We start from the raw sequence: 72089 nt of genomic DNA, 5'->3' as shown, positions 1-72089 counted from the left end.
GACAACCTCCAAGTCCCGTATGAGCAGCTTCAGCCTACCAAGCCTTTCTCAGGAGTGACCGACGGTTCCACCACACCGATAGGGCAGGTCCGCCTGCCTGTCACCTTCGGGGAGCGCAAGAACTACCACACCGAGCTCATTGACTTTGACGTCGCGCTCATACACCTGCCATACAACGCCATCCTCGGGTATCCGGCCCTGGCCAAGTTCATGGCGGTCACCCACCACGGCTACAACGTCCTCAAGATGCGAGGAAGCGGCGGAATCATCACGGTCGCATGTGAAGAGAGAGATGCGGTGTGCTCCCTCGAGCGCGCCTTCCAAGCTGCAGCAGTCGACGACCCCGACAGCAAAGGCAAGGGCCCTCCTGAGGCCCTTCCCAAGAAGAAGAAGCAGCTGCGCCGTGCAAGATCTCAGGAGGGTGGCGACGCAGCTGGAGCCTCGTCAGGATCAGCGCCCGCTCCAGGGGCGCCTCCCTCCATCACATAGGAAGGCGCGCCCGGCGCCCTCCTCGGGCAGGGCTCGGGGCTCTCTTCTGGATGGCCTCAGACCTTGCCAACCTCACGAGGGAGGCGCTTGGGCACCACTTGGAGGCGTGCTTCACGGCACGTTTCCCTCAGGAGAACAAAGGGCAAGGTGTGCCCACCACTCAGGAGTTCATCACCAAGACCACTCAGGAACTGCAAGACGCAAGGGCCGTGCGCGGAAACCGCCGCTCACCAGGCGCAACTCCCCATTCAGGCGAGGATGCCGGGCTGCGCGTCTGCATCGACGTCCCAGGGCTCAACAGGGCCGCATCTCAGGAGCTTTTCTGGCCTTCGCGTGTGGGCCATTGCGAGGGTCCATCACACAGCTACGTTCGCTGCCCTTCGGCTTGCTGAGACTGGCATCAGCCTATCAGCGCAACATGCGGCCTGTCCTGGCGACTCCGGAGGCCAGGTACCACGCCGTCCTCGCAGAGATGGAGATGGTCTTCAAGGAACCACCCGATCCCCCAGAGCCTCCCGAGGCTCAGGGCCCCGGTGGCTTGTGAGGAGCCATTCCTTCGTCGCGTACCTTCAGCTGCCCCAACTCTCCTTCGTCAACAGAACCAGGTGACATTTTCCAAGTTTGTTTAGCTGGGAGCGCCCCTCGGGCTGCATTATTCCCAGGCCGCATGGGTCCGTCCCTGTGGCATGTATCCCTTTTGCTTATGTCTTTAGCTTACCTTGTTGGGGGCGCCCCTCGGGCTGCATCATCCCCAAGCCGCTCGGGCCAGACCCAGTGGCACATATCTCTCTGCATTTACCCAAGCTGATTTGTCTTCCATGCTTAATCTGCATATGATTACCGCCTGCTCGGTTGCCACCCGCCGCGGGTCCAACCCTCTATGATGCAATCCGCTTGCGCGTTAAATAGGGGGCTCCTGAGCATCGCAACTCAGGAGCTCTTACTGGCTCTCCAGCCCTCACCCCCTGGCCTTGACCACGACATCGCGACCTGGCATACCAGCGGCGGCTGAGCTCGCTCGAGGGTCGGGACCTGAGGACGTACAGCGTTTGCACCTAACCGTCTCGCGGTTACACACAGCCATCGAAGACTCAAGACCAGGCGCAACCCGCCTTCAGGTAGGGCCTCGTGAGTCCCGCGCTGGCTCACGAGTGCCCAGATACACCTCGCAGCCCTGCCGTGGAAGCCACGTGTCAGGGCGGGGCTGTACACGCCCCAGGGGCTCCTCCCTGAGGGCCCCCCTCCCACGCACAAGTGGAAGCACCATGCTCCGCGCTAGCTGTCGACACTGCCGAGGAGTGGCTATGCCCGTGCACAAGCGGAAGCACTATGCTCCGCGCTAGTGATAAACAACCGAGGGCGGCTCCACGGTCGTACCGACCTCAGGGAGCCCTAGGGCTCAGCGTCCGGCCTCACCGCAACGCCTCCCCTCGGGAGAACCGCGCGAGGGGGCTGGACACGGGGGCTGCGCTCGGGTCACGCCCAAGCGTACGCCACCCAACCAGGCCTCCCGGGCCTGGGGGCTGCTCTCGGGTCACGCCCAAGCGCACGCCGCCAAAAGAGGTCTCCCGGACCTGGTCGTCGCACGCCCCTCCTGAGGCCTCGGCGAGGGAAGGTATGAAGATTGTTTGCACGTCAAGGGGGACTCCTGAGCTTCACGAATCAAGAGCCTAACTGGTCACGTAGCCCCTCACTCCTTGGTCCGTCCTGGTCTCCGGTCGGCCCAATGGCGGTTGAGGTATGCACGGGGCCGGGCTCTGCCGATGTAGAACATTAGTCTATCCTCGCGTACTCTCCCTATAAGCTGTTTGCGCGTCAAGGGGGACTCCTGAGCATCGCGACTCAGGAGCCTAACTGGTCACGTAGCCCCTCACTCCTTGGTCTGTCCTACTCTCCGGTCGGCCCAACGACGGTCGAGGTATGCACGGGGCCGGGCTCTGCTGACGTAGAACACCAAGCGGATAGGAAGAAAATCACAAAATCTCGAAGCAAATATTACAAAACATATTGTCCTCACAATATCAAATGAAAGTTTAACGCCCCCACGAGGCCTGATGCATGTTATAGGAACGAAACTAGAGATCAGCTGCAGGTCACCCCTGGACACTGCCATCGCCTGCAGAAGGTGCTCCTCTCGGGGTAGCAACGTCTTCACCTGCACCACCAGCCGCCATCGCCGGACAAGGGTGCGGAGGCAAAGCCGCGGAACCACTTCAGCAGGGCCTCCACCTGACCTTGCACGGTTGCGGCGGCGACTTCGCAGTGATCTTCAGCCACAGGCTCCAGGAGCTTGTCAAGACAAGGGTTGGGGTCGCGAAGGTGCAGGTGGGTGAGGACACGAGTCAACGCAGCTGAAGACAGGACGCGAGCTTCTACCTCTAACATGGGACCGATACCATCCACGACCTCCTCAAGCGCCTTCACCAAGGGAGGAAGTAGCAGGGCAGGGCCATCCTCGTCGGTGGTCAGGGGCCTCTCCAAGCCGTGCTCGTAGAGCGTCTTCAATGCCTTGCGGGACCTCTCCTCAAGATCGGCAAAGGCCATGCGGTCTTCGGCCAGGGCCCACGCCTTGGCATCGAGATCGGCCTCCCTCGCCTTCACCTTCCGCTCCAGCTCTTCCAGCCGGCTGCGCTCGGCGGCCTGCGTCTTCCCCAACTCCTCCAGCTCAGCGTCACGGTTCTTGACAGCATCCTCTCGGGCCTTCATCTCCTCCTCCTTCACTAGGCGGCCACGTGTTTCTTCGGCATGCTTGTCGCGCAGGTGCTTCAACTCGTCCTCCAGCTCTTGGTAGCGCTCGCAGGCGACCTTGGTGTCTTTCAGCGCCGCCTCACGATCCGCTGCAGCATTGGTGGCGCTCTGCTTCTCCTTCTCGGAAGACGCCGCGGCCTCGCTCAGCGTCGCGCGGACCGCCAAGTCGGAGTGAAGCCAGCCAGAGGCCAGCTCCAGGCGCCCGGCCACCAGGCGCGGGTCCGCGCTCAGGAGATCTGCCTGCAACTAGGTCATCTCCAAAAGAGTGTGTTCCAGAACAACAGCAGGAGTAGAAGAACCTGGGAGTGGAGGTGCAGCAGTGGGAGGAGACGACACCGTCAGCAAGGCCTGGGAGACTGCGGGCTCCGGAGCAGCTGGGACCTCTTCAACCGGGCCAGACGCCGGCACTTCCGGAGGCAGCGGGGCCATGGGGGCTGACTCCTCCCAGCAATGTTCCTCCTGGCCTCGCGAAGATAACCGGGCTAGGGAGATGCGGCGCTGGCGCCTCCTTTCTCAGGAGAAGAGGGCGCATTCACCTTACCCTCTTTCCTCTACTTCGCCGCGGGCAGCGGCCTAGACGGCCAAAGACGAAATTCAGGAAGCAGCGACATGAGCGAAAACAAGATGGAGGTTGAACACTTACTGATCCACCGCGACATATTTCCTATTGGGGAGATTGAAGCCTGAAAGCCTCGGAGCTTGGGAGTAGGCGCGCGGGCTCCAGGGGCAGAGGATGGCATGGTAGAGGGGCCGTAGGCAGCTCCGGGCGGCGTCAAAGCGGAGGCAGCATCCCGAGGAACCAGCGACAAACTACCCTTTGTCGGGATGAGGGGCTGCTCCCTCTCCTCCTGGCGAGCATCGGTCTCGGCATTGTCCGGAAGGGTGCGGAGGATTTCAGCTTTGCTCAAGGGGGAGTTTTCCCCCATCTCTTCGAGGGTCGCCTCCGAGTCCCCCTCCTATTCCTTCCCCCTGCCGGACTCGTCGGAGGACACCTCCACCGGTTTCGGTGCTGCTGGGGCTCCGGAGAGCGCAGGCGGCACCAGCCCGCGTGCGTCGAAGGTCGGCCTGGAAAGTACAAGTGGCTCCCAGTCCTTGCGGAGGAACAAAGGAGTGAAGGCGGTCGACGGGTACTCCTGGTTGTCCCCGACTATGAGGCGTAGGACAGCAGCCAGTTCGTCGCCAGGCAGGGCCCCTGGCCTCAGGCGGGTCTTGTCTTCTTCATCTCCAAGCTTCCACAAGGGGCGCGCACGTGCCTGGAGCGGGGCGACGCGAATCATCAAGAATTCCCTCAGGAGCATGACCCCTGTGACCTTCGCCGCCTTCGCGTTGCCTGGCTTCAGGTCGATCTGCATTTGCCCCAGCACAGACGACGCCCGCTCATCAGTGAGCTTCTCACAGGGCCACCCTTTGTTAAACTGGGGTGCCTCCATTGGCAAGGCGAAACGCGGATGGGCGCGCTTGGCGTCCATCATGACCCATTTGGCTCGGAAATTGTCGGCCCTCTTCCCGGTGCTCGAGATTGAGTTGGCCTTGCCAGATGCGATAAAATTGGTGCAACCGGAGATGTGTCGCTCGCTGACGCGAAGGAAGAAGAAGTGGCGTAGAAGCGTCATGGATGGCATCACGCCCGGGTACGCCTCACAGTAGTAGGCGAAGATGGACAGGAGGAGGATAGAGTTGGGGTGGAGGTGCAACGCCTGCAACCCGTAGTGGTCAAGGACCTCAAAAAAGAAATCGGAGAAGGGGGGAACCAACCCGACGACGATGCTGCTCGAGAAGAAGGGGAAGAAGGTGCTTCCCTCAGGCTCCGGCACATCGGAGGCAAGCCAGAGCTCCGTCTTCCCCCCTTCGTTGCTCTCCCCCGCCGTCAGCAGGCGCACGGAGGCGAGGCTCTTTAACGTGACGGTGGGCACTTCAAGAGCTGGCTCATACCAAGCCGGTGCCGAGGAGGTCTTGGTCATGCGTGGCGCCATGGGTGGCAGATGCGGAACAAGATTGGAGCAGATCTGGAGGTACCGGTGGCAGGGAGCGAGAAAGGGGATCTGGAGCAAGGCGAGGAAGAAACAATGAAGGCAAACACTGTCTGCGCCAGCCTTTTGTTAGGTCGGGCAGTTGCCGAGGCAGTGTGGGAAGTGGAGACGCCCATGTCCAATCAACCGCCACGCGTCGACCAAGGCCGCAGGCTTTGGGGGCTCGCGGCGCTCCGTACTTGACCCTTGGCTTCGTTCCGAAGCCAAGCCCGAGTGCACCTTGGGCTCGGGGGCTACTGTCGGCGTTCTGGGAACGGGGGTCCCCAGACTTGCCTGCCTGCGGCCCACGGCGTGGCTATGCTAGTGGGCCTGTACGGCCCATCTTCATCAACAAAGCATTCAAGACCCTCGCGAGGGGCCAAGCATCGCGAGGCGGACGACGCAAGACCTCCTCAGGAGTGGCCTCTCCAGGCTAGCTCGCGAGGAGCGGAGATATCAAGGCGGGGAAAACCTCACAAGGCTCTCATGACGTGAACCATGACGATCGGCACCAGGCGGGTGCCAGGCGAGCGAGAGCGCGCGCATCGTCCTTGTTTCCTCCTTGGTGCTAAGGATGCAGGCGCAAGCGCGGAGTACCGAGGCATCAGGCAAAGGTTTCCATATCGGTGCAACAAGACCAAAACCAGCGGGACGGCAAGACGGAGCTCACCATGGAGCCCAAGATGGCGTCACCACCAGAGACTTTTGCAGGCGAAGACCACTTTTGTCAGGATAGCTTGTACTAGCTGTCCCCTTTCAAATTTGCCTGCCGTTGTTGGCTTCGTTCCCGCTCAATATTTGGGGAGAGGACCAGGGCCTATATAAGTAGAGCTAGCCACCACAGTAGAGAAGGGGGAACTGATCGAGTTCTTATCCACCAGTCCACAGAGCACAAGAACACCTCAACCTCAGGAGGCTGTTCTTCCCCTTGTACTGTTCTTCATCACCCCAAGAGGCAATCCACCACCACACACTGGAGTAGGGTATTACACTACAACGGTGGCCCGAACCAGTGTAAATCTCATGTCTTTCTCCGTTGCGAGTGCGTCGAGTTCGTCCGCGAGATCTTAGCGAGCTAGGGCATAGATCGGTAGGGGAAGGACTTCGCGCGCACCCCAGAGTTCGAACCTTAAGGGTTTTGCCGGAACCCCACTCCGACACCAGCCGCCACGCCGCCGCGCCCGCTTCGAAGGTGGCAGCGAGTCATCTCGCCGTCGCGCCTCAGTGAAGCGCGAGGAAGGGTCCGACTGAGATCAGGAGAGCGCCACGGGTCCGACCTCATAAACCGCTGCAGAGGCACGCTCAGCTTTTGCTTTGTTCTTCCATTTCTTCCTGCATCAAGAGAGACGAGTATGGGGCCCCGCAGGGGCGTGCAACAAAACTGTGGTTTCCGAGTTGTTATGCTATGTTTATCGTTCCTGTGTCATGTCGCAGCAGAAATGTCTTACATAGGCGCGTAGGAATAACTTAGCTTGCCGTGTTTGAAGTGGTTTCCGCCTTACGAGGCACACATTCCTTAGCACCTGGCCAGGCTTTTTTGGGAACTGCAAAAAATTGTTAGTTAGCGAATTCCGAGCCCTGATCGCAGGCACCGCCAGCCATGACTCAATGCCTCACATCGCGGTACCCGTGGGGCACGGATTAGTGGAGGAGTGCCAGCTTGCGGTTCGAACGAGGGTGCCTCGCGATAAAAACAAGACGCTCACGAGGGCACCTGTCCAGCCCCCTCACGAGGGACGCGCGAGAGAGTACAGGCGAAACAGAGAAACGAAGGCAGAACAGAGGCAGAAAGCGACAGGACGAGACCAACAAGAGAACACCAGAAAGCAAATTTCGATTAACGAGGGGTGAGCCAACTACAGAAAGCAAATGAAAAGCCACGTCCGGCGCCTAGTCTAGTCATCTTGTCTTCTCACCAGCGCGGACCTAAGTGCTGCCACTAGGACGTGGGAAGGAGCCCCAGTGGCCCGAGGGCGGCACTCCTGAGACTCCGGGGCGTATACAGCCACACTCATTATTACGTGAGAGTGTCACGAGCGGAGACCTTCACAGGCACTGGGCCTTCTTCACAGGTGCTGGGCCTTTCTTCATGGGTAGAACTTTCGGAGGTGCTGGATGTTCCAGGCGTTTTGGATGGGTACCCCATCCTGCGTCTCCAGGCGTGCGGCGCCAGGCCTGGAGACGTGGGTAACCCTAAATGGGCCCTCCCACATGGGTGAGAGCTTATGCAGCCCTTCCCTGGATAGCACCCGCCTTAGGACGAGTTCACCCACCTCGAGCGTCCTGGAGCGGATGTTGTGGCAGTGGTACCGCCGTAGCGCCTGCTGATATCTTGCCGCTCGTAGCATGGCTTCACAGCGGCATTCCTATCCCAGCACGAGGTCCATCCCCCGCATGGCGTCCTTCTGCACCTCATCAAATGCCAGGACCCGCGCGGAGCGATGTTTGACCTCGTGAGGGAGAACCACTTCTGCTCCGTAGACGAGGAAGAATGGGGTCTTACCCGTCGGCTTGGTGGCGGTGGTGCGGATGGACCATAGCACGGACTGGAGCTCGTCGTGCCAGCCCCTGCCGCAGGCCTCGAGCTTCTTCTTGAAGGTCCTGGTCTTGAGGCCCCTCCGGACCACCGCGTTGGCGCGTTCATCCTGACCATTGCTCCTGGGGTGCGCCACCGAAGCGTAGCAGATCTGCGTTCCAAGGTTAGCACAATATGTCTTGAAGAGATTACTAGTGAACTGCGAGCCGTTATCGGTGATGATGCGGTTGGGGACCCCAAAACGGCTCACGAGACCCTTGATGAACTTGACCGCGGAGCCAGCTGGGACGGTGCGGACGGCTTCTACCTCCGCCCCCTTGGTGTACTTGTCGATGGTGGCGTAGAGGTAGCGGTAGCCCCCAGGCGCTCGAGGGAACGGGCCCAAGATATCCAGCACCCAGACCGCGAACGGCCATGAGAGTGGGATGGTCTGGAGGCCCTGAGCCGGCTGATTAATCTGCTTGGCATGGAACTGGCAGGCCTCGCAGGACCTCACCAACTCAGTCGCGTCGTTGAGCACTGTGGGTCAGTAGAATCCACTGTGAAACACCTTGCCGGCGAGGGTCCGTGACGACAGGTGGTGCCCGCAGTCCCCGCCATGTATGTCGGCCAGCAGCTCTCTTCCTGGCTCCCTGGAGATGCAACGCAGGGAAACGTCATTTGGTCGCTTCCTGTATAACTCACCGTCCCGGATGCAGTACGCCGTGGCTTGTCGGGCCACATGCTCCATGTCCTCCTCCTCTTCCCGCAGCGTCCCTTTCGTCAGGTATTCCTTGAATTCCTTGATCCAGCACCCCTCCTAAGGTTCGAGCGCTAAGAGCAAGCGCGCTCCTGAGGTCGGGCCGCAGGCCGGGGCTCCTGAGGTAGGTCGTTGAGGGAGCTCCTCACGAGGCAGCCCTGTTCTTGACAGCGGTGGTGTTGCTGATGGTTTGAAGAGCCGCTCCTCAAAGACGCCAGGCTCTTGGGGTAGCCGCTTGGATGCCCTTCTGGCGATGTCGTTGGCTTCCTTGTTGGTGCCACGGGGCACATGCTGCAATTCCAGACCTGAGAACTGTTTCTCCATCTGGTGCACCTCCGCAAGATACGCCTCCATGTGCTCGTCCTTCGGCTCATATACTTTATTGGAGAAGTTGACGAGGAGCTGCGAGTCGCCCTTGATGGTGAGACGCCTCACCCCTAGGGCCACCACAGCCCTAAGGCTAGCTATGAGGCCCTCATACTCTGCTATGTTGTTGGAGACCTTCTCGCCCTGCTGGAAGCAGAGCTGCACAGCGTAGCAGAGCTTGTCCTGGGTGGGTGAGATACGCACCGCTCCAGCCCCCGCGCCCTGGCGTGAGAACGCGCTGTCGAAGTACATTACCCAGCCGCCCGGTGCTTCGCTCCCTTGAGATAGGGATTGGTTCTCGCCTGCTTCGAGCTCTGGGGCGTCGGTCCATTCTGCCACAAAGTCTGTGAGCGCAGCCCCCTTGCTGACCCTGGTCGTGCTGAACTCCAAGTCAAATGCTTGCAGCTCGATGTTCCATTCAGCGACTCGCCCGACAACATTGGGGCTCCTGAGCACTCTCTCAAGCGGTTAAGCCAAGACGACCTTGATGGGGTGACCCTGGAAGTAGTGGCGCAGCTTGCGCGAGGCCACCAGGAGCGCGAGTAGGATCTTCTGTGGCATGGGGTATCGTGCCCTCGCATCCCGCAGCACTATGCTGATGAAGTCCACCGGGTGCTCGACGAAGGCGGGAGAGCTGACGGAGACTTCGGCTTCCGGGGGTTATGGTATCTCTTCCGGGTCTTTGGCTTCAGGGGCTTGGTGGTCTGCCGAAGCAGCCGCTGCTTCAGGAGCTTCGCCTTGGTGCCGGTCCGCCTCGTCCGGCCTGATGGTTCCACTTGGCGGGCCCTTAACTAGGCGCTCTTCTTTGAGGGCCACCAGCGCTGCGCTGGCAGAGTGGGGTGTGGCAGACAGGTAGAGCACCAAGGGCTCGAGGGGTCGAGGCGCCACCATCACTGGCGGGCAGGTCAGGTATCTCTTGAGGTCTTGAAACGCTTGGTCGGCCTTTGGAGTCTACTCGAATGGGCCCTTCTTCTTCATCAGCTTGAAGAATGGTAGGGCACGCTCTCCCTGCTTGGAGATAAAGCGCCCCAACGCAGTCACACGGCCGGCAAGCTTCTGCATCTCCTTGAGGGTCTACGGTGGACTCGTGTCTTCGATTGCCTTGACCTTTTCTGGGTTCGCCTTGATCCCTCTGTGGGGCACGAGAAATCCCAGCAGCTTGCCGGAAGGGACACCGAACACGCACTTCTCTGGGTTGATCCGCAAGTTCACGTAGCGTAGGCCCACGAAGGTCTCCTCCAGGTCTTGGATCAAAGTTCTCGCCTCCCGAGACTTCACCACAATGTCGTCGACGTAGGCCTCCGTGTTTCTCCTGAGCTGCCACCCTAAGGCGATGTGCATCAGCCGCTGGAAGGTCGCTCCCGCGTTGCGCAGTCCGAAGGGCATGCAAGTATAGCAGTACACCCCACACGGTGTCAGGAAGGTGGTCTTCTCTACATCTTCTACCGCCATCTTGATCTGATGATAGCCTAAGACCGCATCCTAGAAGCACAGCAAATCACACTCGGCAGTGGAGTTGACGATCTGGTCGATGCGTGGAAGCGGGAACGGATCTGGGGGGCAGGCCTTGTTGAGGTTGGTGAAGTCGACACATATGCGCTCCTTCCCGCCTTTCTACGGCACAACAACTGTGTTCGCCGGCTACTCGGGGTACCGAACCTCGCGAATGGCACCTGCCGCCTCCAGCTTGCGGGTTTCTTGGACGATGAAGGCCTGCTTCTCTATGGACTGTCGTCTCGCCCACTGCTTCACATGGCGTACATTGGGGCACACCTTTAAGTGATGCTCACTCACCTCTCTCGGGAGCCCCACCAGCTGTTTGGGTTCCCATGCGAATATCTCCTTGTTCACGCTCAAGAACTTCACCAACGCTTCCTCTTGATCAGGGTCGAGGTCTGCACCTATGGTAAAGGTGGCTCCTGAGGACCCGTCTTCATCGACTGACACCTGCTTGGTTTCAGCCTTGTCTTGGGTGAACAACTGCTTCTTCTTGGTTGGTGTGGCTCCCTTGGCCTCGGAGGCGCCGCGCCAGCGGGCTGCGCCACCGCGGCGGTCTTGAGGGCAAGCTTGAGCGCCACCAGAGCCTCATTGGTGTCCCCCTCGATGGTGAGGACGCCCTTGCACCCAGGCATCATCATGAGGTTGTAAGCCGGATGGGTTACTGCCATAAACTGGGCCAGAGCTGGGTACCCGAGGATGGCGTTGTACGGGAGGCCAATGCGGGCGATGTCGAGGTCGACCAGCTCGGTGCGGTAGTTGTCGCGCGTGCCGAAGGTGACAGGAAGGCAGATCTGTCCCAGGGAGTGGGCGGTGCCGCCGCCAACTCCTGAGAAAGGCTGGCTGAGGCGGAGCCGCTCGAGTGGTACATGAAGAAGGCTGAAGGCCTCCACGGAGAGCATGTTGAGGCCAGCGCCACCGTCGATGAGGGTCTTGGTGATGGCCACGTTGCAGATGGTGGGCATGCAAAGCATTGGGAGCACACCCGAGCCGGTGGTGGTGATGGGGTGGTCCCCTGAGTGGAAGGTGAGGTCAGCCTCGGGCGCCGCCCAGCCCGGGGGAGCCCCCTGGCGCGTGGAAGCGGCGCGGATCTGGCGAAGGAACGGCTTGAGGTGGCGGTCTGAGGGTGGCGCTTGCGAGCCACCGAGGAGGGCCACTACAGCGTGGGGTGCCGGCGCCGCGAAGCGCGCGGTGAAGAGGTCGCGCGACTCCTCCCAAGACGCCACAGAAGATCCTGGTAGGGTGAGCAGCCAGGCACGCGGTGCGCCTGTAAGGGCCATGGGAAGCCAGTTGGCCATGACCCTATTGTCGCCCCCAGCTCTGAGGACGGCCTCCTCGTACGCCAGCAGGAAAGCCACCGGATCCGCCGCGCCGTCGTAGCGCGATGGCATCTGCGGCTTGAACTTGGGCGGCCACTACACCTGTCGTAAGGCGGGGGCCAAGGCTTGGAGCCCCCTGGCCCCACCACTGGCATTAGTCGTCGCAGCGGGAAAGCGCTATGCTTGCCATGGGGGCGGAGCATGGTTGCGGCGAAGCGCAGATCGTCAGAAGGAAAGCTCTGGCGCACCCCTACCTGGCGCGCCAAATGTCGGATCACAGGTTCCAGCAAAACCCTTGAGGTTCGAACACTGGGGTGCGCACGAAGATCTCTCCTCTCCCATGCTCTCGCACTCCACGATCTCACGGACTAGCTCGCCGAACCCAAAGAACACGAGGACACAAGATTTATACTGGTTCGGGCCACCGTTGTGGTGTAATACCCTACTCCAGTGTGGTGGTGGTGGATTACCTCTTGGGCTGAGGATGAACAGTACAAGGGGAAGAACCGCCTCCTGAGGTGAGGTGTTCTTGTGCTTGGTGGGTGTGTGGATGAACTGAGTGAGTTCGAGACCCGTTCTCCCTTCCCTACTTGGCTAGCCCTATTTATAGAGGCCCCGGTCCTCTTCCCAAATATTGAGCAGGAGGGGATGCCACAACGGCCGAGTTTGAAGGGGGACAACTAGTACAGCTTATCCTGATAAAAGTAGTCTTCGCCTGCCAAAGGCTCTGGTGGTGACGCCGTCTTGGGATCCACGGTGACCTCCGTCCTGCCGTCCAGCTGGTCCTGGTCTCGTTGCACCGATATGGAAACCTTTGCTTGACGCCTCGGTACTCCTCGCATGCGCTTGCCTCCTTAGCAGCAAAGAGGAAGCAAGGACACTGTGCGCGCTGGCACCCGCCTGGCCTTGGTCGTCACCGCTTACGTCATGAAAACCTCGCGAGGTTTGCCTTGCCTTGATCTCTCTGCCCCTCCCGAGCCAGCCTGGTGAGACCGCTCCCGAGGAGGTCTTGTGTCGTCCGCCTCGTGAGGCTTGGCCCCTCGCGAGGGTCTTGAGGGCTTGCTGGCGAAGATGGGCCGTACGGGCCTACTTGTGGAACCACGCCGTGGGCCGCAGGTAGGAATGTCTGGGGACCCTCGTTCCCAGAATGCCGACAGGACTCCTTGACGAAAATAGCCCCTAGGTGAGTGTACGGAAATAGCCCGAACTCCGATAGAGTCCATGGGATGACCAGTCTTTGTGTCACCTGTGGTAAAGGACAATGAAAAAGAAAGAGTAGTTAGAAAAGAAACAGAAGTTATGGGAGTACTTGCAGGCTCATCCGTATTGTGCTTCCGCCGATGCCCAGGGTATCTTAAGTGCATAGTTATCTATGCACGGTACAAATTTTGTAGGTATATGAGGTGGGCGGCGGAAGCCGAACTACTATTTCGACTCCGGAATTGGTCGATCCTGTTGAATGGAGACCGGTGGCTTAATGGCCGGCAAGGTGTGCGGTTTAATGAGACCGCTTTGTACTTCGGCTAAGGTTGCCGCAGTATAATCTTCAGTCCGGAGGGAGCGTTTCTCCTGCTCTGATGTGGAGTTGTGTGTTACGTATACCATGTTCACTGTTTTTACTTCGGGGGAAATTGCTTCTGACCCCCGGTATTTGGTTGGTGAGTCCCTTCGTCATCGCTATCACCGGGCGGCCTCCTCCCATTGTGTTCGGCGTTGAGCTTGCCGGCCTGCTTGAAGACCCAACGGCTTCTGTTGGTATGATTGGCTGGTTTGTTGGGGTGGCCGGGAATCTGGCAAGGTCGATCGAATATCCTGTCTAAATTGGATGGCCCGTCTCTGTTCTCCTTGAATGGCTTTTTCCGTTGACCGGGTTTGGGACCGCTGAATCAGGCATTGACCGTTGTGTCGCGCGTTCTTTCATTATCATTGCGACGTTTGTGTTTGCTGCGTCGTGGCTTGCCATTGCCGTCTCGGACTTCGGAAGTGCCCGAATCGCTGGCGTTGTTGCTTCTATGAGCGCGCCAGCTGCCTTCTCCCGTGCAAAAGCGGGTCATCAGAGCGGTAAGGGCTGGCATGGATTTTGGTTTTTCTTGACCGAGGTGGCGGGCAAGCCACTCGTCCCGGACGCTGTGTTTGAAGGCCGCTAGGGCTTCCGCATCCGGACAGTCGACGATTTGGTTCTTTTTAACTAAGAACCTAGTCCAGAGCTTCCTGGCTGACTCTCCGGGTTGCTGGACAATGTGACTTAAGTCATCGGCATCTGGTGGCCGGACATATGTTCCTTGGAAGTTATCGCGGAAGGCGTCTTCCCAGTCCTCCTAGCTGCCAATAGAGTTTTCCGGCAGACTGTTGAACCAGTATCGAGCTGGTCCTTTGAGTTTTAGTGGCAGGTATTTGATGGCATGGAGGTCGTCGTCGTGGGCCATGTGGATATGGAGGAGGAAGTCCTCGATCCACACCTCGGGATCAGTTGTTCTGTCGTATGATTCGATATTCATGGGCTTAAACCCGTCTGGGAATTCATGCTCCATTACTTCGTCTATGAAGCAAATAGGGTGTGCGGCGCCTCTATATTGGGCCACACTGCGACGTACCTCCGATGGAGTCCGTCTGTGGTTTTCGGCCCGAGTGTGGCTAGGTTTGTCACGTATGAATAGGTAGCCGTCGTCGCGTGTGGAGACACGTCCTCGCGATCTGTAGATCGATCTTGTATGTCCTGCTCTACTGTCTAGGTCCCGCCGAAGGTCGTATGTATAACCCCGAGCTGTTTTATCCCTGCCTTTACGGCGAGGTGGGGCGGTCTAGTGTTCGGCTTGAGTTGCCGCTTTATCCCGACCGCATGGCGGTCGGTCAGCCGCGTTGCGCGATGATGGTATGGGCTCCAGCGCCTTGTCATCGAACTGAGGTAGCAATTTGCGCTTTGGGTAATTTTTGGCTAGGCCACTAAGGCCCTATACCTCGGCGGCCAGGACTTCGGTCCATCTATCATTGAGCAGAACTTGGTCAGCTTGAAGCTGCTGCTGCTTCTTTTTCAGGCTCCTTGCAGTGGCTATTAGCCGGCGATTAAAGCGCTCCTGCTCGAGAGGTTCTTCAGGCACGATGAAATCCTCATTGCCAAGGCTTTCCTCATCCTCGGAGAGCAAAAGATAATTACTATCCTCCGAGTCTTCGTGTATGGCCTGTTAATCAAGGTTAGCGTGCCCGTCTTCCCGTTCATCATGTTCGGAGATTGCCCCAACAGAGTCTTCATTGTCTTCGGTATCGTCCGGATTGTTTTCTCCGGTGTCGGTATTGCTGTCTTTTGCACGACGTGACTTAGAGCGGTGCCGTTGACGCCGGCGTCTGAGCTGTGTCTCAGGAGGTTTATTCTCAACTGGATTCTCTTTGTCATCGTTGTTAGTTTCTTTAGGTGTATCCACCATGCATACGTCGTACGAAGAAGTGGCCGTCCAGCGTCCGGTAAATGGTAGGTTTTGGCCCTGCTCCTCATTGGCATCGTCGTCCATACCGTTGATGTCTTCGGAGCCGTAACCGAGCATGTCGGTCAAGTCCTCGATAGTGGCTATGTAGTGGGCAGCGGGTAGGAAGCGAAATTCCCCATCAGCAACCTCTAGTTCGAACCGGACATAGTTCGGCTGTGAGCCCTCCGCTAAGAAGATGCCCAGGGCGCCGAATTCGACGATCGACGACCGATCCAGCCTGATATGCGCAGATGCACAAGGTTCGAAACTTCTGGCCGGAAACGAGTCTGAGGCTCCGGAGACACAGGTATCACCCGAGGATAGGTCTGTGTGCGGCTCCAACGCCGTGGAATCTGCGGCCACCATGGCGGGGTTGAGCTTCCCGTCCTCGGATGGCGCGATCTGCTCTGGATCTAGGGCCAGAGTAGTTACAGGTGCAATTTCCTGAGTATGGACTGGTGACAGATTTAAGTCATGTTCACCGTAGGGACAGGGAGCAGCTGCCGTGGTCTCAAAGCCGTCAAAGATCAAGTCTCCATGGATATCCGTGACGTAATTCAAGCTCCCAAATCTGACCTGATGGCCAGGGGCGTAGCTATCGATCTGCTCTAGATGGCCAAGCGAGTTGGCCCGCAGTGCGAAGCCGCGGGGCACGAAGATCTGTCCGGTGAGGAAGGTTTCCCCTTGGACAGCATCGTTGTTAATGATTGAAGGTGCCATCGAACCTTTTGGGGATGGCACAGTGGATCTCTCAATGAAAGCACCAATGTCGGTGTCAAAATCGGTGGATCTCGGGTAAGGGGTCCCGAACTGTGCATCTAAGGTCGATGGTAACAGGCGACGGGGGAAACAGTTTTTACCCAGGTTTGGGCCCTCTCTATGGAGGTAATACCCTACTTCCTGCTTGATTGATCTTGATGAATATGAGTATTACAAGAGTTGATCTACCACGAGATCGTAATGGCTAAAAACCCTAGAAGTCTAGCCTGTCTGACTATCGTCATGAGTATAACTATCCGAAAAAAGCCCTCCGGTTTATATAGACACCGAAGGGGACTAGGGTTGTACAAGGTCGGTTATAGAGAAGGGAATCTTCATATTCAATCGCCAAACATGCCTTCCACACCAAGGAGAGTCCTATCTGGACACAGGTGAGAGTCTTCGGTCTTCATATCTTCACAGCCCATTTGTCCGGCCCGTGTCCAACAGGCCGGACGCCCGAGGACCCCTTAGTCCAGGAATCCCTCACCCACCCTTTTGTACAGGCATTGCCTCAGTTGCATGTAACCCCTTGTACAAAGCCAGGTGCAGACCCTGAGCAGCAAAGAAATAAACGATCCGCTAGGGGCCCCCCCGACAGAGTTGCATGCATGCATGAGCATTTCAAGAGCATTGCATAAGCATCTCATGAGGATTGCATATGCATATAGATAAGGTCGCATCTTGCATCATTTCCATCTGCATATGACTGCAGGTTCCTGCCGTGAGCTTAGCCTCTACAAGGAGCTGGAAAGATGAACCGACACTGCAATCTCCGGCAAGCCAAACAGATAAGTTCTACCTCTTGTCCATAAGTGTTCTGTAAGTTGAAACTTGTGCATGAGAAAACCTCGCCACTCTTTTAAACTCAGGTGCTCCCATCCCTCGACCGGAATGTTGCTTCAGCTGGGATGGTTGCAGTGGCCTTTGGTGAAAAGAGATTGGCGGGGGGTTGGTCCCTTTATTTTTGCTTGGTAGGCTCAATTCTTCGGCAACAGAATAAAAGGGTACCGACAGGATAGCCTGCCAGGGAAAACTCGTTTATTTAAAATAAAGAGGCATTCCACCTCTGCATGGACATATACATGCTCGAGTCCCTAGCAAGGTTCATCTTTTTCATTAATATACTAATCATACAAGTACAAACCTCACAGAACACGGACATGGACTTGAGAGATTACATTATTTGAACTAAAATTTGGCAACTGCCGATAGATTTAAGATTGAAAAAAGATAAGTGCCCCATAAACTCCTCTCCCTGTCCCTCTTGTCCCAGGTAGTGCGGTGGGAAGAAAAAAGGGCAGGAGGCGCGCCGGCACAACGCCACCCCGATCCCGACTGGGCCTGCCAAGCACAGCCTGACAAGATTGGGAGTGGCGAGGCTGCGGAGAAGGAGGATGAAAGGGGCACCCCAGCAGCCCCCTTGTCATCGCTTCCGTGACCAGTCAAGAGGCTCCAGCACAGGCACCAGCAGAGAAGATGTCAGGGCCCAGCTGGGGGACCACTGGAGGAAGCGAAAGCACCAGGAGGGCGACCCCTTCCCCAGCAACCGAGAAAACAGTGATGGCGTTGCCGGGGAAGGGAGGGGGAAGACAGAAAGACGAGGTAGCAGGTCGCCAGTACAAGACGAACGCGTCGATGCAATCGTACTCCGACTGGATGGCCTGCCTCCCGCCTTCCCCGTCCTCCCTGGCTTCATCTTCATCAACACCGCTCTATGGAAACGCCGACCTCGCAGTATGGCACCTCCCCCGAAGAGACGGCAAGTGACCAAGACGGCCGGTGGGCTCGGGGTGCGCCGCTCCCCACCTCGGCGGGAAGGAAGGCTCGCCTCTCGTCAACATCAGCCCCAGGGCCTCTGGAAGGGGCAGTGCTGGGATTAGCAACGATCCCCAACCCTGCCTCCCGGGCGAGCACCGAAGACATCAAGAACCTGGTCGCCTAGCCAACAAGTAGCAGCAGCCCAGGGCTAAACGCCGCAATACCCGATGGGCAACCGACCATGGCGGAAGGGGCAAGCATTTCCCCACAATGGGGAAGCTTGATATATCCCACGCCACGGGCGGCTTGTCCACAGCGTCTCCTCCAAGCATGGACCAGACTCACTCCCCAAGCGCCAGCACTAACACTTGGCGGCACCAACCCAAAATTGGAGCCCGGGGCCTTGCCCCAGGCTCTTCTCTTCAACATAACTAGCAGGAGGCAGAAAACGGAGGAGAAGGGACGCAAAGATGGATGACTCAACTCTCTCCTCGCCCATCCTTTTACAGGCGGGCTGAGGAGGAGAGCCGCTCCCACAACAAGCGACCACCGCCCTCCTCCGCCAATTCAAGAAGACCGGGCCCTCACCTTGATGCTCTCTCGCACCAAGCGCCTCCGTTACCTACCCCGCGTGATGCATGCAACATACGTGGCTAAGGATAAGAGTGTGGTGGGAAGAGTGAATTGGCAGTTTCTACCTTGTCGGCGTCCTGGGAATGGGGGTCCCCAGACTTGCCTGCCTGCAGCCCACGGCGTGAATCTACCAGCGGCCCTGTACGGCCCATCTTCATCAGCGAACACTCAAGACACTCACGAGGTGCCGAGCCTCGCGAGGGGCCGAGCCTCGCGAGGCGGATTACACAAGACCTCCTCGGGGGCAGCCTCGCTAGGCTGGCTCGCAAGGGGCGGAGGGATCAAGGAGAGGGGCACCTCGCGAGGTCCCTGTGATGCAAGCCATGACGACCAAGGCCAGGCGAGCGCCAGGCAGGTGCGGAGCATGCAGTGTACTCGTTTCATCTTTGGTGCTAAAGGGGCAAACGCATGCGAGGAGTCCTCACGCATCAGGCAAAGGTTTCCATATCGGTGCAACAAGACCATGACCAGCAGGACAGCAGGACAGAGGTCACCATGGAGCCCAGGACGGCCTCACCACCAGAGCCTTTTGCAGGCGAAGACCACCTTTAGTCAGGATAACTTGTACTAGTTGTCTCCCTTCAAATTTGGCAGTTGTTGGATCCCTTCCCGCCTACATTTGGGAAGAGGACCAGAGCATCTATAAATAGGACTAGCCACCACAGTAGGAGGCAACTGATCTTGGGTCATTCAGATCATCCTCAACCACACACGCTCATCGAGCCCAAGAACAACTCTCGTCAGGAGGCTGTTATTTGCTTGTACTTGTTCATCCTCAGCCCAAGATGCAATCCACCACACCACACTGGAGTAGGGTATTACACCACATCAGTGGCCCGAACCAGTATAAACCCTATGTCCTTTGTTCTTTGGGTTCGATGCGCTGAGCCTTGGGATCGTGGGGAGTGGGTGAGCTAGGGAAGGGAGAGATCTTCGTGCGCACCCCTGTGTTCGAACCTTGAGGGTTTTGCCGGAACCCAAAATCCGACATTTGGCGCGCCAGGTAGGGGTGCGCCGAAGCCTCTCTTTGGTCAGCAGACCCGCTAGCACTCTGTAGCACTGATGTCCGGCGACCCGAGGGCCGACGCCGAATACTGGGCAGCTTGGCCTGCCCGGGCGACATCGTCCGCCCAAGAAGACCTCAAGTCCGCACTCCAGGCGGCACGCGCACCGCCAAACGCCGCGGGGCACGAGCGGCGTCGTCCGATGCCTTCCACCCTTACACCGCGGCGCGGGCGGGCTGCCGCAAGGGCCTCGAGCTACGCTGCGGCGATGGCGCCGCACACACGATGAGAGCAAGCAAACATGAAGGCCGCACTCATAATGGCACGGGAGCTGCTGCGGTGCCGACTAATGGAGAGCGGCCGCGATGCGTTGCAGGAACGCGTCGCTGAGCTACTGGAAGCCGCGACCAGGGGTACGCCGCCTTTCTGCTCCCTACCTACGCCTCAGGTCGAGGCCGGGTCACATGGTGGGCCTTGCCGCGCCCGCACGCTCCCAGGCGCATCAGGAGGGTTCATTGGCAGCGACGCAGCAAGAGAAGCCGGGTGCCCAGCCGCACCTGTGCCTCCACCGGTGGGCGCGGTCATGGTTATTGACCCCTACGACCCCGGCAGGATGCCGCCCTTCCGTCCTCGGGGTGGCGTGCTAGGCCCGATGGCATGGAGCGCGGGGCACTTTGGCGAGGTTTCCGGAGCGACGGCTCCGGAGGCCTATGTGCCCCGCATGATGGACCAGGAGTACACGCCGGAAGGTGACCCCGGCTTGTTCCTCGAGCTGGGTTGGGAAGAGGAGACGCTGGAAGTTGAGGCCTTCCAGGAGCTACCCGGGAGCCTCGCCGACCCCGCCGGCGACAACAGTTGCAGGGTACCATTATACTCTCAGGAGCAGGCTTACGCTAACCATGGGTCGCAAGTGAATGAGGTTACAGCGGTGGACGACGGCCCCAGCACGGCAGCCCCCCTTCCAACAGCGGAAGCGCACTGGGGGCTGCGTGGGAGGAGCAAGGCCCCTCCCTGCGCTGCGTGGAGCAAGGCATCGCCCGGAGGTACGTCCTCTACCGGGGAGGCACTCGCGAGCCTTCCCCCTCGGCAGAGGGCCCGTGGTCGCCGAGGGCGCCACTAGCATCCCCTTTGCCCCTTGGAATCGTCCTGGTTTCTGGACGCCCCAACGGTGGTCGAGGGCGGCGCAAGGCGGGGCCCTCCTCTGGCGGTATGAAGCAAGGCTCACGCCTGTGAAGGTCTCCGCTCGTGACACTCTCACGTAATAATGAGTGGGGCAGTACACGCCCCGGAGTCTCCGGAGTGCTGCCCTCGGGCCTCGGGGGCTCCCGCCCACATCCTAGTGGAAGCACCATGCTCCGCACTGGCTGTTGACACTGTCCCCTAATGACTATTCTCACAGCCAGTGAAAGCACTTAGCTCCGCACTGGTGGGAAGACAAGAAGACTAGCTAGGTGTCGTAGGCGGCCATTTGCTTTTGACCTCTTTTATGTAGCTCAGACTTGCAGCTTTTGATCTTGAATTTGAAGTCGTATTTCCATTGGCAATCGTGGGGGGCATCCCTTCTCGTTCGTGTTGATTTCCTGAATTTCTGGATTCGTGTTTTGTTTTAGATTTGCATGCGCTATCTCCCCCTTCCGAGCACCTCGCGAGCGGGGGCTGGCAGCAGCGTACACGCCCTACGAGCGCACCTCGCCATTACAGGCGCTCGCTTCTCGCGAGGCCCTCTCGGGTGGACCGGCTGACCCCTCAGGTAACAAAAACCTCATGAGCTCATGAGGGGCTCCCCGCAGAAGGAATGCACATCCGAAGCTGCCAAATCAGTTTGAAGCTCGACTGAACCAAAGTGAGTTACGGCAGCAAGCCCGCAAGGGGTGTCGCGAGCACACAAAAGCGGCTTTAAGCGTAGCTTAGGGAATAAAGTGTTAGTCTACTTACATGAGGGGCTCCCCCTCCCCAAAATGTTGTTACATTGTGAGGGGCCGTACACAAGCTTTTGCGTGCAGGTTCCAAATAAAGGAGCACGTGCTCAGTCAGACATGTCACTCGCCTCGTCTCCCAAATCGCTTCCGGACAGGCTGCTGACGCCGTCGCTGTAGTTGTCTTCACCGCCATCAACCATGTCGCCCTCATGCGTTGCGACCACCACCGCGTCGTCATCAGAAGCGAAGGCCCTAACTAGAGCATCCACGTTGTCGTCCACCCAGTGCGCTAGGTTGTCCCGGATGACCTCAGGCACTCGGGCAATGGCGGCGTCAAAATCAAAGTCCGGATTGGTGTTCACGAGATGGCTGAAGATGCAGGAGAATGCGCGCCCGAGGAGGCCCTGGCTCTTTTCGTCCCCAAGGTCGCGAGTCCTCTCAGCTCGGTTCTCCAGGCGCGTCACGACGTCGGTGAAGAAGCGTAGATGGCCGGCATAGTCCTTGGTGTGTGTGTGGGTGGCGAGCGTGCTCATCCTGAGGTCCCGAAGCATGGGAACATGATCGCGCAGTACCGTCGGCCCGTGAAGTGCCTCCTCCCTGCTCTGCTTCGCGAAGGTCTTCGTGATGGCAACCCGCTGCTAAAGAGAGAGCAGCTCGGCACGGGTGGAGGCCAGCTCAGCCTGCACTGAGATCAGGGCGGCTACGGCGGCTTTCTCGCGCTGTTCCACCTCAGCCAGCCCTGACATGAGGGCAGCGGTCCTGCCAACAGCTTCGGTTTCCACGAGCTTCAGCTTCAGGTCGTACGTGCCAGCAAGATCCGCGACAGCCTCGGCCACCCTGCGGTTGACCTCCTCCTGGGCCCTGGCCTCACGCACGCCGACAGCATCCTCTGTGTAGCGCCCACGATGCGGCTATATCTCCCACGTGTCAAGGCACGACTTAGAGGCATAACCGCATAGTGGTTTTGTCGCAAGAAGGGTCATCTTCACACAATCCCATGTAATGAACAAGAATGGGATAAAGAGTTGGCTTACAATCGCCACTTCAGACAATACATGAATATAATTCATACATCATCCAAAATACAAACATATAAACCGACTACGGTCAAGATCCAGATGAAAATAAGACAACCCCAAATGGTAGATCCCCGATCGTCCCAACTGGGCTCCACTACTAATCATCAGGAAAGACACATAGTAACGACCCCGTTCCTCATCGAACTCCCACTTAAGATCGACCCCATCATCTGCACTGGCATCGTCGGCACCTGCAACTGTTTTGGTAGAATCTGTGAGTCATGGGGACTCAGCAATCTCACACCCGCGAGATCAAGACTATTTAAGCTTGTAGGAAAGGATGGAGTAATGAGGTGGAGCTGCAGCGGCAATAAGCATATATGGTGGCTAACATACGCAAAAGAGAGCGAGAAGAGAACCAACGGAGCGGTCCTCATCTAGCAATGACCAAGAAGTGATCCTGAACTCCTACTTACGTCATACATAACTCAGGCCCTATTCACTTCCCGGACTCCGCCGAGAAGAGACCATCACGGCTACACACGCAGTTGATGTATTTTAATTGGGTCAAGTGACAAGTTTTCTACAACCGTACATTAAGAAATTCTCATCTGCCTCATAACCGCGGGCATGGCTTTCGAAAGATAATACCCTGCAGGGGTGTCCCAACTTAGCCCATCATAAGCTCTCACGGTCAACGAAGGATAAACCTTCTCCCGGAAAGACCCGATCAGTCTCGGAATCCCGATTTACAAGACATTTCGACAATGGTAAAACAAGACCAGCAAAGCCGCCCGATGCGCCGACAAATCCCGATAGGAGCTGCACATATCTCGTTCTCAGGGCACACCGGATGAGACATCCTACGAGTAAAACCAGACCTCGAGTTTCCAGGAGGGGGCCCCGCAGTCTACTCAGTTCGGACCAACACTCGAAGGAGCACTGGCCCGGGGGGGTTAAAATAAAGATGACCCTCGGGCTCGCGAAAACCTGGGGGAAAAGGCTTAGGTAGAAAATGGTAAAACCAAGATTGGGCCTTCCTGGAGGAGTTTTATTCAAGGCGAACTGTCAAGGGGGTCCTATAAATCACCCGACCGCGTAAGGAACGCAAACTCAAGGAACATAATCCCGGTATAACAGAAACAAGGGCGGCAAGAGGGGAACAAAACACCAGGCATAAGGCCGAGCCTTCCACCCTTTACCAAATATATAGATGCATTAATTAAATAAGGGATATCGTGATATCCCAACATATCCATGTTCCGACATGGAACAAACTTCAACTTCACCTGCAACTAGCAACGCTATAAGAAGGGCTGAGCAAAAGCGGTAACTTAGCCAAACAACGGTTTGCTAGGAAAGGATGGTTAGGGGCTGACATGGCAAAATGGGAGACATGATATAGCAAGTGATAGGTAGCGCAGCATGGCAATAGAGCGAACAACTAGCAAAGCAAAGATAGAAGTGATTTCGAGGGGTGGTCATCTTGCCTGCAAGGTTCTCAGAGTTGTCGAAAGCTTGATCCTCGTAAGCTTACTCAACAGGTTCCTGGTGCACGAACTCGTCTCCCCGCTCTACCCAAGACAAGAACACAAACAAACGGAACCACAATCAACCACGAGAAATGCACAAGCAACATGATGCAAAACATGTATGGTATGCAAGATATGATATGTGATGCATATGCGTGCTCCGGAAGGAAAAAGATGAACAAGGCAGTAACTTGGCAAACCAAGCATTCCACTGGAAAGATGAGATGATTTCGGTCGAAATCGATATAAAGATCACCGGAAACGGATGCACGGTTTGCAAATGGCAAGCAAAACAAGGATGACACGAATCTGCGATTAACAACATGGTAGCACTTAAAATGTAACAAGTAACAATGCTACAGCACCCCAACATAGCAACAAAGTATATGGCACTAATCTACAGGAGATGCTTGACAAAAGATGAACACTGAGCTACAGCTAGTTCACAACATAACAAGCTCAAACAAGCGTGGCAAAAGTGCAAAAGATAACAGGATCACAGACTTGGTGAAAAACTGGACATGGCAGAAAACAGCATCAGGTAGCCATGTTCAGAGCAGGAAATCAACATTCTACAGGAACTTAACATAGCAAAACAAGGCATGGCAGTTTCCACTAAATGCATATGACAAAAGTCCCTTAGTGACCATAAGCCAAAAAGGATCAGAAGATATGATGCGCATGTAAACATAGCAAGTTTCATTATCAGGTTTCAGACTTAGCAGAAAACAGAGCATGGTAGAAATAGTAATATGTAGGCCTCTTTGTGAGCTTAGCATGTTTATGAAGCTATCCATGGCAATAACAAATGCATAGCATGTATGGATCAACTATAATAAGCTTGGCAAAATTGCATATCATGTTAAGAATCTGCCAGAAATATTTTATAGCAAAAGTAGAGCAAGATTGAGTCATGATATGGCACTCCATAATTGCAAACAATTGCAGGAAGGCATCCATTACAACTATAGCTACAAAACATCCTTACTGAACATCTCCAAAATATGCACGGATCTCTCTGTAGGATCAAGTTTACATGGCAACAAAATAACAGCAGACAAAGACTTGGAGAAATCACTAAGTCCCTGAAATCAGAAACATTACGGAGCCTACTTTGCATGCTTGTGCTAGTCACCACAGAGATCAAAAAATACATGGTATACACCCTTGGAAAGATGGCATGTCATACAACACAACACATGTAGAACTCAAGCCCATAAGATGCACAGATTAAATGATACAAAAATGACAAATCTCCAAGTTCTGCTAAGAACCAGCAGATAACAGCAACTAGCCCTCTTCCAACAGAGATTTGGGCATCAAGATGACCTCTAATGAACATGGTGCAATTTAACGAAATGTAGAGCATCACGAGACGAACAATTTGACATATCACACGCAAGAAGTTACGCACTGAGGTACATGAGCACTTGCTGTGAAAGATCAAAGACTTAGAAAAAAACGGGGATACGGGAGTCCACGCTACAGTACCAGATCCGATCCAGATTGGGAGAGCTCGAGCTCGGCTCGTCGCCGGCGATGGAGGAAAGAGAGGAGGCCGGAGGGCGTTGGGGAGGCGGAGGACGGCGGGACCGGCGCCGGAGGAGGAGGCCGGAGGGGGCGGCGGCGCCGGCGCGGGTGGTGGCACGCGGCGGCGGCGGTTGGAACCACGGCGGCGGCGGCGGGCGGCCACGCCGGCGAGGCGACGGCGGCGAGCAGGCGGCGGCACGGGCGCGGAGGCGGGCGGCGGCTCGGGCCCGGGAGGGCCCCGAACGGGCCGGCGGGCCGCGGCGTACGGGTGCGGGGACGGCGACACGTGGCGGCGCGGGAATGGCTGCGGTGGGCGGCGCGGTTGTGTCCGGCCGGCGGCGGACGTGTCGGCGCGGCGCGAGGAGCGGGTTAGGGTTCGTCTGCGTGCGTTTTTCGGGGGAGATGCAAATATATAGGTAGAGGGAGCTAGGAGAGTCCAAATGAGGTGCGGTTTTCGCCCACACGATCGTGATCGAACGACCTAGAGCATGGAAGAGAGTTTGGTGGGTTTTGGGCTGGTTTTTTAGGGGGTTTTTGCTGGACACTCAAATGGACTTTGCGGATGCCCGGTTAACCGCTGGAGTACCAAACGACCTCCAAATGGAACAAAACTTGACCGGTGGTTTCCGGGTGGTATATGAAGGCCACTTGACAAGCCTCGGCCCATTCCGAGAAAGTTTGACACCCGCACATGAAAGAAAACGAAAGGGGTGCACCGGAGGAGATAGGAGCGCCGGATTGCAAAACGGACAACGGGGAAAATGCTCGGATGCATGAGACTAACACGTATGCAAATGCAATGCGCATGATGACATGATATGAAAATGCATGACATGACAAAATGCAAAACGAAAGACAAAACCCGACCACGGAGGGAATATCATAACACATAGCCGAAAATGGCAAGAGTCGGAGTTACAAATATGGCAAGTTACATCCGGGGTGTTACAACACTCCACCAGTACGAGAGGATCTCGTCCTGAGATCTAGGACTGAAAGAACTCCGGATATTCGGAACGGAGATGGTCCTCGCGTTCCCAGGTGGCTTCCCGGTCGGAATGGTGCGACCACTTCACTTTCAGGAATTTGATTGACTTGTTGCAAGTCTTGTGCTCAGTTTCTTCAAGAATAGCAACGGGGTGCTCATGATAAGACAAATATTCTTGGAGGTCAATCTCTTCGAAGTCGATAGTGCGCTCAGGCGTCTTGAAGCACTTGCGGAGCTGTGACACGTGGAACACATCGTGCACATTCGCGAAGTTGGAAGGAAGCTCAAGTTGATAGGCGAGGTCGCCTCTTTTGCCAATGATCTTGAAAGGACCCACGTATCTAGGGGCAAGCTTCCCTTTGATACCGAAGCGACGAGTGCCTTTCATTGGAGAGACGCGGAGGTAGACATGGTCTCCGATCTTGAAAGCCAAATCACGATGCTTACTATCATAGTAACTCTTCTGACGCGATTGTGCGGCTTTGAGATTATCACGGATGACTTTACACATTTCTTCAGCTTCAGTGATTAAGTCATTGCCAAGAAGTTGGCGTTCACCAGTCTCTGACCAATTAAGAGGAGTACGGCACTTTCTGCCATAGAGAATCTCGAATGGGGCCTTGCCCGAACTCGCTTGGAAGCTGTTGTTGTAGGAGAATTCAGCATATGGAAGACAATCTTCCCATTTCATGCCAAAGGAAATGACACAAGCCCTGAGCATATCTTCAAGAATTTGATTGACTCGCTCGACTTGGCCACTAGTTTGAGGATGGAAAGCTGTGCTGAAGCGAATGTTTGTGCCCATGGCCTTCTGGAAGGAGTCCCAGATCTTAGAGGTGAAGATGCTTCCACGATCTGAAGAAATCAATTGTGGAATGCCGTGCAAGGAGACAATTCTGGAGGTGTAAAGCTCTGCCAGCTGAGCTACTGTGATGGATTCTTCAATAGGAAGGAAATGAGCCACTTTAGAAAGCTTGTCAATGACAACAAAGATAGCATCATTTCCGCGCTTGGACTTTGGAAAACCAGTCACGAAGTCCATTTCGATATGATCAAACTTCCATTCTGGGATAGCAAGAGGTTGGAGGACACTAGCTGGTCGTTGATGTTCTGCTTTCACCCTTCGACAGACATCACATTCATTCACGAATTGAGCAATTTCTCGCTTCATTCGAGTCCACCAATACGACTGCTTGAGGTCATGGTACATCTTCGTACTTCCAGGATGAATGGACAGGAGAGAATTGTGCGCCTCGTTCATAATGGCTTTCCTTAGATCACCTTTAGGAACCACAATCCGGTCCTCGAAGAATAAAGTGTCTCTGTCATCAATGCGATAGCACTTGTATTTGGAAAGACCCTTGTTGATACCACGTTTCACCTTCTTCACCATGGCATCAAGGAGTTGTGCCTCACGAATTTGATCTTCCAAAGTAGGAGAGACTAAGAGGTTGGCAAGAAAGCCTTGAGGAACAACTTGGAGATTCGGCTTGCGGAAAGCTTCACAAAGATCCGGTTGGAAAGGCTTGAGAATTAAGCTATTGCAATAAGCCTTCCTGCTTAAAGCATCTGCAATGACATTGGCCTTGCCTGGAGTATATTCAATACTCGGATTGTACTCTTGAATCACCTCGACCCATCGAGTCTGCCTGAGGTTGAGGTTGGGCTGAGTGAAGATGTACTTGAGACTCTTGTGATCAGTGAAAATGTCCACTTGTCTTCCCAACAAGAGATGTCTCCACGTTATCAATGCATGGACAACTGCCGCCAACTCAAGATCGTGAGTGGGGTAGTTCTTCTCGTTGGGCTTCAACTGACGAGAGGTATAGGCCACAACCTTCTTCTCTTGCATTAACACAGCACCGAGACCTTGGAGAGAAGCATCACAGAAAACTTCAAACGGCTTGGATTCATCAGGAGGAGTCAAGACAGGAGCTGTGACTAGTTTCTCTTTGAGAGTGTTGAAAGCAACGTCACACTCAGGAGACCAGACATACTTCACATGCTTCTGAAGGAGGTTGGAAAGAGGCTTTGCAATCTTGGAGAAATTCTCAACGAATCTTCGACAATAGCTTGCAAGACCAAGAAAACTGCGGAGCTGCTTGACATTTTGAGGAGGTTCCCAATTCACAACTGCAGACACCTTCTCGGGGTTAACAGCGATGCCCTTGGCAGAGATGATGTGACCAAGGAAAAGAACTTCATCGAGCCGAAACTCACATTTGGAGAACTTCGCATAGAATTGATACTCTCTGAGCTTGTCGAGCACCAATCGCAAATGTTTGGCATGATCCTTCTTATTCTTGGAGAAGACCAAGATATCATCGAGATACACCAGAATGAATTCATTGGTATAGGGGTTGAAGATGAAATTCATCATCCGAGAGAACACTGGAGGAGCATTGACAAGGCCGAAAGACACGACAGTATATTCATAAGAACCAAAGCTTGTTCTGAATGCTGTCTTGGGAATATCTTCTTCACGAATGCGAATCTGATGATAACCCATACGAAGGTCAAGCTTCGAGAATACTTTAGCCCCTTTGAGTTGCTCAAATAGCTCATTGATGTTGGGAAGTGGATACTTGTTCTTGATTGTCTTTTTGTTCAATGGACGGTAGTCGACACAAAGTCGGTCCGTGCCATCCTTCTTCTTGACAAAAAGAACACCACAACCCCATGGAGAAGAACTCGGTCCGATCAAACCCAGACGCTCTTGTTCATCGAGCTGTTTCTTCAATTCCTTCAGCTCGTTAGGTCCAAGCTTGTATGGACGCTTGCAAACGGGTTCAGTGCCTGGTTCTAGTTCGATAACGAACTCAACTGGCCGATGAGGGGGCATACCCGGAAGCTCTTCTGGAAAGACATCTTGATACTCACAAACGACTGGAACTTGAGAGATGCCATTCAATTCGCCCTTCTCATTGAGAGAGAAAAACTGAATGGTTTCATCACGAGTAGCAAAAATAATCACATCCTCAGAAGAGTGTGTCAATTGAATTTCCCTGGCAGCACAATCAAGTTGAGCCTTGTGCTTAGAAAGCCAGTCCATCCCGAGAATAAGATCAATATCCGAGTCACCAAGAACAACTGGAGAAGACTGAAATTTATAGTTTCCCATCTTGATGGAAACATCGGGAGCAACCAAACTAGAAGACAAAAGCTTTCCCGGAGAAACAACTTGCATAACTTTGGATAAGATCTCTGTGTCAACATTATGCTTCAATGCAAAAGGGTATGACAAGAAAGAATGCGATGCACCAGTATCAAAAGGGTATAACCTGGCTCTGATACCAACTTGTAGCGCCCACAATGCGGCTATATCTCCCACGTGTGGAGGCACGACTTAGAGGCTTAACCGCATAGTGGTTTTGTCGCAAGAAGGGTCATCTTCACACAATCCCATGTAATGAACAAGAATGGGATAAAGAGTTGGCTTACAATCGCCACTTCACACAATACATGAATATAATTCATACATCATCCAAAATACAAACATATAAACCGACTACGGTCAAGATCCAGATGAAAATAAGACAACCCCAAATGCTAGATCCCCGATCGTCCCAACTGGGCTCCACTACTGATCATCAGGAAAAGACACATAGTAACAACCCCGTTCCTCGTCGAACTCCCACTTGAGATCGACCCCATCATCTGCACTGGCATCGTCGACACCTGCAACTGTTTTGGTAGAATCTGTGAGTCACGGGGACTCAGCAATCTCACACCCGCGAGATCAAGACTATTTAAGCTTGTAGGAAAGGATGGAGTAATGAGGTGGAGCTGCAGCGGCAATAAGCATATATGGTGGCTAACATACGCAAAAGAGAGCGAGAAGAGAAGCAACAGAGCGGTCGTCATCTAGCAATGACCAAGAAGTGATCCTGAACACCTACTTACGTCATACATAACTCAGGCCGTGTTCACTTCCCGGACTCCGCCGAGAAGAGACCATCACAGCTACAAACGCGGTTGATGTATTTTAATTGGGTCAAGTGACAAGTTTTCTACAACCGGACATTAACAAATTCCCATCTGCCTCATAACCGCGGGCACGGCTTTCGAAAGATAATACCCTGCAGGGTTGTCCCAACTTAGCCCATCATAAGCTCTCACGGTCAACGAAGGATAAACCTTCTCCCGGAATAACCCGATCAGTCTCGGAATCCCGGTTTACAAGACATTTCAACAATGGTAAAACAAGACCAGCAAAGCCGCCCGATGCGCCGACAAATCCCGATAGGAGCTGCACATATCTCGTTCTCAGGGCACACCGGATGAGACATCCTACGAGTAAAACCAGACCTCGAGTTTCCAGGAGGGGGCCCCGCAGTCTACTCAGTTCGGACCAACACTCGAAGGAGCACTGGCCCGGGGGGTTAAAATAAAGATGACCCTCGGGCTCGCGAAAACCCGGGGGAAAAGGCTTAGGTAGCAAATGGTAAAACCAAGGTTGGGCCTTGCTGGAGGAGTTTTATTCAAGGCGAACTGTCTAGGGGGTCCCATAAATCACCCGACCGCGTAACGAACGCAAACTCAAGGAACATAATCCCAGTATAACAGAAACTAGGGCGGCAAGAGTGGAACAAAACACCAGGCATAAGGCCGAGCCTTCCAACCTTTACCAAATATATAGATGCATTAATTAAATAAGAGATATCATGATATCCCAACATATCCATGTTCCGACATGGAACAAACTTCAACTTCACCTGCAACTAGCAACGCTATAAGAAGGGCTGAGCAAAAGCGGTAACTTAGCCAAACAACGGTTTGTTAGGAAAGGATGGTTAGGGGCTGACATGGCAAAATGGGAGACATGATATAGCAAGTGATAGGTAGCGCAGCATGGCAATAGAGCGAACAACTAGCAAAGCAAAGATAGAAGTGATTTCGAGGGGTGGTCATCTTGCCTGCAAGGTTCTCAGAGTTGTCGAAAGCTTGATCCTCGTAAGCGTACTCAACAGGTTCCTCGTGCACGAACTCGTCTCCCGGCTCTACCCAAGACAAGAACACAAACAAACGGAACCACAATCAACGACGAGAAATGCACAAGCAACATGATGCAAAACATGTATGGTATGCAAGATATGATATGCGATGCATATGCGTGCTCAGGAAGGAAAAAGATGAACAAGGCAGTAACTTGGCAAACCAAGCATGCCACTTGAAAGATGAGATGATTTCAGTCGAAATCGATATAAAGATCACTGGAAACAGATGCACGGTTTGCAAATGGCAAGCAAAACAAGGATGACACGAATCTGCGATTAACAGCATGATAGCACTTAAAATGTAACAAGTAACAATGCTACAGCACCCCAACATAGCAACAAAGTATATGGCACTAATCTACAGGCGATGCTTGACAAAAGATGAACACTGAGCTATGGCTAGTTCACAACATAACAAGCTCATACAAGCGTGGCAAAAGTGCAAAAGATAACAGGATCACAGACTTGGTGAAAAACTGGACATGGCAGAAAACAGCATCAGGTAGCCAAGTTCAGAGCACGAAATCAACATGCTACAGGAACTTAACATAGCAAAACAAGGCATGGCAGTGTTCTACTAAATGCGTATGACAAAAGTCCCTTAGTGACCATAAGCCAAAAAGGATCAGAAGATATGATGGCAAGCATGTAAACATAGCAAGTTTCGTTATCAGGTTTCAGACTTAGCAGAAAACAGAGCATGGCAGAAATAGTAATATGTAGGCCTCTTTGTGAGCTTGATGCACTCACTACAGAGCAATTAATGACAAAACAAGCATACCTAAAGCAAGATGGTATGTTTATGAAGCTATCCATGGCAATAACAAATGCATAGCATGTATGGATCAACTACAATAAGCTTGGCAAAATTGCATATCATGTTAAGAATCTGCCAGAAATATTTTATAGCAAAAGTAGAGCAAGATTGTGTCATGCTATGGCACTGCATAATTGCAAACAATTGCAGGAATGGATCCATTACAACTATAGCTACAAAACATCCTTACTGAATATCTCCAAAATATGCACGGATCTCTCTGTAGCATCAAGTTTACATGGCAACAAAATAACAGCAGACAAAGACATGGAGAAATCACTGTCCCTGAAATCAGAAACATTATGGAGCCTACTTTGCATGCTTGTGCTAGTCACCAAAGAGATCACAAAAATACATGGCATACACCATTGGAAAGATGGCATCGCATAAAACACAACAAATGTAGAGCTCAAGCCCATAGATGCACAGATTAAATGGTACAAAAATGAACAAATCTCCAAGTTCTGCTAAGAACCAGCAGATAACAGCAACTAGCCCTTTTCCAACAGAGATTTGGGCATCCAGATGACCTCTAATGAACATGGTGCAATTGAACGCAATGTAGAGCATCACGAGACGAACAATTTGACATATCACACGCGCGAATCGGAGCTACATGGAAGAAGTTACGCACTGAGAAACATGAGCATTTGCTGTGAAAGATCAAAGACTTGGAAAAAAGGGGGATACGGGAGTCAACGCTACAGTACCAGATCCGATCCAGATCGGGAGAGCTCCAGCTCGGCTCGTCGCCGGCGATGGAGGAAAGAGAGGAGGCCGGAGGGCGTTGGGGAGGCGGAGGACGGCGGGACCGGCGCCGGAGGAGGCCGGAGGGGGCGGCGGCGCCGGCGCGGGTGGTGGCGCGCCGCGGCGGCGGGCGGCCACGCCGGCGAGGCGACGGCGGCGAGGCGGCGGCGGCACGGGCGCGGAGGCGGGCGGCGGTTCGGGCCCGGGAGGGCCCCGAACTGGCCGGCGGGCCGCGGCGTACGGGCGCAGGGACGGCGACACGTGGCGGCGCGGGAATGGCTGCGGTGGGCGGCGCGGTTGTGTCCGGCCGGCGGCGGACGTGTCCGGCGCGGCGCGAGGAGCGGGTTAGGGTTCGTCTGCGTGCGTTTTTCGAGGGAGATGCAAATATATATGTAGAGGGAGCTAGGAGAGTCCAAATGAGGTGCGGTTTTCGCCTACACGATCGTGATCGAACGACCTAGAGCATGGAAGAGAGTTTGGTGGGTTTTGGGCTGGTTTTTGAGGGGGTTTTTGCTGGACACTCAAATGGACTTTGCGGATGCCCGGTTAACCGTTGGAGTACCAAACGACCTCCAAATGGAACGAAACTTGACCGGTGGTTTATGGGTGGTATATGAAGGCCACTTGACAAGCCTCAGCCCATTCCGAGAAAGTTTGACACCCGCACACGAAAGAAAACGAAAGGGGTGCACCGGAGGAGATAGGAGCGCCGGATTGCAAAACGGACAACGGGGAAAATGCTCGGATGCATGAGACGAACACGTATGCAAATGCAATGCGCATGATGACATGATATGAAATTGCATGACATGACAAAATGCAAAACGAAAGACAAAACCCGACCACGGAGGGAATATCATAACACATCGCCGAAAATGGCAAGAGTCGGAGTTACAAATATGGCACGTTACATCCGGGGTGTTACACTCTGCTTGGGCGACTTGGCGCTCCCTCGTCTCCAACCGCTCAAACTCGAGGCTATGCTGCGTGGCCTCCAGCAACAGTGCTTCCTCGCTCCGCAAGATCTCCTTCTCATCGGACGGTGCGCCCTTCATCGACGCCAAGGAAGCTCTGCGCGCCTCCACCTGCTGCTCCAGGGAGGCGTTCAAGGCCTGGAGCTCCTGCATGTGCTCCTCAGCGGCCGTGCGGCGCTAGTCCGCCTCCCTGGCCTCCTCCAAGGCCCGGGCCCTGGCCTCGTGCGAGGTCGCCAGGGATGCCTCAGCCTTCGCATTGGCATGCTCACGCTGGAGGCGCCCGAGGTTGATAGCCACCTTTAGTTGACGCCACTCCTCGACCAGCCGGAGACCCTCGGCTTCAAGGTGAGCGTCAACATCCACTAGTTCTCCGCCGAGTCGGCTCAGCGCGCCCATTGCTTCCTGGAAGAGCTCGTGGCGGATGACACCCCGCTCGTGCGCAAACTTGAGCGCGCGACCAGGTCCATCCCCCACAGCAAGGGTTGCCGAAGGGATCCGAATCGGCTCGCTCCCTCCCAGTAGACGGCTAGAGGCTGGTGCTTCCCCAGCCGTCGTTTGGGCCTTGGTGGGGGCCCGGATGGGTGAGGGCCCGTTGCTCGAAGAAGAAGCCAGGATCGAGGTCATCCAGCCGCCGTCCATGACCAGGGGTGGAGCTCTTGGCACACCCCCCGCGCCCCGGACGGGGCCGCGAAGGAAGGGCAGAAGGAGCGCGGGATCAAGGCACCAGGCTGGCACGCCCATCTCCCCCGCCGATCTTGCGCCGAGTGCGGCGGGCTGGCGTGAGACACTCATAGTCAACGGAGGGTGCGAGGTAGGAGGAGGTTGCTCTTCTGGAGATTTCGTCACCCTGGCGAAAGGGGGCCTGAGAAGCCATGATCAAAAGAGAAGATGGCACCCAAGAAATTACAAAGGTAAGGTACTCACTCATCCATGGAAATATACTTCCTCTGCTTCAATGGCCGGAAGGCATCACCACTCCAGCTTGTGGACCCCTTCCTCCTGCGGAGTGCATCGAAGTCCAGTCGGAGCTGGCCGAAGCCCTGGATGCAACCACCAACGCTGGGAACGGCTGGTGAGGCTCTGAGGGGACGACATCAGGAGTGCTGGGCTGAGGGTAGCCCTCGGGCTCCGTCTTGGGGTGACCCGTCGGGGCCTCGGGGGCTTCGGCCTCAGGAGCAGTGGATCGTGTCGCCCCCTCTACCATCACCTCAGGGCGAAGGTCATGAGCCCCGGGAGATGGCGCCTCGAGAGCCTCGAGCGGGGTCGGCACCACAACAGTTGCATCTCCAGCCCTCGGCAGCGCTCGCCCCCCCGGCGCCCACTCTCAGGGCAAGCTCGGCACTGGCGGCAAGGAGGGGAAACACGCAGACAGGGTTCTCACGAGGCCCTTCAAGGCTGGCTGGACGCAGCCCCTACTCGTCGAAAGGGGGCATCTGCCTCGCGAACTCCACCCTGTTCGAGCAGCAGTACAAAACACAACCCTCCTGCGGCATGTCAGCTGGCGAAGGTTCGCCCGTCAGGACCTCGAGCGCCGTTCGTAGCGCCTCGGGGGGAAGCCCAGACTCATGGAGCCGCATACGATCCTTTCTACAGGACAAGGCCCACATCGGTCGAGAATGGCGCTGGAGTGGAGTGACGCGGCGTCGGAGGAACTCCTTCATCACCATGGGTGCGGTCACACCGAGATCTTTCAGCCTCTTCAACCGGAGCCAGACGAAGGCAAGGCGTGGGTCAGCGAGCCTCTCGTGGCCCCAGCTGGAGGTGGGGACGGCGGGCGCCAAAGGGGCGGAGAGCAGGGTGCTGAGCACGCCGACGTCCACAAACACCCACCATGTCCAAAACCCGCTCGCAGACAGTGGGAGCTCAAAGTCAATCCCCGAGCCGGCCGTCGCAGCCACGGCCTGGAAGCTCAGGCATCCCGAGCATTGTCGAGGATCAGTCAGGTGCAGCGAGAAGAAATGGCGTAGTAGGGCCACGGAAGGGGCAATGCCCACCATGGCCTCACAGGCGAAGGCGAAAACGGCAAGAAGGGAGACGGATTGGGATCTAGGTGCGGCATATGGATCTGATAGTGGGAGAGCACGGTGTTGAAGAAGGTGGAGAAAGGAGGAACCAGGACGGCCCATAGGGCGTCAATGAAGAATTGGACTTCGGTGGCTGTCCTGTCAACAAAGGTGCGGGATGCAGGCCAGGCCATCATCTCGACCTATTCGTTGAAGCCGGCGGCGAGCACTGGGCGGACCTTGTCCATGGCTTCCTGGTTGAGCACCAACGACCGACCCACGGCAGGTTCAACGGCCGGAGGTGGCCCAGCTGAAGACTGGGACTTCTTCTTCCCCTTCTCCGTTTGGCTCGGCGCCATGGCGACGAGGAGGGCCGAGCTCAGGTCGGATTGGAAGAGGAGGTTATTGTTTCGGGATGGCGGAAGAGTTGGAGGAGTGCGTCGCCAGCAATGGGGGAATAACTGTGTAGTTCACGGTGGCCGCCTAGCTAGGCGTATATCAAGGCTCCGTGGGGAAGTTGGGCCGCCCACGTCCCGTCAATCGCCAGGCGTCAACCGATGCTGCAGGCTGTTGGGGACGGCGGCGCTCCGCACTTTCCCCTTGGCTTTGCCTCGAAGCCAATTTCGAGCGCGCCTGGGGCCCGGGGGCTACTGTCGGCGTCCTGGGAATGGGGGTCCCCAGACTTGCCTGCCTACGGCCCACAGCGTCGCTCCACCAGCGGCCCTGTACGGCCCATCTTCATCAGCAAACACTCAAGACCCCCGCGAGGGGCCGAGCCTCGTGAGGCGGACGACACAAGAGCTCCTCGGGGGCAGCCTCGTTAGGTCCCTGTGACGCAAACCATGACGACCAAGGCCAGGCGGGCACAGAGCGTGCAGTGTACTCGTTTCCTCTTTGGTGCTAAAGGGGCAAGCGCAGGCGAGGAGTCCCGAGGCATCAGGCAAACGTTTCCATATCGGTGCAACAAGACCAAGACCGGCAGGACGGCAGGACAGAGGTCACCATGGAACCCAGGACGGCGTCACCACCAGAGCCTGTGGCAGGCGAAGACCACCTTTACTTGGAATAACTTGTACTGGTTGTCTCCCTTCAAATTTGGCCGTTGTTGGATCCCTTCCCGCCTACATTTGGGAAGAGGACCAGGGCCTCTAAAAATAGGACTAGCCACCACAGTAAGAGGCAACTGATCTTGGGTCATTCAGATCATCCTCAACCACACACGCTCATCGAGCCGAAGAACACCTCTCCTCAGGATGCAATGTCATTCATGACTTCTTGGTATAAAGAGAATGTAATAGCACTCACACTAGCACCCATATCACACAAACCATGGTAGCAATGATCTCCAGTTTTAACAGAAACAACATGTATTCCGACCACAGCTTACTCTTATCTAACACATCTTGTTCATTGCAGGTTTAATAATTCTAGCAGCCTCAGAACAGAACTAAATAACATGCCCATCAAGATTATCAGCTAGTAGATCTTTAGGCATTGCAATATTAGGTTCTACTTTAATTTTGTAGAACGTCTGGGTGTTCTAATATTACTCTTATTGACCATAGTTGTAGCTTTAGCATGTTCCTTAATCCTAACAGGGAAAGGAGGTTTCTCAACGTAAGCAGTAGGCACAATTGGATCAACACTATAAATGATTGTTTCATCTTTAGCTATAATAGTTTTCTCACAATTTTCTTCAATAGGTGGAGAAACTTAAATCACTTCTCCTTAGGGAGATCAACATGAGCAACAATGATTCACAAAAAGTAGCTACTATCTCAGAGTCATATCCATATTTTGCACTAAACTTATGAAAAGCATCGGTTTCCATAAAAGATTTAACACAATCAAAATCAAGATTTATACCTGACACGTTACCTCTGTCTACTTCCGAATCTTCACAGCTGCTTTTAATTCTTTTCAGAAGATCCCATTTGAACTCAATAGTTTTCCTTGTAAAGGAACTGTAGAAGAAGTATTAAGCATGGATTGATCATTATGAGAAAGCCAAGCATAAAAGTTTTGTATAATTACCTCTCTTGAGAACTCATGATTGGGGCATGTGTGCATCATATATTTGAGCCTCCCCAAGCTTGAGAGGTACTTTATCCTTCACGAGACCAAAAATTATATATATAATCTTGATCACGATGAACCAAATGCATAGGATAAAACTTCTAGTGAATTCCAGCTTTAACCGGTTCCAGTCCCATATTCTAGTATCATCCAATAGACTATACCATATAAATTCCTTTCTCCCTAAAGATAAAGGAATACTCTCTTCTTAACCCATCCTCGGACAAACCTGCAAGATTAAAGAGTCCACAAATTTCATCTATATAGATCATGTGCATATCAGGATGTACTATTCCATATCCTGCATAAGGATTAGCTAGCAGTTCCTCTAACATACCCGAGGGAATCTTATTTCCTCCGGTCGAGTTGAAGATACCCAAAACAAGCCCCTCCAAGGATTATTTTCCATAGTGACAGTAAATTTTGGCACATAAAAAAATGTTTCCTTACCAAAGGCACTTCACTCCCCGGCAATGGCGACAGAAAAGAGACTTGATGACCCACAAGTATAGGGGATCAATCGTAGTCCTTTCAATAAGTCATATTGTCGAACCCAACGAGGGGAAGAAGGAAATGCCAAGTGGTTTTCAGCAATGTATTCTCTGTAAGTACTGAGAGTAGCGGTAACAGATAGTTTTCTAGCTAGGTTATTTGTAACAAGTGACGAGTAACAATAGTAACAAAGGTGCAGCAAGGTGTCCCAATCCTTTTTATAGCAAAGGAAAAGCCAGAAATTTATCTGATAGTAAGCAAAGTGTTCTCGAGGGCACATGGAAATTGCCGTCCAGTCACATTCATTATGTTTAGTTTATTCGTGTTTGTTACTTTGATAATTTGATATGTGGTTGGACCGGTGCTAGGGTGTTGTTATTAATTGAACAAGCAACTCTATTATGATTACCCCCTATTGCAAGCATCCACAACTACGAAAGAAGAATTAAGATAAATTTAAACATAGCAAGAAACATATGGATCCAAATCTGCCCCTTACGGAATAACACATAAACTAGGTTTTAAGCTTCCCTCACTCTCGCAACGCATCATCTGTTTATTACTCCCCAATGCCTTCCCTTAGGCCAAAGTATGGTGAAGTGTCATGTAGTCAACGTTGACATGACACCACTAAAGGAAGAACATCATATATATTATCAAATATCGAACGAATACCAACTTCACATGATTACTTATAATAAGACTTCTCTCATGCCCTCAAGAACAAAAACTAACTACTCACAAATCATATTCATGTTCAAGATCAGAGGTGTATTGGATATTCTTGAGGATCTGAACATATAATCTTCCACCAAACAAACCAACTAGCATCAAGTATAAGATGTAATCATAACTACTAGCAACCCATAGGTACCAATATGAGGTTTTCAGACAAAGATCGAATACAAGAGAGCCGCTCCCACAACAAGCGACCACCGCCCTCCCCAATTCAAGAAGACCGGGCCCTCACCTTGATGCTCTCCCGCACCACGCGCCTCCGTTACCTACCCCGCGTGATGCATGCAGCATACGTGGCTAAGGATAAGAGTGTGGTGGGAAGAGTGAATTGGCAGTTTCTACCTTGTCGGCGTCCTGGGAACGGGGGTCCCCATACTTGCCTGCCTGCGGCCCACGGCGTGAATCCACCGGCGGCCCTGTACGGCCCATCTTCATCAGCGAACACTCAAGACCCTCGCGAGGGGCCGGGCCTCGCGAGGCGGACGACACAAGACCTCCTCGGGGGCAGCCTCGCTAGGCTGGCTCGCAAGGGGCGGAGGGATCAAGGAGAGGGGCACCTCGCGAGGTCCCTGTGACGCAAGCCGGGACGACCAAGGCCAGTCGAGCGCCAGGCGGGCGCGGAGCATGCAGTGTACTCGTTTCCTCTTTGGTGCTAAAGGGGCAAACACATGCAAGGAGTCCTGAGGCATTAGGCAAAGGTTTCCATATCGGTGCAACAAGACCAAGACCAGCAGGACGGCAAGACCGAGGTCACCATGGAGCCCAGGACGGCGTTACCACCAGAGCCTTTTGCAAGCGAAGACCACCTTTAGTCAGGATAACTTGTACTAGTTGTCTCCCTTCAAATTTGGCCGTTGTTGGATCCCTTCCCGCCTACATTTGGGAAGAGGACCAGGGCCTCTATAAATAGGACTAGCCACCACAGTAGGAGGCAACTAATCTTGGGTCATTCAGATCATCCTCAACCACACACGATCATCGAGCCCAAGAACACCTCTCCTCAGGAGGCTGTTCTTTGCTTGTACTTGTTCATCCTCAGCCCAAGAGGCAATCCACCACACCACACTGTAGTAGGGTATTACACCACATCAGTGGCCCGAACCAGTATAAACCCTATGTCCTTTGTTCTTCGGGTTCGATGCGCTGAGCCTTGGGATCGTGGGGAGTGGGTGAGCTAGGGAAGGGAGAGATCTTCGTGCGCACCCCAGTGTTCGAAACTTGAGGGTTTTGCCGGAACCCAAACTCTGACATTTGGCGCGCCAGGTAGGGCTGCGCCGAAGCCTCTCTTAGATCAGCAAACCCGCCAGCACTCTGCAGCACCGATGTCCGGCGACCCGAGGGCCGACGCCGACCACTGGGCAGCTTGGCCTACCTGGGCGACATCATCCGCCCAAGAAGACCTCAAGTCCGCACTCCAGGCGGCACGCGCACCGCCAAACGCCGCGTGGTCCGACGTCTTCCACCCTTACCCCACGGCACGCGCGGGCCGCCGCAAGGGCCTCGAGCTACGCCGCGGCGACGGCGCCGCACACCTGACGAGAGCAAGTAAACATGAAGGCCGCACTCATGGTGCCATGGGAGCTGCTGCGGTGCCGACTAATGGAGAGCGGTCGTGATGCATTGCTGGAACACGTCGCTGAGCTACTGGACACCGCGACCAGGGGTACGCCGCCTTTCTGCTCCCTACCTACGCCTCAGGTCATGGTCGGGTCACATGGTGGGCCTCGCCGTGCCCGCACGCTCCCAGGCGCATCAGGAGGGTTCATCGGCAGCGATGCAGCCAGTGGAGTCGGGCGCCGAGTCGCACCTGTGCCTCCCCCGGTGGGCGTGGTCGTGGGTATTGACCCCTACGGCCCCGGCAGGATGCCGCCCTTCCGTCCTCGGGGCGGCGTGCTAGGCCCGATGGCATGGTGTGTGGGGCACTTCGGCGAGGTTTCCGGAGCAACGGCTCCGGAGGCCTATGTGCCCCGCATGATGGACCATGAGTACACGCCGGAAGGTGACCCCGGCTTGTTCCTTGAGCTGGGTTGGGAAGAGGAGACGCTGGAAGTTGAGGCCTTCCAGGAGCTACCCGGGAGCCTCGCCGACCCCGCCGGCGACAACAGTTGCATGGTACCACTATACTCTCAGGAGCAGGCTTACGCTAACCATGGGTCGCAAGTGAATCAGGTCACAGCGGTGGACGACGGCCCTAGCACGGCAACCCCCCTTCCAACAGGGGAAGCGCACGGGGGGCTGCGTGGGAGGAGCCGGGAGCAAGGCCCCTCCCCACGCTGCATGGAGCAAGGCGTCGCCCGGAGGTAGGTCCTCTACCGGGGAGGCACTGGCGAGCCTTCCCCCTTGGCAGAGGGCCCGTGGTCGCCGAGGGCGCCACTCGCGTCCCCTTTGCCCCTTAGCATCATGAAGGTCTCCGCTCGTGACACTCTCACGTAATAATGAGTGGGGCCGTACACGCCCCGGAGTCTCCGGAGTACTGCCCTCGGGCCCCGGGGGCTCCCGCCCACATCCTAGTTGAAGCACCATGCTCCGCGCTGGCCGTCGACACTGTCCCATAATGACTATTTTCACAGTCAGTGAAAGCACTTAGCTCTGCGCTGGTGGGAAGACAAGAAGACTAGCTAGGTGCCGGACGCGGCCATTTGCTTTTGACCTCTTTTCTGTAGCTCAGACTTGCAGCTTTTGATCTTGAATTTGAAGTCGTTTTCCGTTGGCAATCGTGGGGGCATCCTTTCTCGTTCGTGTTGATTTCCTGACTTTCTGGATTCGTGTTTTGTTTAAGATTTGCATCCGCTATCTCCCCCCTGCCGAGCACCTTGCGAGCGGGGGCTGGCAGCGGCGTACACGCCCTACGAGCGCACCTCGCCATTACAGGCGCTCGCTTCTCGCGAGGCCCTCTCGGGTGGACCAGCGGACCCCTCAGGTAACAAAAACCTCACGAGCTCATGAGGGGCTCCCCGCAGAAGGAATGCACATCCGGAGCTGCCAAATCAGTTTGAAGCTCGACTGAACCAAAGTGAGTTACGGCAGCAAGCCCGCAAGGGGTGTCGCGAGCACACAAAAGCGCGCTTTAAGCCTAGCTTAGGGAATAAAGTGGTAGTCTATTTACATGAGGGGCTCCCCCTCCCCAAAATGCTCTTACATTGTGAGGGGCCGTACCCAAGCTTTTGCGTGCATGTTCCAAATAAAGGAGCGCGTGCTCAGTCGGACATGTCACTCGCCTCGTCTCCCAAATCGCTTTTGGACAGGCTGCTGACGCCGTCACTGTAGCTGTCTTCACCGCCATCAACCACGTCGCCCTCATGCGCCGCGACCACCACCGTGTCGTCATCAGAAGCGAAGGCCATAACTAGAGCATCCACGTTGTCGTCCACCCAGCGCGCTAGGTTGTCCCGGATGACCTCAGGCACTGGGGCAATGGCTGCTTCAAAATCAAAGTCCGGATTGGTGTTCAGGAGATGGCTGAAGATGCGGGAGAATGCGCGCCCGAGGAGGCCCCGGCTCTTTTCGTCCCCAAGCTCGCGAGTCCTCTCAGCTCGGTTCTCCAGCCGCGTCACAACGTCGGTGAAGAAGCGAAGATGGCCGGCATAGTCCTCGGTGTGTGGGTGGAGAGCGTGCTCATCGCAGATGGTACCAAGCATCTGATTGGCCCTCGTCCTGAGGTCCCGAAGCATGGGAACTTGCTCGCGCAGTAGCGTCTGCCGGCGAAGTGCCTCCTCCCTGCTCTGCTGCGCGAAGGACTCAGCGCTGGCAACCCGCTGCTGAAGAGAGAGCATCTCGGCACGGGTGGAGGCCAGCTCAGCCTGCACTGAGATTAGGGCGGCTGCGGCGGCTTTCTCGCGCTGTTCCGCCTCAGCCAGCCCTGACATGAGGGCAGCGGTCCTGCCCACAGCTTCGGTTTCCACGAGCTTCAGCTTCAGGTCGTACGTGCCAGCAAGATCCGCGCAAGCCTCGGCCACCCTGCGGTTGACCTCCTCCTGGGCCCTGGCCTCACGTGCACCGACAGCATCCTCTGCTTGAAGACTTGGTGGTCCCTCGTCTCCAACCGCTCAAACTCGGGGCTGCGCTCCGTGGCCTCCAGCAACACTGCTTCCTCGCGCCTCGAGATCTCCTTCTCATCGGACGGTGCGCCCTTCATCGACGCCAAGGCAGCTCTGCGGGCCTCCACCTGCTGCTCCAGGGAAGCGTTCAACACCTGGAGCTCCCGCCTGCGCTCCTCGACGGCCGCGCGGGGATAGTCAGCCTCCCTGGCCTCCTCCAAGGCCCGGGCGCTGGCCTCGTGCGAGGTCGCCAGGGATGCTTAAACTTCGTGCTTGGTGCCGCATCACATTTGGAGGTGCCACTCGTTGGGGCTCCACGCGCCCGCAGCTCTCCCCTTGACCGTCCCACGAGCGGGGGCTATTGGGATGATGCCTCTGCTCGGGGTTCGTCCCTACAGCGCTAATCAACCTAAGCAATCGACCTCTGACTTGCGAGCCGGCCCGATGCACGTCACCTCATCAAGTCCTTAGTGCCTTGTCTCCTCACAGAACAATCACGAGTAGGCCAACAAGTGTGCATCGCCCCCTATACCTTGTAACCTGTCAACATGTAGAGGCTTGAGGAGCCAGGCGTTCGGACGTCGTACGGATAGCACCTCGCATCACCACAGGAGGCCCAGCCTCGAGTAGGCGATGACCCGGTCTACGTCGCCGACCATGAAAAGCTAAGTACAACCACAACATACAGCACATCATTGCCAGTTGAAATCCCGTCTCCCTACGATCCTGATGAAGCCTGTCGCCTCTTTTTCGCGTAAGTCGCTTGCACATTGAAAGGGGAGCTCCTAAGCATCGCGCCTCGGGGCCTCTTAGTGGCTCTTGAGCCCCTCGCTCCCTGGCCTTGTCCCAGGCATCGCAACCTGACATACCAGCGGCCGCTAAGACTCGCACGAGGGCCGGGTCTTGAGGGCATAGAGCATTTTGGTCAACAAGAAAAGGAGAGGCGAGACTCGCAAGGAAGCGTGGGGAGGGAGTTCGCAATTTAGCCGCAAAGGCATTGGTTAAGGGACGAAGGGCCTCAATTTTTCATGCACCCCTCGTGGGGCCTGTATTGGCTTATTGCAAATAGAAGACGGACATAAAGCCAAGCTTCGAGGAAACGTGCCCTCGCGTCGCAAGAACTTCCCATGAGCCACGGTCGCTCTGCGCTGCGCCCCAATGAGCAAGTTGACCGCCTCGCACGACGCGGAGATCTTTCTAATAACGTTCTTTCTTTATGCGATCTCGTCCGAGGCAGAAACCTTTTCTCTCGTGTGAGCCGCTTGCGTGTCAAGGGGGACCCCCTGAGCATCGTGCCTCAGGAGCTCTTACCGGCCTCGGGCCCCTCACCTCTTGTCCTCGTCGTAGGCATCGCGATCTGACATACCAGCGATAGCTGAGGCTTGCTCGGGGCTAGGTCCTAGTGACGCAGAGCACTAATGCGATCGTGAAGAAGGGGCTAAGTCTAGACGAGAAGCGCCATGATCAAACTTAATCGCAAACCACAAAAGAATTAAGGATAAGGCGCAAACGCCAGAGTTTCTTACATGCCCCCACGGGGCCCATGCCATTCCGATGCAGGAATAAAAAGAAAAAGAAACCTCCTCGTAACGGACGCCACTCCTAGGGCACCGACTCCGGCACTGCCTACACCTAGCCGGAGTCCTACTCCAGGACGCAGGGTCGTGGGGAGTCATTGGAGTCATCGTCGCTGTCGGGGTTTTGGGACCAGGGGTACCCAGACCCGTCTCCCTATGGCCCAGTGCGGCGCTCCACCAACGGCCCGGCACGGCCTGGCATAAGGACTTCACGAGGAAGACCCTCGCGAGGGCCCCCGCCTCGCATGGCGAACTACATCGAGGCTTCCCGGGGAGCGGCCCCCCGAGGCTGCCTCCTGAGAAGCGAACATCTCTAGGCTCGCACCCCGCCTCATGAGGCGCGCGGTGACGTGAGCCATGACGACCGGAGCCGGGAGGGCGCCAACGGGCGCAGGCGAGGGAAATTTCCTCTTTGGTTCTAGAGGAACAAAGCCAACATGCGGGTTCCCAATGAATCCCCAACGCTTACCTCTTCGGTGCAATAAGACCAAGACCACGGGCTCGGCAGGACGGTGGACATCACCGAGCCCACCACCGCGTCACGACCAGAAGCTTTGCAGCCGAAGACCACCTTTAGTCGGGATAGGGTGTACTCCTGTCCCCCTTCGAATTTGGCCGCTCTGGTATCCCTTCCCTTCCCGCCTAAATCCTTGGAGGAAGAGTGATGCGGAGCATCTTACGGTCATCCCCATATACACTTCGACTACTTCCCAAGCCCAAGAGGACATACGATGAGACCTCGACTATTTGCCATCGGGCACAAGGTGAACTCACTCCTCTTTGAACCATCACTTTCCACATATGAGACATGGCTACTACCTCATGCATGGACCTTGTGTATACTCAAGCATAGATGAGATGACCATGCAAAATCAAAGGACCAAGGCCAAGCATGGAAGAGGAGAAGGAAGAAGAAGAACAAACAAGACAAAGCTTGTCTGGATGATCCAGACACCCCGCCGGACGACCCGGACCAATCCCGGATGATTCGGTTCCCCACCCGGACGATCCGGGTAATGTGACTCAAGACATTCGAAGCCAACATGAAGCCGGATCATCCGGACCATGACCAACATCATCCGGATAGAGCCGGATCAGCCGGACTAGGGCCTAAACAACCAGACCACCCGCAACCTCCACGATACATCCGGACCTTCCGGATGCCGACCCGGATCATCCGGACATCCGATGCCCGGATCATCCGGACCAACACCCGGATCATCTAGACAGTGCCTGCGTGTATGATTTGGGCTGAAGCCCATGTATCCATTCTGGCCCCTCACTTACCCCTTCGTAGCTTAGATTATAAATAGACCTCCTCCTCCCCATTTTTACGGTTAGCAAAGGATTAGCTCATTTGAGAGATAGAGCTTTGCTCATCCACTTGATACCTTATCCGTCGGAGTTCACGACCTCTACAGAGAAGATCCCCCAAGTAGATTCAAGACCCCTCACGGGAAGACCCCCTCAAGGCCTCCTCATGGAGATGATCTAGTAACCTCTTGTATCGTCCTTTGTTGCGTTTGCATCGTGTATCACTCATATCGTTCATGGATCTAGGACATGTGTGACCATTTCTTATCGATTTGAGTGATTCCTCTTGTTTCCCCTCATGTTCTTCGTGTTCTTCACGGGATCCCCTCCATTTCGTGAAAGGTCGGGCACCTAGATTTCTACCCTACATCATCTTGGTATCATGAGCTAGGTTGATCACGAATTTGGAGTCTCCCCCACCATTTTCTAGTTGATTTCATCCTAAAATACGAAAATCCCCACCAAAAATAGCCCCAATTTTTTTGTGATTTGTTGCTTTGATGATGTTTTGTTGATTTTGATCCATGCATTTGCTTCGTTTCAAGTGGATCTAGCTTCCACATAAGTTTCCCCACGTTCCATCCACGCAATTTTTGCCCTGAAATCATCCATTTTCCGCACAAAAATCCGTCCCCGAGTGGAAATCCCGAGCAGTTTGACCTACCCGGATCATCCAGACGTGCTCTCGGATCATCCGGACACCTCCCGGATCAGCTGGACCCTCTCCCGGACGTCTGGATAACCCACGCGCCTGAAAAAAGAACCGGAGTTGATGAACCCGGATCATCCAGAGGTACTCCCGGATCAGATGGACCTCCTCCCGGATGTCCGGGTAACCCTGAAACTAACACGGCTGAAATTTTGTTTTGTTCATAACTAATTCATCCAGAGTCCGTTTTGATGTTCTTTAGCTCGTTTTGAAGCCATTAACATCCCCCATCCCACAAAAATACCTCCAACATCATTTGACTTCATCAAAATTTTGGAACTTTGGCATCTTTGCCTAGGCCCTCCACCATATCATCCGCATTACCACCGCCAACTTCTGAAACTTAACCCATTTTGTTGCCCATTCCATTCGTGGTTGTTTGAGTTGTGTTTCGAGTCTCCTAAGGTGTTTCGGCTAGTTAGGGATCGTTGCTTCTTCATCAACAACCACCATAACTTTCGCATAACCTTGCCCACCATACACTTCCGCCCCCCAACTTAACCCAATTTTGTTTGTGTTGTGAGTTGTGTCTCCTAAGGTGTTTCGGCTACTTAGGGACCGTGCTTTCAACTTTGATGTCGTGTATAGCCCATCATACCCTTCCGCCACCTTAAACCATTTTTACCGGGTTTCCACCTATACTCCCGCAACCACCATCGCTTTTCCGCTACCACCATTTGACTTTTGCTTTTTGAGAACTTGAGTTGTGGTTTTTCCGTTTCCTAGGGTGTTTCGGCTAACTAGGAACGGTTCTACATCGACAACACCGCCGCTCAACTTCGAAAAGGATTCGGCAACGACCACCTTCACCACTTTGACACCCTAACCGTAAGCAAGACGGTAACCTCTACCTCATTGTACATTCTTGCCATTGATTTTGTTAACCCCTAGCCCATTTTGCATCACTTGCCTATCGAGACTAGCCTTTGAGTATTGCCAGCAATGTTACTTGTGCACATTAGTGATCATCGATCTACACCTTCCATTGCATACATATCATACCATATTGCTATCATCTTGGTATCATCATATGATCTCGTGTGCCACAAGCTTGTTCCCGCATATACAAAATTGCTATCTTGGTTTGTGCATTTTGCATAGTGGCCATATAAAAAGAGAATAAACTTTTAAGCAAAAGAGAAAGATCAAAGAAGCTTGTAAGCAATAGCCATAGCATCATACCACATTGCATATAAAATTGTCATATCCGATCATCTTGGATCATCTTGAGAGGAACACCGGGAATCGTATATACATAGCATACTTGTGATAGGAAGTCGCTACATTTTATCCCATATAGGTAGTGCACAAGTTCGTATCCGCCTATTGAGCAATTGACTAGCGTATCTCTTGTGTTGTGCAACAACAACGTTTTTCGTGGATTCCACATTTTCTGCTCAATCCTTGGTTGCACAACGACATTTATCAATTCGTGTGTGTGTTTCTGTGTGCCTTTCATTGCTATTGGTCTACTTGTTGCACTTGTGAATTTGTGAATCTCTTTCAAAATTATTGACTCTTGCTAACATTTTGCATCAAATGTTTGTGCCACTGTCCTCACCAAGCTACTCTATAAGCCTTAGTTGTGTAGGTGTGAGAATTAACAAGATCCGGTACCAATTGTGCTATTTACTTGTTACATTATTGAGTGATCATTGTTTCATTCTCAACATCGGTTAAGGTATATTTGTTCTAGTTCTTCTCTTTATCCCACTCACATTTGCTCGAGTCCTGTGATGGATAGGCAAAGCATTTCATCTCCAGTCTTCCACGACAACGATGGCGCGAACAACTACATCACCAAAACGTCCATCTTCGATCTACAATGATAAATGCAAGGCGCACAGTCAAAGATTGCGAGAGCGCATCGACAACCTCACCATCGACATATGACACTCCAAAGCACATACAAGGGACTACTTCGACAACAAGCTTTTCGCACAAAAGGATGAGCAAGATGCAAGGATGGAGGAGATTCGAGCCTTGTTGGTCAACCGTTCTTCCCCTTCATCATCGTCAAAGCGGCAGCGAGCAAGTCGATCATCTTTGGAGCGCCCAAGCAATGCAAGCGCAATTCCTCAACTTCCACATCTCCATGGCGACCATCATCACATTTGTGATCCACATCGTCATGAAGGGCAAGTCACCTCCAAGAATCATGTGCATGACGACGACGAGCGCCATCGAACTCAAGCACAACAATGACACCATCAACATGAAGATGCTCCTGATGCGCAAACCTACAAGTCCCTAAGCTCTACATCACGCTATGAAAAAACTTCATGAGCACAAGTGAAGACCGCGAGACGACCACCATCAAGACGGAGCTACGGCTACAACCACCACTTCGGCATCTTCACCAAGTGTTATCAAGCAATCTTTGCCTTTGGACGTACTGCATCTTCGCCTACTTCCCACGATTTCGCTTACATCGACATGTTCAACAATATGGTGACCACCTACAAGCGATGGTGACACTTTCATCTTCGGAATCCCCTCAAGGAAGATGGCCGAGCATGGGAAATTCCCTTCGGTCATGGAGATGAGCTATGAGGTGCCATGTCACATGCGCCTCGTACAACACGACGGCGACAAGACAGTCGAGCAAGGGCCATCCCCTTCGACCACGGCGACGAGCACGAACCCCTTCAACAACACGAAGACGACGCCCCAATATGTCTCCTACTCCGAGTCAAGCAACGAGACCATGCATGAGACCTTCTCTTTGATCTCGGAGGAGAGTGATGATTTGCCACTTCCTACGGCATTCATCTTTGGAGGCGTTATGTATGAGGAGTTTGAGCATGGTACTGTCCCTTCAACCATGGCGGCGATAGCAGTTGAGCATGAAGACATTTTCACCTACACCTCTCCGACACCCACATATGGCGAGATGCCCCAATTGCCATGTGAGGAGAGCCACCACCCCATGAGTGCGATGAGTGACTCCACCATATATGACATTGAGTGCACTTCCTATGAGAGGAGGAGTGTGACCACCACTAGCCCCACACTTGAGAGCATGCCACACATCCTATGCGAGGTTGAGAGCCATTTGAGTGACTCCACCAACCATATGAGTGAGAGCATCTTACCGGGAGTGAGTGAGCCACCAACACTTAGTGAGTGAGGTAGTTGAGAGGGCACGTGAGGCCACTATGATTTCTAATGACTTAACCTCTACTCTGAATCTGTTTTCCCTTTTGGTGCTAGATCCCCAACAAGACGACATGCCTACCCTCGACGAGTCCACATCTCTAATGGAGACGACGATGGCAATGGTGGACGATGATGCACCTCCACATGGTTCCATCAAGATGAAGATGACCACGACTTGGTCTTCGACACCTCACCTACAACACATGAGCAATGCTCTAAAGGTAACAAAGGTGCTGGTAGTTTACTTGTCCCACTAGTGGGCTATCTTACAAATGATTGCTTGCATGATGTGGATCACCTTATGGATTCATCGCATACTATGTCTTGAGGCGATTTGCCACCCATTTATGATGAATATGATGATGAGCATGTCGAATTGCCTAGTTGTGATGCTATGCTCCATAGGATATCATGTGAAAATTCTTTTGGTAACATCATGTTCGACAACCCATTGAACTTGTCATATGCTATGAGTGAGATCTCCAATATTACATCATTTCAATCTCAACATAGTAACATGCATGCCCCATTAAAATAAATCCCATTTGCACTTATGGCATAGATGACGAGATGATGGTCATTGGGCTTTGTTTTTCATGCAATGATATTGCCATGCTTCCTTTACATGATTTGTGCAATTCATCTACTATACCATGCCATGATCACATAGAACCAACTATGCTTTGTTTCGGATGTTATCAATATTCTCCATGTGATGTTTCCACTAATGCTCACGAGGAGACCCCCATAGTTTCCTCATACATATTAGGAGATTTTGCTTCATTCCGTACTTTGCATGATTGCCATGATTGTGTGCACCATATGCATTCCATGAACAACAATGCTCTACATATTTTCTCATGATGCATTACACAATTTGAGTCTGCATTATGCTATACATAACAACAAACCTCTCATGATGGATGACATGTTTCTATATCACGCATCTCATTTATTTGAGCATTGGATATTTTGTGCTAACCAACACATGCACGTATGCATCATAAGGGATGATGTGTACATGTACCATGCAAACACAATTTTCTCTTTGCCTTTGTTTTGTGTAGGTACTCACTTATACTGATCAACCTCTCAATCCCAAGAGTTGATGAAACATGCTCTTGAGAGCAACGATGATTTGGGATCCCATGGATTATCCTTACCACCATTCCCTTCGCGCGAAAACTTCGTGCATTAGTTTTACTTGGCTCTCACCCAGCTATGGGCTATATATCACTTGTCATCTTATGCCCATTTTACCATGTTCACTTTGCATTTTATGCTTGCTTCTATGCCTTTGCCAAGCAATTGTGACCCTTGCTTGCATTTACCCATGATTCACCATTATACTACTTCTATCTGCATTTGCATGCTTGTGCAGATACTTGTTGCTATTGCGATGTTCTATACATGCTCCATTCTATTGTTGATTCTTGTGTTGGGAGAGTCATGATGTTCCATTGCTATTTACATAGTACTTCTTGCCAATACAATGAACATACTTTGCTCATATCTTATTTTCATTCTTGTGAATTGTCATCTGCATTATATATGCCCACTATTTGCACACATGGCATGATGACCATGATTATCTCTAGTATGCTGCATCTTCGCACTACTTGCATGACTTATTTGCTATGATTACTTGCTTGGTTGCATCACCCATGATCCATTCTTGCTCGTTTCATTGGGTTGATAGCATACATGTTCATGCCTATCAGTTGATTTGTCTTGATCATTGTCTCTTGTCTCCATTAGTTGCATCTCTCATATCACCTTGTATTGAGTGCCAACTTGGTATGCTTATAGATCATGGAGAATTGGACATATTCCTTGTGAAGCATGATTGTTTGATTGACCCTAATGCCTTTGGTTGTAGTTGCATCATATGATTTCATACCATACCACACTGTCGGATTCTGGGTTCCGGCAAACCCTTGAGGTTCGAACTCTGGGGTGCGCATGAAGAACTCTCTCTCCCTATCTCACTCTCTCAACGATCTCAAGGCCTAGCTCGTCGAGCCCAAGGAACAAGAGACACGAGAGTTTATACTAGTTCGGGCCACCGTTGTGGTGTGGTGGATTGCCTTGTAGGCTGAGGATGAACAAGTACAAGGGATGAACATCTTCCTGAGGAGAGGTGTTCTTGAGCTCGGCGAGCTGGTGTGTGAGGATGGTCTGAATGATCCGTCCCCGGTCAGTCCCAGATCAGTTCCCGATCAATTGCCTCCTATGGTGATGGCTAGTCCTATTTATAGAGGCCCTGGTCCTCTCCCCAAATGTTAGGCGGGAAGGGATCCCACAACGGCCAATTTTGAAGGGAGACAACTAGTACAAGTTGTCCTGGCAAAAGGTGGTCTTCGCCTGCCAAAGGCTCAGGTGGTGATGCTGATGTGGGCTCCGCGATGACCTCCGTCCTGCCGTCCTGCTGGTCTTGGTCTCGTTGCACCGATACGGAAACCTTTGCCTGATGCCTCGGGACTCCTCGCCTACGCCTGCCTCTTTAGCAAAAAAGAGGAAACTGGTACACTACACCCGCTGGCGCCTGCCTGGCCTTGGTCGTCATGGCTCATGTCATGCGGACCTCGCGAGCTGCCCCTTGCATAGATATCTCCGCTCCTCGGCAGCCGGCCTAGTGAGGCTGCCCCTAAGGAGGTCTTGCGTCGTCCACCTCGTGAGGCTTGGCCCCTCGCGAGGGTCTTGAGTGGTTGTTGGTGAAGATGGGCCATACCAGGCCGTTGGTGGAGCCACGCCGTGGGCCGCATGCAGGCAAGTCTGGGTACCCCCTTTCCTAGGATGCCGACACACACATTGCCCTTTCTTATGATAAGAATGATGAAAACACTTATTGGGTATCTCACCACTCGAATGATAGGTGTTGCATTTGCACTAACCTCATTTGTTTTTCTGAGTGTTTGTCATGTTCTTTCATTTTGAGGGATTCACAAGGCGGTGCCATCATGAGACATATTGGTTATGTGAAGGCGTACATGGTGTGCGACACCAACATTTTCAGGAAACTACTAAAGGTGAACTCCTTCCCTTTGAGCCATCCTCACATAGGCATATTGGATGGGTCATTCTTTCATTGTTGTTTCCTTCTTCTTGTCTACATGATACACATATTTAATGGAGGACCGACATTGGAGATGGACCCTATGGACCTTCAAGTTGAACAGTGCCACGGCATCGAGCTTTGCTACAACACCACCCATAACACATTTGCATCTTATGCATGGATTGACCAACATTATGATTGCCTTGTTGCATCTTGCATTTCCATGTCATCCATGATATATGAGCTTGTGCACTTCCTTAGCAAATTTGTTGTGATCTTCCTTTATGGCATATTCATACATAATGATCACATTGCCTACCATCAATTGCATGATAACATAATAATATTGAGCATCCATTGACATGTTCATGCTCTTGATATGCCATGCCTCTATGACATCATTTTGCACAATGGTTGCATTCCCCACTTCACAATACATTTGTGTGCACAGTGAATGAATTTGCTCTTATGAATGCTTTACATATCATTCCATACATCTTCATAAGCTTCATGAACCTTGTCACGAACAATCTTGTCGCACGGACACGTACTTACTTGATAGACACCTTGTGTGCGCTAACCAATGTATTCCCAAGTGTCGTTTGTGTTTGATCATTTTGCATGTATACCACTCCGGGGACATTTTGGCATCCAAGTCCGTCCACGACAACCGTTTCCATGGTGATAAGGATTATGATCCGAGGTCGGATCTTTCCCACAGGGGGGAGATGATGCGGAGCATCTTACGGTCATATCCATGTACACTTCGACTACTCCCCAAGCCCCAAGAGGACATACGATGAGACCTCGACTATTCGCCATCGGGCACAAGGTGAACTCACTCCTCTTCGAACCGTCACTTTCCACATATGAGACATGGCTACTACCTCATGCATGGACCTTGTGTATACTCTGGCCCTGGCGAGATGACCATGGAGAATCAAAGGACCAAGGCCAAGCATGGAAGAGGAGAAGGAAGAAGAAGAACGGACAAGACAGAGCTTGCCCGGATGATCCAGACCCCTAGCCGGACAATCCGGACCAAGCCCGGATGATCCATACCCCCACCCGGACAATCCGGGTAATGTGCCCCAAGGCACCCGAAGCCAACATGAAGCCAGATCATCCGGACCACGACCCAAATCATCCCGACGGAGCCGGATCAGCCGGACCAGGGCCCGAACAACCGGACCACCCGCAGCCTCGACGACATGTCCGGACCATCCGGACGCTGACCCGGATCATCCGGACATCCGAAGCCCGGATCATCCGGACCAACACCCGTATCATCCGGACAGTGCGTGCATGCATGATTTGGGCCGAAGCCCATGTATCCATTTCGGCCCCTCACTTACCCCTTTGTGGCTTAGACTATAAATAGACCTCCTCCTCCCCATTTTTAGGGTTAGCAAAGGATTAGCTCAGGTGAGAGATTGAGCTTTGCTCATCCACTTGTGTCGGGGATATCGTGCGACATATGCCAAGGGGTGGCTTATCATGGAGGGGGACAAAACTACAGCGCCGGGCTCTAGAGGCAGGAGTGAGCGAGATCGCATACGCCGGTGAATACTACCCAGGTTCGGGGCTCTCCTAGGAGATAACACCCCTAGTCCTGCTCTGCGGGGTCTCCGCATGATCACTATCTCAACAAGCTAAGCTACAAGCTTGCTCCTTGAGCTGTTTGGGTAGAGGAGGAAGAAGAACAAGGCTAGCTCTACTCCACTCTCCCTATGTGGTGTATGTGTCTTCTAAGGTTTGGAACCCTTTGCATGGGTGGCATGGGGGTTTATATAGGCCTGCCCCCCAGGGGTACAATGGTAATCCGGCCGGGTGTAGGACCCGGCCGTCAGTGTCTCTGGTCGCCGGCTGCTCGGGCCCGCCGCCTGGTGGGTCCCGCCGGCTGTCTTGTACTTGGCCGACAGGCTGCGCCCGCCACTTGCGGGTCATGCCGGCTGCTTAGCATTGTAGCAGTGCCGCTGATGATGCATGCTTTGTTGGGGAGACTGTGGCCACAGTCCCGCCGCGTGGTGGGCGTTCACTATAGCCACTCCCCGTCTCTTTTGGTTAATGGTGCACAGACTTTGAGGGGGAGAGGGGCCGCCTTCTGGAAGGCGGCCCACTCCCGCTACTGCCTGGTGGGGCATTGTCGCCTTCTGGGGCTTGCCGACAGGTAGGGCCTGCCGCCTGCGGGCCGTATCGACTGGCCATCGTGGGAGCATGGCTCCCTCTGTCGTAGGTGATGTCAAGGGCTGCGTGGGTACAGTGCCGCGCCAGGGGAGCGATGTCCGCCTAGTACACTGCACTGTGGCCACGTTCTTCCCTTGATTTGGGGGTGGCAGGCCGCACTGTAGCCATGCCCCATCTCGTCGTTGTAATGAGGTGCTAACTTCAAGGGAACGAGGGGCCGCCCGCTAGGAGCCGGCCTCCCTGGAGGCCGCTTGCTAGGAGTCGGCTCATCTCGTGGCCGCCTTCTGGGTTCCGTCACCTTCTAGCAGCCGGCCGCTTGGACCAGTCGGCATGAGACAACAGTCGTCCGTCCAGATGATGTGAGGGGTGCAGCTAGCCCCGATGTCTTGAAATACTATGGGGGGCATGTGAGGCTACCCGTAGTCATTTAGTCCAACAGTAGTCCCCGAAGGTGGTTGGGTGCCACGGCTGAAGAGGTGAGGAGCCTCGGCAGCTTTCTACTCCGAATGGTCCGGTAGCTTCGCTTCGTCCCTCTTCTGATGTATCGACTGCTAGGAGCCGGCCGTGACCAGGCAGGCCGCCTGGTGATTTTGAAACGTCGTGGTAGGGGGCTGGTGGCACGCCAGCCGGACGTCAAGCTTGCCGCCCGTTGCCTGCCTGCCACGCGGCACCGGTAGGCCAGGGCGGCCTGCTGATACGTCTCAAGCGTATCTATAATTTTTGATTGTTCCATGCTATTATATTATCTGTTTTGGATGTTTATGGGCTTTACTAAACACTTTTATATTACTTTTGGGACTAACCTATTAACCGGAGGCCCAGCCCAAATTGTTGTTTTCTTGCCTATTTCAGTGTTTCGAAGAAAAGGAATATCAAACGGAGTGCAAACGGAATGAAACCTTTGGGACAGTTATTTTTGGAACGGAAGCAATCCAGGAGACTTGGAGTAGACGTCAGGGAAGCTTCGAGGAAGCCCCGAGGCAGGGAGGCGCGCCCTACCCCCCTGGGCGTGCTCCCCACCCTCGTGGGCCCCTTGTGGCTCCCCTGACCGACTTCTTTCGCCTATATATGTCCATATACCCTAAAAACATCGGGGAGCAGAATAGATCGGGAGTTCCGCCGCCGCAAGCCTTTCTAGCCACCAAAAACCAATCGGGACCCTGTTCCGGCACCCTGCCGGAGGGGGGGAACCCTCACCTGTGGCCATCTTCATCATCCCGGCGCTCTCCATGATGAGGAGGGAGTAGTTCACCCTCGAGGCTGAGGGTATGTACCATTAGCTATGTGTTTGATCTCTCTCTCTCGTGTTCTTGATATGGCACGATCTTGATGTATCGCGAGCTTTGCTATTATAGTTGAATCTTATGATGTTTCTCCCCCTCTACTCTCTTGTGATGAATTGAGTTTTCCCCTTGAAGTTGTCTTGTCGGATTGAGTTTTTAAGGATTTGAGAACACTTGATGTATGTCTTGCCGTGCTTATCTATGGTGACAATGGGATATTCACATGATCTACTTGATGTATGTTTTGGTGATCAACTTGCGGGTTCCATTTGTGAACATATGCATAGGGGTTGGCACATGCTTTCGTCTTGACTCTCCGGTAGAAACTTTGGGGCACTCGTTGAAGTACTTTGTGTTGGTTTGAATAGATGAATCTGAGATTGTTTGATGCATATCGTATAATCATACCCACGGATACTTGAGGTGACATTGAAGTATCTAGGTGACATTAGGGTTTTGGTTGATTTGTGTCTTAAGGTGTTATTCTAGTACGAACTCTATGATAGATTGAACGAAAAGAATAGCTTCATGTTATTTTACTACGGACTCTTGAATAGATCGATCCGAAAGAATAACTTTGAGGTGGTTTCGTACCCTACCATAATCTCTTCGTTTGTTCTCCGCTATTAGTGACTTTGGAGTGACTCTTTGTTGCATGTTGAGGGATAGTTATATGATCCAATTATGTTATTATTGTTGAGAGAACTTGCACTAGTGAAAGTATGAACCCTAGGCCTTGTTTCCTAGCATTGCAATACTGTTTACGCTCACTTTTATCATTAGTTACCATGCTGTTTTTATATTTTCAGATTACAAAAACCTTTATCTACCATCCATATTGCACTTGTATCACCATCTCTTCGCCGAACTAGTGCACCTATACAATTTACCATTGTATTGGGTGTGTTGGGGACACAAGAGACTCTTTGTTATTTGGTTGCAGGGTTGTTTGAGAGAGACCATCTTCATCCTACACCTCCCACGGATTGATAAACCTTAGGTCATCCACTTGAGGGAAATTTTCTACTGTCCTACAAACCTCTGCACTTGGAGGCCCAACAATGTCTACAAGACGAAGGTTGTGTAGTAGACATCAAGCTCTTTTCTGGCGCCGTTGCCGGGGAGGTGAGTGCTTGAAGGTATATCTTTAGAGCTTGCAATCGAATCTTTTAGTTTCTTGTTTTATCACTAGTTTAGTTTATAAAAGAAAACTACAAAAGAATGGAATTGAGAGTGCCTCATATGCTTCATCTTTTTAATGTCATTCGTGAAAATAATGATTCCGATAATTGTGCTCAAGTGCTAGAAGAAGAATGCATTAGAATGTTTGGCACTAAATATTTGAATGATGAGCATGATTGCAATGTTGTTAGTATGAATTCCTTGAATATCCATGATGCTAATGATATGCAAAGCCACAAGCTTGGGGAAGCTATGTTTGATGAAGATGATATTTTTTGTCCCCCAAGTTTTGATGGGAAAATTTATTATGATGAAAGCATGCCTCCTATTTATGATGATTATATTGATGAAAGTGGATTTGGAGAGGTCATGACTTTATTTAGTGATGAATCCACTATTTCGGAAGAGTTTCCAATTGATTATGATAACAAAGTTGTTAGTTATGATGATTATTGTGATGACATGTATGCTATTAAGAATAATGATAACAATGAAACTTGTCATCATGATTTTAGTTTTCAATTGTATTATGCTTCACATGATAGTTATTTTGTTGAGTTTGCTCCCACTATTCCGAATGAGAAGAATTTAGCTTATGTGGAGAGTAATAAATTTTCTATGCATGTAGATCATGAAAAGAATCCTTTAGGTGCTAGTTATATTGTTGAATTCATTCATGATGCTACTGAAAATTATTATGAGGGAGGAATATATACTTCTAGGAATTGCAATAATATCAAGTTTCCTCTCTATGTGCTTAAAGTTTTGAAGTTATGCTTGTTTTGCCATCCTATGCTAGTTGATTATTTTTCCCATAAGTTGTTTGCTCACAAAATCCCTATGCATAGGAAGTGGGTTAGACTTAAATGTGCTAGTCTTATTCTTCATGATGCTCTCTTTATGTTTCAATTCTTATCTCTTATGTGAGCATCATTGAAATCATCATGCCTAGCTAGGGGCGTTAAACGTTAGCGCTTGTTGGGAGGCAACCCAAATTTATTTTTGTAACTTGCTTTTTGTTCCTGTTCAGTACAATTGTTAAAAATCACCAGAAAGTGATAAAATACTTATTCCAATGGCAGTAGATCAACAATCAAATTATCTAGGTCTTCCTATTTTGGCAGATTTTTCTGAGTTCCAGAAGTTTGCGTTTGATGCAGATTACTACAGACTGTTCTGTTTTTGATAGATTATGTTTTCTATGTGTTGTTTGCTTATTTTGATTAATCTATGAGTAGTATCGGAGGGTATGAACCATAGATAAGTTGGAATAAATTAGATATTACACCAATATGAATTTAGAATGAGTTCACAACAGTACCTAAGTGGTGATTTATTTTCTTATACTAATGGAGCTTACGAGTTTTCTGTTGTGTTTTGTGTTGAGAAGTTTTCATGTTTTGGGTGAAGATTCGATGGACTATGGAATAAGGAGTGGCAAGAGCCTAAGCTTGGGGATGCCCAAGGCACCCCAAGGTAACATTCAAGGACAACCAAGAGCCTAAGCTTGGGGATGCCCCGGATGGCATCCCCTCTTTCGTCTTCGTTCATCGGTAACTTTATTTGGAGCTATATTTTTATTCACCACATGATTTGTGTTTTGCTTGGAGCGTCATTTTATTTTCTTTACCTTTGCTTGCTGTTTGAATAAAATACCAAGATCTTAAATTCTTAAATGTTAGAGAGTCTTCACATAGTTTCATAATTATTCAACTACTCATTGATCTTCACTTATATCTTTCGGAGTAGTTTGTCGTTTGCTCTAGTGCTTCACTTATATCTTTTAGAGCACGGCGGTGGTTTTATTTTTAAGAAATAGATGAACTATCATGCTTCACTTATATTATTTTGAGATTCTTAAATAGCATGGTAATTTGCTTTTGTTATGAATTTAGTCGTAATATGATGGGCATCCAAGATGGGTATAATAAAAACTTTCATATAAAGTGCATTGAATACTATGAGAAGTTTGATTCCTTTTGATTGTTTTGAGATATGAAGATGGTAATATTAGAGTCATGCTAGTGAGTAGTTGTGAATTTGAGAGATACTTGTGTTAAAGTTTGTGATTCCCGTAGCATGCACGTATGGTGAACCGTTATGTGATGAAGTCAGAGCATGATTTATTTTTTGATTGTTTTCCTTATGAATGGCGGTCGGGGACGAGCGATGGTCTTTTCCTACCAATCTATCCCCCTAGGAGCATGCGCGCAGTACTTTGTTTCGATAACTAATAGATTTTTGCAATAAGTATGTGAGTTCTTTATGACTAATGTTGAGTCCATGGATTATACGCACTCTCACCCTTCCACCATTGCTAGCCTCTCCAATACCGCGCACCTTTCGCCGGTATCATACACCCACCATATACCTTCCTCAAAACAGCCACCATACCTACCTATTATGGCATTTCCATAGCCATTCTGAGATATATTGCCATGCAACTTTCCACCGTTCCGTTTATTATGACACACTCCATCATTGTCATATTGCTTTGCATGATCATGTAGTTGACATCGTATTTGTGGCAAAGCCACCATTCATAATTCTTTCATACATGTCACTCATGAGTCATTGCACATCCCGGTACACCGCCGGAGGCATTCATATAGAGTCATATCTTGTTCTAAGTATTGAGTTGTAATTCTTGAGTTGTAAGTAAATAAAAGTGTGATGATCATTATTATTAGAGCATTGTCCCAGTGAGGAACGGATGATGGAGATTATGATCCCCCCACAAGTCGGGATGAGACTCCGGACGAAAAATAAAAAAGGGAGAAAAAAGAGGCCAAAAAAAAGAGAAGGCCGAAAAAATGAGAGAAAAAGAGAGAAGGGACAATGCTACTATCCTTTTACCACACTTGTGCTTCAAAGTAGCACCATGATCTTCATGATAGAGAGTATCCTATGTTGTCACTTTCATATACTAGTGGGAATCTTTCATTATAGAACTTGGCTTGTATATTCCAATGATGGGCTTCCTCAAATGCCCTAGGTCTTCGTGAGAAGGCGAGTTGGATGCACACCCACTTAGTTTCTTTTTGAGATTTCATACACTTATAGCTCTAGTGTATCCGTTGCATGGCAATCCCTACTCACTCACATTGATATCTATTGATGGGAATCTCCATAGCCCGTTGATACGCCTAGTTGATGGGAGACTATCTTCTCCTTTTTGTCTTCTCCACAACCACCATTCTATTCCACCTATAGTGCTATGTCCATGGCTCACGCTCATGTATTGCGTGAAGATTGAAAAAGTTTGAGAACATCAAAAGTACGAAACAATTGCTTGGCTTGTCATCGGGGTTGTGCATGATTTAAATATTTTGTGTGATGAAGATAGAGCATAACCAGACTATATGATTTTGTAGGGATAGCTTTCTTTGGCCATGTTATTTTGAGAAGACATTATTACTTTGTTAGTATGCTTGAAGTATTATTATTTTTATGTCAATATTAAACTTTTGTCTTGACTCTTATGGATCTGAATATTCTTGCCACAATAAAGAGAAATACATTGAAGAATATGTTAGGTAGCATTCCACATCAAAAATTGTGTTTTTATCATTTACCTACTCGAGGACGAGCAGGAATTAAGCTTGGGGATGCTGATACGTCTCCAACGTATCTATAATTTTTTATTGTTCCATGCTATCACATTATCTGTTTTGGATGTTTATGGGCTTTACTAAACACATTTGTATTACTTTCGGGACTAACCTATTAACCGGAGGCCCAGCCCAAATTGTTGTTTTCTTGCCTATTTCAATGTTTCGAAGAAAAGGAATATCAAACGGAGTCCAAACGGAATAAAACCTTCGGGAGCGTTATTTTTGGAATGGAAGCAATCTAGGAGACTTGGAGTAGACGTCAGGGAAGCTTTGAGGAAGCCACGAGGAAGGGAGGCGCGCCCTACCCCCCAGGGCGCGCCCCCCACCCTCGTGGGCCCCTCATGGCTCCCCTGACCGACTTCTTTCGCCTATATATGTCCATATACCCTAAAAACATCGGGGCGCAAAATAGATCGGGAGTTCCGCCACCGCAAGCCTCTGTAGCCACCAAAAACCAATCGGGACCCTGGTCCGGCACCCTGCCGGAGGGGGGGAACCCTCACCTGTGGCCATCTTCATCATCCCGGCGCTCTCCATGATGAGGAGGGAGTAGTTCACCCTCGGGGCTGAGGGTATGTACCATTAGCTATGTGTTTGATCTCTCTCTCTCTCTCGTGTTCTTGATATGGCACGATCTTGATGTATCGCGAGCTTTGCTATTATAGTTGGATCTTATGATGTTTCTCCCCCTCTACTCTCTTTTGATGAATTGAGTTTTCCCCTTGAAGTTGTCTTGTCGGATTGAGTCTTAAAGGATTTGAGAACACTTGATGTATGTCTTGTCGTGCTTACCTGTGGTGACAATGGGATATTCACGTGATGTACTTGATGTATGTTTTGGTGATCAACTTGCGGGTTCCATTTGTGAACTTATGCATAGGGGTTGGCACACGTTTCCATCTTGACTCTCCGGTAGAAACTTTGGGGCACTCTTTGAAGTACTTTGTGTTGGTTTGAATAGATGAATCTGAGATTGTGTGATGCATATCGTATAATCATACCCACGGATACTTGAGGTGACATTGGAGTATCTAGGTGACATTAGGGTTTTGGTTGATTTGTGTCTTAAGGTGTTATTCTAGTATGAACTCTATGATAGATTGAATGGAAAGAATAGCTTCGTGTTATTTTACTACGGACTCTTGAATAGATCGATCCGAAAGAATAACTTTGAGGTGGTTTCGTACCCTACCATAATCTCTTCGTTTGTTCTCCGCTATTAGTGACTTTGGAGTGCCTCTTTGATTTGTGTCTTTTTTTTGTAGTGTTACCTCTTCGGTGCAACAAGACCAAGGCCACGGGTTCGGCAGGACGGAGGTCATCACCGAGCCCACCGGCATGTCACGACCAGAAGCTTTGCAGACGAAGACTACCTTTTAGTCAGGATAGGGTGTACTCCTATCCCCCTTCGAATTTGGCCGCTATGGTCTACCTTCCCGTCTAAAGCCTTGAGGAAGAGGACCAAGGCCGGTATAAATATAGGTTAGTCTCACATCGAGAGGGAGCCGAGTCAAGCACTCTTGCTTCCCTTGTACTAGTTCATCCTCATCCTCCTCGCGAGGCAATCCATCACAAAGCAGGAGTAGGGTTTTACACCGCAAGGTGGCCCGAACCTGGGTAAATCATGTGTCCCATTCCTCTTCCATCTTGCTCGAGCATGATGGGGCATCGTCGTGTGACAGTGATCGGCTAGTAGTAGCGTAGCGGAGTTCTTCGTACACACCCCAAAGTTCGAACCATTCTTTGGGTCCGCGGATCCCCGATTCCGACAGTCGCTTACACTCCCCCCGGAGGTGTTGCTGCCGCCGCTGCCATCGTCGGAAGAACCGATGCCGCTGCCGCTGTTGCTCTCCATGCAGTAGTCCAGCCGGCAGCCGGCGACCTCGAAGATCATCATGAAGAGTGTGGCGGCCCCATCATACTTGAACTGGAGGATGTGCCCCTCCTTCAAGCCGCGGGCAAGGGCGAACGACTTCTACCCTCGCTTCAGGAACATGAAGCTGGAGGAGGTGAACTCTGTGGCCACCCAGGTAGAGCCGTTGCAGCAGCCATCTGGTTGTAGCCACAAGCACAGTGGCGTGAGCTCCGCCATCTCCCTCGCGAAGGCGTCGAGGAGCCAGAGCCAGGCGCAAGTATCGTGGTGCATGCTCACAATGAACTCGCGGGCCGCATGGGCAGAATTGTTCCACACTTGGGGTGGCCGGGTTGCGCCATTCCGCCCGCTCCGGTCGCCGCCACGTCACCCCCCGAGCCCGCGCCTGCGGGCGTAGTGGTTCCCGCGGTTGCCGGAGCCAGCATAGGGTGTTAGTGGTGGCCTCCCACGTCCCTGGGGAGGTGCCCTGAGTGTGGCAACGGTCGTGCGAGGAGGGCCCCTCCCCCTCACCGTCCTCGGCGGTTCCATCTCTTCCAAGGCCGCCTTCCCCTTCTAGGCGACTTATAACCTCCTCAAGGGCACCATGGCTACATCTGTTACGGGCGGAGACGGAGGATCAAGGAGAAGATGAGCCAAGGGGTCTACCCCTTGCTCTTATATGGCACTAAGTGAGGAGCCGGCCGCACCCCCTCACCATCTGAGAGGAGCAATGATGGCCCCGCAGTGCCCGCGAGGCTTTATGTCAGCCCGGGCGGTTGCCAAGGCATCGTGGAGGATGTGGGGGCGTCCCACACCCCATCGTGCGCCACGTGTCGATCCAAGCCCATAGATAGTTGGGGTCTGTGTCGTTTCTCCCCTCCCATCTTCACTGGCGGAGTCGCGCATGCCGCGGGCCTGGGGGATACTATTGGGCCCGGGGCACTGGGGTACCTAGGCCCATCTACGTGCGGCCTAGTGCTCGGCGCTACGGAGGGGCCCAAGTTGGCCCACCTTCGGACCTCACAAAGCAGGCCCTCGCAGGGCCCCCCTCGTGAGGCGCTTGTCAGCAAGAGCCTCGCGAGGCGACTTCCCGAGGCCCCTCACGGAGGCGTGTGTGACACCTTGGTTTTTGCCACTTTTCTTTCTGTGGAGTTTATTGCATGTTTGGTTTGAAATTGAGTTTTTGAATTAACTCATTTGGACTTAGCACTTGGGCATTCTTTTGATTTTCACCCAAGTGACTCCCCTCACTCTCTAAACCATCTCTTGCCCCTCATATATCTCAAAATAATGCCATGGAAATATTTCTCTCTGTAGCGGGGTATCCGCGGCCACCTATGGGACCGGGTGGCCCCTTGCTGGTTTGGCGGGGGGACGTCGGGTTTCACAAAGAGCAGATTAGCATGCGGTAGCACGGCAGAGAGCACATGAGCAATTTATCCAGGTTCGGGCCGACGCGAGGCGTAAGACCCTACTCCTGCTTTGGTGGATTGATGGTGGAATGAGCGTGCTAATGCGCGGTACACTTGCCCTGCAGGGTTCTCCTCGGGGCCGCAGCGACTACACGCGTATGGTGGCTTGGGTTCATCAACTTTCTAAACCTTCCTACCAGTGCCATGGGCCTCCTTTTGTAGATTACGGGGTCGCCATAGTGGGAAAGTGGTCATTATCCCCTGATATGATAGCGAACAATGCTATCATACCTAACTCTGCAGGCTGACAGGGTGCATTAAATGCGCCACTTAGTGTCACATCACTGGTCGCCCGGCTAGGCCTGTCGGGCTATCTTGCCAGCTTCGCACCTGTTCTCTTGATAGGTCGCAGGACGGGTGTGATCTGCGGGTTTGTTCTGTAGGAAATGGCTGCCATGTGGCGAATGGCTGCCACTTAATCATCTTGCGGCTTGACACCGCACTGATTGACGACATGAGTCATGTTTGAGTGGCTGGTGGGGTGGTTCTGCCCCCACGAGCTCCGGCAAGCTCTGCCGAGGAGCCTTGATTTCTTGCTTCTGGTGGTGGCCTCGCCCCTTGCCGGGCTTGCCTGCCTGGCAAGGGAGGCCCTTCTCTTGCCGATATCTTGCTCGTCAGGCTCGATCTTGGTCCCTCTGGGCTGCATGTTGGTTCATCAAATCTGTTGGTTCTTCAATCTCCGACTTAAGCTGGTGCTTCAATCTTTATCCTGTGCCTGTGCACAGTTGGGCAACAGATCTAGGGTTTTTGCACCGACACAAGCCCCGGGGCCTGCCCCGAACGCGCTGCTGAGCATCGTCGGGGTAGGGCCTAATAAGTGCACAGGCAGGATCGCTAAAGGGGGTGGCCCCTTGAGGTTTCCTTTGCTGCTTCATTAGTCTTGATTTCGGGCCAGTCTCCGGTTTCCCCGTGCGTTGCGCGCGGCGTCGTGGAAGAACTTGGATCATGGCCCGCGGATTCTCCTCGCCCCAAGATCACGGGGCAAAAACTGCCACCCCACTCGCCCCCCGTTCCGCACGCACTTCGCCACGTGTCCCGCATGCATTGGGCGTGGTAGGTGGTGGATGCGGAGGACATGGGGGAGAGTACCATGGCTAAAATCCGAGCGTCGATGGTTGGAGCAGAGGGGCGGCCTCGACCCTCAAAGTCACAGTGGGTGCAGAGAGGTCGTATTGGAGGAGAGGGGCGGCCGTTACCCGTAGGAGGAACCAGCCCCCTGCCCCGTGTCCCTATAAAAGGGGCCGGGGCAGTGTTCTCCTGCACACACATCTCCTTCTCCGTCGTGATCCTTCTCATCTAGTCATGGTGAGTTCCGGTGGCAGCGATGAGGGCTTCTTCTCGACGGCGCGCCCCTCCTCCTCCAGATCCTGACGCAGCAGAATCGTCTGCAAGGAGAGGAGGAAGGGGGCGTGATTTTGGTCACCGCGGTGCTCGAGGAGGAGGAGGGCGGGGCGGTGCCTTGGTGACGCCTCCGCCGGCGGCTCCACCCCCGATGGAAGGCCACATTGGCGACCAACCCCGGGAGTTCTTCATCAGGTTGTACAAGCCCGTGTGTGGTCATCTTCGCCTCCCAACTACCTTTATGCGGGAGATGGAGCTTGAGCAACTACGTGCTCTGCTGCTGCACATGAGGGGCTGCGGGAATGGAGGTATGAGGGTTGATGTCGACTTCCTCGCTCCTCATGTGATGTATCTTCGCCGCGACTGGAAGACCTTTGCCCGTGCCCATGGCTTCTCGGGGGGGGACACGTTCTCCAGTTCAAATTAATGGAGAACGGCCTGCTCTCCGTCAAGATCTTCGGGTGCTCGGGTGGTCGCTTAGGGTGCTGCGCAGAGAGCTCGACCGACGACGAAAGCTCCTCTTGGAGCGAAAGCGATGAGGAGGACAGTGACGGCGATGACGACGGCATCGGGCGAAGGAGCGACAACTCTGACTCCTGCTGATCGTCGCCCGCACCATCTTCATCGGGCGGCAGCACCATCATCTGCATCTGCATCTCCTCCCCGGCAGTGTGATTTGTCGGGGAGTTGGATGCAGAGGTGCGGATCGTGCTGCCGGGCTCCTCCAGGAGCCTTCCAGCTGGACTTCGGCAGGCTTCCTCTCGGGCTGCAGCTCCGTTAGCCCTCCCGGGTCCGACTGGCCCTAGTGACGGTGGCCGACAGGGCCGTCTTCCACCGTGCTCTCCACCGAGGCGTTCCCTCACGCTTCCGTTCCCCCCGGGTTGCCTCTCCTGGAGCCCGATGAGAGCGGGCCGGGCCTCCGCCCAGGCGCTCCTTTTGCCCTCCTTGCCTTCGATGGCTGCACCTAGGAGGATAGGGACAAGAAAGGGCATTACGGAGCACTTATCTTTTTTCAATCTGAAATCTGTAGGAAATTGCCAAATTTTAACTCAAATAATGTAATCTCTATTGTCCATCTTTGTGTTCTGTAATGCTTGTACTTGTGTTAGCATATAAATGAAAAAGATGAACCTTGCTGGGAACCCGTGCATGTGTATGTCCATGCAGAGGAGGAGTGCCTCTTTAATAAAAATAAACGGGTTTTCCCCGGCAGGATATCCTGCCGGCACCCCGTTTGTCTGCCGGAGAGCTCCGTCTGCTGGGGAACAGACGGAGGGGCCAGCCGCCCGCCAACTCCTATTTTACCAAAGGCTACTGCGACCATCCTGACTGAAGCAACGTTCGAGTCATAGATGGGAGCACCTAAGTATCAAAAGAGAGGCGAGGTTTTCTCATCCAAAGTTATAGCTTTACAAAACACTAATGGACAAGAGGTAAACTTATCTGTTTGGCTTATCGGGGATCGCTATGTCATGCAATCTTCTCATCCTTTGTCGAAGTCAAGTTCACGGCAAGAACTGGCAACTCCATGTAGATGAGAATGAATGCAGGATGCAATCCTATCTATATGCATATGCAGATGCTCATGAAATGCTTATGAAGTGATCTGGGTGTGCTCGTGCATGCATGCAATCTTAGTTGGGGTCCCCCACAACGCTTCTTTATTTTTCTCTTGCACGGGGTCATCGCCCCGGCTTTGTACAAGGGGTTACATGCATCTGAGGCAAGGCCTGTACAAGCGGGTGGCTGCCGGGCAATGCCCGGCAGCTTCGCGCCTTACGGGTAGTACTTACGGAGATGCTCAATATTCCATGAGTTTTGCAACTGAGTGCCGTCCCCAGTGTCCAGACGGACTGCGCCAGGTCTGGTGACTCGTACCACCCGATAACGGCCTTCCCACTTTGGTGACAGCTTGTTTGTACACTTGGCAGACTGAACGCGCCTAAGGACAAGGTCACCTTCCTCAAAACACTGGGCATGAACCCTGCGGCTTTGATAGCGACGCAGGGCTTGCTGGTAGCATGCAGCACGCGTAGCAGCCCCGATACGGTTCTCCTCGAGTAGCACAGCGTCGTCACACCGGTGCTGATCTTGCGCTACTTCATCGTAGGCAAGCACTCGAGGGGACCCGTAAATGAGTTTCGTGGGGACAATTGCTTCTGCCCCGTAGACCAGGGACAAGGGAGTCTGCCCGGTAGCTCGGTTAGGTGTCGTTCTGAGGGACCAGAGAACTACCGGCAGATCCTCGATCCACTGCCTGTCGTGCTTCTGCAGCGTATCAAAAGTTCTCGTCTTGAGACCACGAAGCACTTCAGCGTTCGCCCTCTCAGCTTGTCCATTGCTCCGGGGGTGTTCCATAGAAGGGAATGAGATCTTGCATCTGAGGGCATGAACATATTGCATGAAGGCGTGGCTCGTGAACAGGGTGCCGTTGTCAGTGATGATCCATGCCGGAACTCCGAAATGACACACCAATTCTTTCAAGAACTTGATAGCTGACTGAGTAGTCAGCTTTCACATGGTAGTCACATCCGGCCACTTTGTAAACTTGTCGATGGCAACGAACAAGAATTCAAAGCCCCCGATTGCTCGGGGGAAGGGGCCGAGGCTATCGATCCCCCAGACAAAAAATGGCCACAATAGAGGGACTGTCTGAAGGGCTTGGGCAGGCAGGTGTGTTCTCTTGGAATGGAACTGGCGGGCTTCACATGTCGTGATGAGCTTGACTGCATCTTGGAGGGCTGTGGGCTAATAGAATCCTTGCCGGAATGCTTTCCCAACTAATGCCCTTATCCAATGTGTAGGCTGCACATTCCTTTGTGAATCTTAGCCAGCAGTTCCTTTCCATCCTCACGGCAGACACACTTCAATTCACACCATTGGGCCTCCTTCTTATAGAGTGTCATCAACAAATTGATACATACTAGCCCTCCGGTTTGGAGGAAGTGGACAATGTGCCTTGCCCAAGTTGGAGCCTGGGGCTCGGCAACGAGGACTAGCGCCACCTCCTCTGCTGCGGGAGCACCAGCCTTGTTCGCGGCGTCCATAGGCCCGGCTGGAGGGGGTGGTCTGGCAGGCTGTGAGGAGTTGTTTCCGGCAGGGTCTCTGCCGGGAGCGGACGGCTCGACCGGGAGAGGCTTACCGTAGTCCAACTTTCTCCTTTTCCGGGCCATTGTGGCTGGTGATATGGAGGGCTGAGAGAGATGGAGAACAAAAGTTCATGGTTCCATAGGAAGCTTCTGCGCAGCACACTTCGACAGGTGATCAGCTATGCTATTTTCCGCACGAGGTACATGCTCTGTTTCCAACCCATCAAAGTGCTCCTCCACTCTCCTCACTTCCTTGACGTATGCTTCCATCAATGGGCTTTGATAATCCTGCTGCAATCCTGAGCCCGACAAGGAGCCCTTCATACTCAGCTATATTGTTGGTGGCTTCTTCCGGGGCAAAGTGCTTTTGGACGGCGTAGTTCAAGTGCTCCCCGGAGGGGGCAACAAGAAGCACGCCAGCCCTCGCACCTTGTAGGGAAAAAGCACCATCAAAATACATAATCCATTCTTGGGGTGATTCCTTGCCGGGGAGAGCTGTTTCTGTCACTTCCTCATCAGGGGTTGGCGTCCATTCTGCAATAAACTCTTCCAGTGCCCATCTCTGAATAGTTGATGTGCTCTCAAACTTCAAACCAAAGTTGGATAACTCCAAAGCCCACTCCACTATTCTACCGGTAGCCTCAGGGTTTCGAAGTATCCTTTGCAATGGGAAACGAGTGACAACCATGATCTCATGGGCTTGGAACTAGTGGCACAGTTTCCTTGAGGCCAAAGATCAACTTTTGCATGCCAGAGTACCTCGATCTAGCCCCTTTTAACAAGGAGCTGACGAAGTACAGTGGGTGCTGCAACACTTTCTTCCTTGTCGGGTCCTTGGGGTTGCTCTCGTTGCCGTGCTCATTGCTGTTCTGATCCTTTTCTGACTCTGCCGTGATCTGGCCACTTTCTGCCTCATCCACCTCTCACTGTGCTACCAAGGCCGCGCTGGCCACCTGGTTGGTTGCCGCCAAGTAAAGCCATAACGGCTCTTGGGGTTTGGGTGTTTGGGTGCAACCAAGTTAGGCACAGACGATAGGTAGGCCTTCAATTCCTGCAGAGCTGCATCTGCTTTCGGGTCCACTTCATAGGCCCTGCTTTCTTCAAAATTTTAAAGAACGGCAGGGCACGCTCGGCAGACATGGAAATGAATCTGCTTAGCGCGACAACACATCCCGTCAAGCGCCTTACATCCTTAACTATCCTTGGTGCTTGGATCTGCTTAATGGCCTTGATCTTGTTGGTGTTTGCTTCGACCCCCCGATGGGACACGAAGAATCCAAGTAGCTTGCCGGAGGGAACACTGAATACACACTTCTCCAGATTAAGCTTCAAGTTGATCTTGCGCAGATTAGCAAATGTCTCCTGCAAATCCTGGATAAGGGTGGTCTTATCCTTGGTTTTGACCACGATGTCATCCAGATAGGCTTCTATATTTCTGTGCAACTGTGGCTCAAAACCAATCTGGACTGCTCTTGCAAAAGTGGACCTAGCACTCTTTAATCCGAAAGGCATCCGGACAAAGCAGTATGTACCACATGGAGTGATGAACGATGTATTCTCCTCATCTTCTTTGGACATGAAGATCTGGTGATATCCGGAGTATGCATCCAGAAAGGAGAGCAAATCACAACCTGAAGTGGAATCCACGATCTGGTCGATGCGCGGCAAGGGAAATGGGTCCTTCGGGCAAGCCTTGTTGACATCTGTGAAATCAATGCAAACCCTCCATTTCCAATTCGCCTTCCGGACCACCACTGGATTTGCTAACCACGTAGGATGCAGCACTCCTCTGACCAAACCAGCTGCCTCTAGTTTCTTGATTTCCTCGGCAATGAACTGCTGCCACTCCAAGGCCTGCTTCCGGACTTTCTGCTTGATGGGTTGGGCATGTGGGCGGATAGGAAGGTGGTGCTCGATTACCTCCCTGGGTACACTGGGGATATCATATGGTTTCCGGGAAAAGACATCGATATTCTCCTGCGGGAAGGCAACGAGCGCGCTTTCCTATTTTTCATCAAGGGTGCCACTGATAGTGAAAGTACCATCAACACCGGCCAGCCCTGCCGGGACCTTCTTCACTTGGGGTGCAATAACATTGGATCTCTTGTTGTTGGAACACTCCGGCACGTCGTAAATGGGTGCCGTGCACTCAGAGGGGGCACGCTTCCCGGACTCCTTGCCGGAGGTCCTACAATCCCTCTTCTTTCCTTTGCTTTCCTTGCGGGAGCCGCCGCTGCCGCAGCCTCTGCTGCGACTGCATCCCTGTACATCTTGTCCACGCAGATAATTGTATCCTTCTCATCTGACGGGATAGTGATGACTCCCAGTGGCCCAGGCATCTTCAAAGTGTTATAGCATAGTGGGATGCTTCCATGAACTTAGCCAGGGCTGGCATCCCAGAATCCCATTGTACGGCAGGGGAGATCAACCACATCGAACATAATGTTCTTAGTCCGATAGTTCAGTTCTCCCCCAAACATCACCGACAATGTAATCTTTCTCTTGGGATGGCTCCTGCCGGGATTGACTCCTTGAAACATCTTGATGACTTCTATCTCTTCTTCTCCTATCTGAAGCTTGTTGATGACTGTCGGGGAAATCAGATTCAACCCGGCCCCGCCATCCACTAAAATCTTTGTGACCTTGAGGTTGCGAATTTTTGGGGATACCAACAATGGCAAACACCCTACCGCTGTGGTGCGGCCAGGGTGATCCTCCTCATCAAAGATGATGGGTGTGCGGGACCACTTGAGCGGCTTCCGGGCCTCTGGCGCTGGTTCCACAGCATTGACCTCTCGTGCCCATCGCTTGAGTTAGCGATGAGAGGTGTGCAAGGATGCACCTCCATCAATGCATCATCATAGATTTTTGAAATTCCTGCTCACTTGTTTCCTCTTCATCCCCTTCATCACTCACATCATCACAGATTTCCTTCTCTTGGCCCCTGGCAGGTTTTCCTTGGTTCCGAAAGGGTTTGCCAGGGCGATTTGCTTCACCGCCTCGGCCCTTACCGCCAGCAGCATTCTGACCTTTTTCCTTATCACGCTTAAAATAGTCTGCCC

Source organism: Aegilops tauschii, chromosome 4, assembly GCF_002575655.3.
Source record: "Aegilops tauschii subsp. strangulata cultivar AL8/78 chromosome 4, Aet v6.0, whole genome shotgun sequence".
NCBI lineage: Eukaryota > Viridiplantae > Streptophyta > Magnoliopsida > Poales > Poaceae > Aegilops > Aegilops tauschii.
The sequence above is the reverse complement of the archived record's forward strand: the minus strand, read 5'-3'. Positions refer to the sequence as shown.